The sequence below is a fragment of the Colius striatus genome, chromosome 1 (assembly GCF_028858725.1).
Source record: "Colius striatus isolate bColStr4 chromosome 1, bColStr4.1.hap1, whole genome shotgun sequence".
NCBI lineage: Eukaryota > Metazoa > Chordata > Aves > Coliiformes > Coliidae > Colius > Colius striatus.
Genome location: NC_084759.1, coordinates 161,174,222 through 161,246,310, shown reverse-complemented (window position 1 = coordinate 161,246,310; position 72,089 = coordinate 161,174,222).

Here is a 72,089-nt window from a genome sequence, read left to right as displayed (position 1 = left end):
TAACTAAACCACTCTTCAGCTGAAACTATAACCCGATGAGGAAGTTGGACACTGTTTCAACCAAATTGTTGTTCATTTTATTTGCTTCTAGCTATTGTTCTAACTATTAGCTCCATGCTAAATATTTACTAGCTCTTCCCTCTCTAATATCAATTCATTAAGATATGCAAGCTGAAATTGTTTCATATTATCTTTGTATAATCCCATGGACATCCACTGGCACTACCAATGATGATGGAAGAGGCAATAGCAGAAGTATGAGAAAGATGGAAACCTGTGACTTTAAACCTATGCATGCATACTTGTTTTCTTATTTGCATGTGCATTCTGGCATATAAGAAGATGTATCAGACTGACAGATGAAAATGTACGTAGAACATCAAACCATTAAGGACTGAGCATGAGCCATCAGTGTGCCCTGATTGCAAGGAAGGACAGTAACATCCCAGGTTGTACTAACAGAAACACAGAAAGTGGATGCCCCTTTACTCATGAGACCAGATCAAGATATTGCATCTAGTTTTAGGCCGCTCAATACAGTGCATCAGTGAGTTGTGCAAGCTCAGCAAAGGCCCTCTAAGCTTATTGGGGCTGGAACATCTGCGATGTAAGTAGAGACTAAAAAAATCAAGGCTGGGTTCAGCCTGAACAAAAGAAGGTTTCAGGGAGACCTAATAGCTGCCCTCCACCCTCACAATGCCCAGTACCTACAAAGTATCAAGAAGACAGAGCCAGACTCATCACGATGGTGCACAGTGGATGAACAAGAAACAGTGAGAATAAATTAGAACAAGAAGGGGTCCTACCTGATAAATATTTTTTTTTTCCACCGTAAGGAGAGTTGATTAGTGGTTGCCTACAGAACTTGTGCAATCTCCATCCTTAGAAGTTTCCAAGACCTTATTGAATAAAGCCCTGAGTGACAAATCTGATCTCAAAGCTGAATCTGCTTTGAGTGGCCTGTGCAGGACTTCATGGTGTGTGGAAAACCTCAAGCTGGAGAAAGAGGACTGGTGAGAAGCACTTCTCCTCAGGAGTGACAGACATCAAGAAAGGACTGACTGCACCCTGCTTCCCTGCTCCTGGTGCAGCTTATGGGGGAAGGAGGAAATGACACCAGACTCAGGGCTCTGAACCCAGGAAAAGAGGAGAGCTGGAGAAGAAGGGATCTTAAAGGGCTGATTGCACTTCCATCATTTGCACTACTCTGTATTGTTTTTCTTCATTGGATATTTATGTTTATTATGTTTTGGTTGGAGGCAGATTAAATTAAGTTTTGTTTTCTTCCCCAAGCTGAGTAGCCTTGTCTGTTTTGTCCCAGATCATAAGTGGCAATTAAGCCCTCCCTGTCCTTTGGGAGTTCCAGGATCTGTGGTATTTAAGTCTGATTGCGGTCTTCTGTCCCAGGATGGGCCTAAACCAGGACAAACACTTGTGCTCAAGACATTCTACTGAAAATAACCACCTGTACAGTTTCAGAAACTCAGTGAAAAAACCTCTCTTCACTTCACACCTTCTGAAAGCTATATATAAAAGCATGCAACAAAAAAAAGAAATGCTATTGTTAATGGAGCTCCCTCCTATAATGTGAGTCACCTGTCTCTTCACTGGAGCCCTGGTAATACCCAAGTGTCCTCGGGAGCTCTGAATTAACTAATGGGGTTTCTACTTAGTCTTTTAATTTATCCATTGGATTCTGGAGTAGTTAATTTCCTCTTTCAACTGTCCTCATGGCAATGACTGATTACCTGACAACTCTTCCTGTCCATTTTACTTTCATGAGGGTAATAGCAGATAGTATTGATAGCATGTTGACCATTTATCTTCTGCCTTGAATCTGTAGATCCTCCTCCCAAATGATTGGGCTGCTAATATTAAGTAACACCCTAGGTTGTAGTTGGTTTTGCTACTACTCATTACAGCTAGTCCATAACATCTTCCATTTTGTTGTCCTATACATTGCCACAGAATGAGTTTTCTTCTGTTTGATGCATTAGATATTTGTTCCTATTCTTTTATAACCTAGGACAGAAACACAAAGCTCAGAATAATCTACTTACCTTATCAAGAGGCCCATCTTTAACTCCATGCTGCTTTACTGAGGTGACTACTGTAATCTAAGCTAGGTAGCAGGTTAATGCTGGCTTAAACATATGTTTTTACATTGCAATAGAGATACTCAGCTAATATATATTATGTCATTCAACACCCAAAATACTCGATGTGATCTTTCTTTTTTCCCCAATTTGCAGAATGGATGCTATGAAAAGCGAAGAGACCTGTAATAAAATTACGGTTTTTACAACACTTAATGATTTCTCTCTTAGAGATGAATAAAGTAATTATGGGGAACTATGCAAAAGAATTTCACTATGTCTTTTAAAATCTGCTTTTGGAACAAAATTAAATCAAAAGTACAATTTAGTGTGCAATGTGGTTGATAAGATCAACCACTCATGCAAACAACTGTTTGGACAAAATGAAGCTTGCATTTGAGAGGCTTTTTTGTCTACATATATTTTGTCAACAACAAGAGAGGTATTGTCTCGGTTTTGTTTCTGAAATCTTCCCTTGAAATTAAAATTAAAGATAATGTGTAACAAATTTGTATGGTGTTTAAAGACTACTGAAAGTAGTAGAAGTGATTAGAATGATCCTGGATATCTGGGACAAGGTTGGATTTCATGTTCATTGAGATGAACTCTCAATGTGACAGTGTAGCTGAAAGCACTGGTGTAGCTCTTAACTGTAGAAGCAAAACTTATGAGTATGGAGGATTTATCACCTCTGTGCTTGTGAAAGCAACCTTACATGTCCATTTCACACATCTAGAGATCAAGAGAAATATTGAAGTCTGAGAATGAATAAAAGAAAGAGTTATTGGGGTTCAGAGAAATGGGATAACAAAGCAATCTTCAACAGACACATTGTCTACCTTTAAAGTAAAATGTTCGGTTTTCAATTAAGGAACTTTTATATTTATTTCCAGAAAAGATAATTAGATAAAAGAATAGTTTAACAAGGTGGATTCTCCATTAGAAATGCTTAAATATAGCATAGTTATTTTGGGGGCTTTTTTAGTTTGATATTTTGTTTTGGTTGTTTTTAAGTACACGCTTTAGTTCAAACAGAAACAATTTGGGAAAGGTCTTGTAGTGTAGTGGAGATCAGAAATATCAGTCTTAGCTGACTGATATGCTATTGCTAGCCTGCATACCTTTTAATTATAATAATGAGAAATATGAATGAGCACTGGAATGAGAAATGTGGGGGGAGAGAGGGATGTTAATCCTGTTCCTAACTATTTCAGCTCACAGGAGAGATGAAAAAACTAAAGAATAAGTGAAAAGAGATGGCAGACATTGATTACTATTACTATAAAAGCAATGGGAAGTGTAAAAATTTCATCATGGATCAGAGTGACATTGGATTTTTTTTCTTAATTCTTGGAAATCATTGACTAGGATTTTCAACTTTTCTTAAAGCAGAAAAAAATACCTTCGAAACCTCCCTCTTTCAAAGAGAATTTTGAAAACAAGGCACAGTTTCACTTTGAAGTCTGAGAAAATGAGAGATAAAGTAATGAGAATATAAAATAAAAAAAATAAAGTATAATGTTTTTGAGAGACAAGCAATTAATACATTTTACATATTTGAGATTGGTAGTACTGTCACTAATGCACTTAATATACTGATCCAGGTGTTCTAGGCACTATGTACTGTGCTCTCCTCTAGAGAAAGTAAAAAAGAGCAGACACGATCCAGCTCAGATCACATGGGAAGAACATTGCTGTGGGTCAATGAAGCAGTGTTTAATTCTGAAAATGTTTAAGATTCCTACTTTCCTTTTAACGTCTGTGAATGCCATTAAATCACCAACTACAGAAAAGGCAGGAGGTTCTATACAGTCTATGAGGCTATGAGCAGCTGATAACTACAGGAAGTAAATGACAGATGTTAACAGAAGTTATAGATTCCTTCAAGCCTTGTCTGTTTTTTCCACCACCTCCTGAGCTTCTTAATACTGTTGGTTTCACCTAGGGATTGCAAAAACCTTTCATACAGCATTCATTAAGTCTGCCAGGGTCCAATATTTTTCATTGCTTGCTTGCTTCTTGTGCTTCAATGTAGACTCATAAACTGATGCAAGGGCTTCCTAAAGATATATAGTCATTTATCAAGAAGCTAGTTGCTAGGAATGTGGGCTTCTGAAATGAGTTAGCGACCTAAAGGAGTCTGTATATGCTTAATTAATAATAAAGATGAACTAATGATGAGACTATTACTACAAACACCCTTTTTAGTACTTTGCTGCTGTTGTTAGAGAAAATATTAGTTATTTTAAATTTAAATTAAATTTTAATTAAAATTTTAATTTAAATTATGTTGGTTTTTTTCCTATTCTTTATTATCTTCAGATATTAAGTAAGACACTAAAAATGTAAAAAGACATTTCCAATATATTTTTTTAGGAAGGATTGTAGATTTAATTTAAATTTAATTTTAATTTTCAGAGTTGTTAACTTCTAAGTATTTTCCTGAATGTTTTGGACATATCTGCATGCTTGTTTTTTGGAGCAGACATTTTTTTGTTCTTGACTTTGTATATAAGCTCTGTCTTGGCATATTTTGTTAGCTGCTCAGAGCTAAAAGGGTCTGAGCAATTTAAAGATTTATTTTCTATCATTCTTTATATTAATATTTCTATTTAAAAATATTATTTAGTAATTGCAAACTAGTTTATACTCCAACTGCAAATGTGTAATTGCTAAAAAGAAGACTGACTGGCAGATAGGTGATAGCTTGTGACCTGCAAATATAAGCGTTGGTCAGAGTTCATCAACTTGAGTGTAAGGTACAGTGCAATGTTTTCAAAATATGTTAAATCTCAAAGTAACTCCTTAGTCAGCCATGTCTGTGAAACAACTGAGGGGAGAGAAGCAGTGGACTTAAATAGAGCAGTAATTACATGATGTTTCAGCTTGCTCAAAGGTCAAGTCCCTGGCCTCATGTTGAATTGCAGTAAGGTTCTCAGACAGTGCAAGGCAATGAGGAACCTGCTCTTAGTACAATCAAACCCCTGTTATTAGAAACTCTTAGTCCTTTCCCCTTACAGCCAAGGAACATTAAATCAATAATAGCAGCTTTTACACCACTTATTCCCATGATTCTGCCAAATAGACCTATTTTAATTGGAGAATTGTGTCATAAAGAAGACTGAGCCACAAGCTATGGACTCATCTCATTCTGGACTGATAGAGTGATCCTCTTGGATTTGCTGCAGCCAAAAGTTTATGGAGCTTTGGACAACTTGAATTATTCCTGAGATGTACATCCCGAAGAGGTCCGAGATTGAGGAAGACCCAAAAAGAGATGTAAGAGTCCAATCTTGTGTAAACCACAATAGTAGATAACTCAAAGATTTTGGCAATGCACAAAAATCTGAGTTCTCTCCCCTAGGAACATCCAAGCTTGGACAGTTCTTCCATGTAAAGGCAAGATGTCAGGGGGCAGCCTTGGGGAAATCAGTGTACCTTTTTTTTAATGCAAATAGAGTGCTATGGTTTAAGCCCAGCTGGTCACAAAGAAGCATGGCAGCTATTCACTCACTCCTCCTCTCCATCCTCCATGGTGGGATAACCAAAGGACTCATGGAGATTCTCAAGGACAGGGAGGGCTCTCACATCAATTATGGTCCTGGGCAAAACAGAGAGGACTACTCAACCTGGAAAAAACACAAAATCAGTTTAATCCACTACTACCAAAACCAGAAGAAACAGAAAATATAACAAGATGATGAGGAAAATGAGACCAGTACTTCAAGACCTCCTGCCCCTCTTCCTCCCCTCTTCCTGGTCTCAGCTCCCTGCTCCCAGTATCTCCACCTCCTCCCCCTCAGTGGCACAAGAGGGCAAGGAATGGGGATTGCAGTCAGTCCCTCCCAGATGATCTCTGCCTCTTCTTTCTTTTCAGAGAAGGAGGAATCCTCATATTCTTCCACTGCTCCAACATGGACTCCCTCTCATGGGATATAGTCCCTAAGAACCTCTCTGATGTAAGTCCTTCCCAAGGGCTGCAGCACCTCACAAACTCCTCCAACTCAGGCCTCTTCCACAGCAGCACAAATCCAGGCACATTCCGCTACAACACTGCACATAGTCACAGCCCCTCTGGACACAGTCACCCCCTCTGCCATGGGATCCTCCATAAGCTGCCAGCAGATCTCAGCTCCACCATTGCCCTCCATGGGGGTTGCAGAGAGACAGCTGCCATCTCACAACAGGATGCAGGGGTTGTTTGCACCAGTATTCCTCACCCTCTCCTTCTTTACTGACTCCACAGTCCATATGGTTGCTTCCATCTTATTCCACTTTTTCCACCTCCTCTTCTTCCCACTGCAGATTTCACCTTTTAAAATAGTGATCACAGATGCACCAAATTGTCCTGGATTTGGCTATAGGTGGGTCCAACTTAGAGCCAGAGGAAGTTTCTACTGACTTCTTTCAGAAGCCACCACTGCAGCCCTCTGCTCCTGTTACCAAAAGAAACCCAGCTCCACACAAGCTCAACATAGAGTGTTAAAAAATGTCAGTTCTGCCAGTGCCTGATTCTGCCTGGAAAAGGTGCCACTTACTCCATCTCCTACTTTCTGGTTCTTCCAGCCTTTCATGATTGCAGACACATGACCAATATACTTTCACTCTTCCTTCTCAGAAGCAGTTGAAGATTCAACTTTTCAGGACTTGACTAACTATTTGCTGCCCTTGGCTCTGCTACCATGGACAAAATAATCCTTTACCTGTGTCTAACTTGCCTCAACTATAGTACCATTGAATGTGCAATCTGGAATCTTCTAATTATCTTAACTATTTCTAGGCCAGTTGAGAAAGCAGTCAGCTTCCCCCCAGTATGCCTCACTCCATTGCTACTACTTTTCCAGCCTTTTCCTGGTGATGTTCTTAATTTTATGAAAGCAGAAATGTAATGCTTTTGATACTAACTGACCTTGATGCCATTGAGACTACATGCCTCCATTTCTATGTCTTTGTCTACATAACTGAAATTAAAGATCTGTTATTCTTATTGCTGTCAGACAAAGATCACCCTTTCCTCTATCCATGTTGTAAAGATTAGTCTAATGACTTCACAGGAGAGGGAGAAATTAGGTAGCTGTGTGGGAAGAATTGATTCAGAGTAAGAAATCTTAGTATGTTGGAGGCAAAAAAGATTCTTCATATCCTACCCTGCATAGGATTCCTGTTTTAAGATATCTCCCAAGGCAGGACTACACTTCATCACACATATAATTTCCAGGAATATATGACTGACTTCTTGAATTATGCTCTGACAGCAGGAAATGTGTTGAAGAAGTATGAGAAATGCCCTTGTTTAACTTTGCATGATAACTTGAAATATGGCACAAAGGAAGCTTTTTTTCTATGTAGAAGACACTTGAACTTCTATCCAGAAATGTCACATTTTGATTTTGAAATATATATTTCTCTCTGGAATTCATGCTGCCAGAATTGTTGGTAGATGTTTGTATAGACAAATGAAGATATTTGTATGCCTCTGTGTAGTGGTGGAATCATAAACCTTGATATAAAGAAGACTAGTGGATTTAAGTGCTCTTAAGTAATTATTGGAATGTTTAACTCAGAATTAGATATTTCCAGTACTAACCTATTTTTAAAAGTTAAGTATTTTATGGCGTTGCTAATCAGTCAACTGTATGGAGCTAAAGTATTAAAGAAACAACATGACTCTAAAAATGGAAGAATGCTGTTTTTCATAGCTTTGAGGTGATTAATCTCAGATCATTGAATAGATCTGAATTTTTTCTTTGAGATATCTCCATCACTTTATGGAAAATTAACTTCTGTGAGACTTCTCAATGTGGATATCCACAGACTGAGCTATTCCAAAGCATCATTTTCTGATCGATTAGAATAAGTGTCCAGAAAATTATGATAGATAAGACCGTGTAACAATCTAATTCATGTAGTATTGTATGTTGTAGTAAAAACAAAAATTTTAAAGCACACTATATGCATTCTACTTTTTATACAGTCTTTTTACTTTCTTTGTTTTTTTTTGTTAAAATTTTGTATTTATTCTAATCTGGAAATGCAATTTAAATCACTTTGTCCTTATGCCTTTGTTAGAAAGTATATCAACATTTACTAAAATGTAAAGGCATATCTAGACTGAAAAAAGTCGCAGAGCATTTGAGGGGATTAATTATCCCACCATGTTAAATTCAGTTGACTGAGGTAAAGTAAATGGGAAACTTCTACATCTGGAATGTTTAAAGAAGCAGAAATTCAGACTCCTGGGTTTATTTGTGTTTGACCCATGCTTAGAATTTGCCACTGTAATTGAACATGTGATATTCATGGAATGTGCTAACTGACTTCTGTGCATTGATGCTGTAATAAACACTGTTCTGTTTCATGACCAAATTCTCTTCATCATCAGAACATTTAAAAAGTTTCAACTGCAAAATTATAACAACTTTCATGTTGGAAAAATTTTAATAAGATGCTGGTTATAGACAGATTCATATTTCCTGGCAAGTAAGTAAAGCAGGTTGAAATATTTTTACATGCAAAATTTTCCTCTTGGAAAATGTGGTTTTACTGAAATAAGAACTTTCTGTGGGAAAATGTAAATTTCAATGCATATTTTTGTTTTTCAATTACAGTAATCAAAACAAAGTCCCCCACATTTCAAGGTAGCAGTTTGAAACAAAGATATTTTTCAGTTCCAAATAATTTTTTGCATTTAAAATACCTCAAACAACAAAGAAAGTCAGTTGAAGTTATGCAAGAACTTTTGATTCAGTCACAGGTATGGTGATTTTTCACTTTGACAATTCTATTTATAAACTTTTCATAGTATTTTGTCCTACTTTTTTTGATACTCCAACTTTTAATTCTGCTTTGAAGTAGGAATGAGTTTCCCATAGAACAAAATTTAGTTTCCCAATCAGGTCTACAGGAGCACAATCAGTAAAGATTTTCAATGGGAATAAGGAAGAAATACTTTATGAATATATATATATCTATTACAGTCACCTGTCTGATCTCCCAAGCTGTTTTTAAATAGATCAGGAGAAAACGATGTCATTATCAGATGTAAAGCTTCTAAGAGTGCCTCTGTAAGCAATATTACACAGGTGAAATTGTTTTACATTTTTCCTTTGACTGGGTTACACACACAAGTTCTTCAGAAACTGTCTTATTTTGGATCATTTCAGAAAACTTCAAATCTGTCACTAAAGTCCATGAGAACTGGGGACAACTTTTTCATGTGAGAAGGATATAAAGACCTCACCAACACTTTATGTTCCCAAATGGACATGATTCTGCATGATTCTGTCTCATTACTTTTTCTTATCTCATGAAATAACATGTGTTAGCCTGTGTAGTCAAAGATCTAACGATTTGAAAAATCATGTCTGATGAATCACCTCTTTTTGATTTCCACTCCACTCTGCAAACAGCAGCTTCTGTTCACCATAAGACCTTCACAACCACCCTCTCTGTCATCTTCTATGAACAACAATCTGCTCAACAAGTGCTATGTAAACCATACCTGAAGAACATTGCAGATGAACAGTCAAATTATTGTTATAACTAGAGATGATCAAGTGTTCTGTAAAAAAAATAAATTATTCTCTAAACATAGCTTTTACTTTACCTGATTTTTACTATCTAGGCTTTACTCTGGCTCCCAGATATATGGAATTATTTTTCACCTGAGTTTTAGTCTCTGATGTTTTGAGAATCTAGATATGCTGGAAAACCTATTTCTAAAAATAATAAAAATCCATTTCACATATTTTGGGAAGATTGGTAAAAAAAAATCAGGAATTCTATGAATTATGTTACTGTTTATGATTTTGACTGTATTGGTAGCAGACAAGTACCATTGCATCTAGGAAATAATATCTTTACAAATATCTCTTACAGCACAGAAGTGATACTAGGAACAGTATTAGTAAACCTGGAATATATTCAATGAGGTGGAATGCTAGATGTTATTGAAGAAGAAAATAAATCTGTCTTTGTTTCGGGAGGCCATATAGTTAAAAAAGAATTATAGCACTATAAACAGCTTGCTTTGGAACAAGAATTTTCATTGCACAAGATATGTAGTATTTTCCTTATTCTTTCCTGATTCATTATGAGGATAGACTTTACAGTACTGTCCAAAAAGGCTGCTACTAGGCATAAATAACAAAGGACTGCTTCCTTAATCATATCATAAAAGTCAACAGTTTGATTAGCCAACACGTCCTTAACAGCATGAATCAGAAAGTGAGATGGTTGTTTGCAGATAGAACATACTCTTGAGAAAAGAATTTGGGAACAGCTTGTGGGACTAAGATTAAGTGCCTTATACACACTTCCATGCCCATGCATCTTGGATATATCTCAAGATTTGGGATGTGACCACTGGAAGACATCCAACTTTTCCAAAGTGTTATAAGATGGAAGTAGATAAATCCAGTTCCCTGGCTGGCAAGGGAAAGAGGACTCTCATAAGCCTCACAATTTACAGCACTGTGGCTATCAATGTATGGCTGGGTGACAACTAATGACAGTGTTCATATCTGGACCCAACCCTTCACAGAGTTCATTAATGTTTTGTTGCAGTCGTCCTGCTCTGCTAAGGGGGTTGGACTAGATGATTTTTCGAGGTCCCTTCCAACCCTTAAGATTTTATGATTCTATGATTCTGTGATGACAGTCATGTTTCAATTTTTTTGTGTCAGATCGGGATGATCAAAAGGCTGCATTAGCAGAAATCTTTAAGAAACATTGGATCTGCAGGAAACAAGATACACAGCACACTTCTTTCTGAGAATTTACTACTAAATCATATGTCTGCTATGATTCTGGGAGGGTTTTTATGTTACTGCTGGCCTACAAAAAGTACTCAGCCTCTTAAACCATTAGAATTCTTGGATCTGCCCCAGTTCATTGGCACTACTTGAGGAGGGGAGGAAATTGAAGCTCAGGTTTTATTTTACCTGAATGCTCTCTAACATAGTTTCCAAGAGGTGCTAAAGTTCAAAAGGAAAAGTGATCTAATTTTCTGTAAATCTTAACAAGAATCTATCTGTATGATGTAAATTGCATCTATCAAGTAGAAGCTCTAAAGACAGTACATGATTGACACTTCTTATTTTATATCAGGGTGACACTATTCAATAAGCAGTTAAACCCATTTGGGAAGAAGAAAACACAGTTTTCTGCCATAATGCAGTAGGCTATTATCCAATTAAAAATGGTCTGATAAAAACACTTTTTAACATTTGTCACTTTTTTTTTTGCTTGTTTGCTATCCAGCCAAAGAATTTCTATCATCTTCTGAACGCAATCAAGATGTAACTAACTGTTGCCATACCAATAACTAGGAAGAAAAAGAACCTCCTCCACATGGACTACCCACACAGATCTGATGGGCACAGTTTGCAAAATGCCTTGGGAATAAAATGGTGTGGTGACTGATGGTATGCACATGCTGCTGCAGTTGGATCTGGCCTGAGACTGACACGCTATGTATGTATGTGTATGTGTATGTGCATATGTTGTAAGTATGAATCACTGAGGCATTGTATCTACTCGTGTCCCCAGTCATATCTTCCATTTAAGTCACTGGTTACTCTTTTTTTTAGCTCAGTCTAATGGTGTTGTGTCAGGGGAGCTGTGGGCCTGAGTCTTGGCTCTAGCTCTCAAGCAGCACAACTCAGAATCCTCACAGCAAAAAAATAAATGATTTTTTTTCCTCTAGCTTGAAGATAATTTTGCCTTTGTATCATCTTAAGATCTTTGATGTCTGTCTGCTTGGTGATACTTGTTCACTGACATTAGATGTTGAGACATTCAATTGTAAAGTGAAAAATGCTTTATACGCTGCAACTTATACATACTTACACTTATTTATATGTCCAATAAATTACCTTTTAAAACAGTATTTGTGTTCACTTTCTTTCTCTCTGTCATCTTGTCTGTTAGATTGTGTCTTGGGGTAGCTTTCAAGTATTTCTGGATGATTACAGTGGCCTTAGCACATTGTGAAAACTAGTACATATACATATTAAGGAAAGGACAAGAGGCTGAAGAATTGTCTAAGCTACTTATTTCACATTTATGTTATAAACCACCAAATGAAACAATAAATAAATAAATCTCTTGTTCATGGAAAACACTGAGTAGAAAAGAACAGAATATATAGTACCAGAAATCTTTAGACTCTAAAGATATTGAATTTACTACTCAATTACTGTTGTTTTGTAGTGCCAACGTTGTGATGTGGTTTATTGTCATGAATAAATATAGTTGTTGAACTCCCAACATTTAAAAAATTAGGCCAGCTCAATTCAAAATAAATTATTCATGAGAAGAGAGGGTTTCTGTAAAATGAAAGAGGAAATCCTGTGCTGCTTCATTTTCAAATCAGTTTAAATAAAAAGCTTAATCGAAATAAAATATCATTTGGTTGTGGGCTTTTTAAGCCTTCTTTCCTTATTTTAATTTACTATAAACTTTTTTTTTCTTTTATTTTGAAAGCATAGAAACCAAAGATTTGGGCCTTTCAAAAATGAAATCTGTCAAAATGTTCTGACATTTAAAAAATTCACTTTCTTGGGCTAGTGTTTTTCATCGAGCCATGTGTGCCCCTTTCCCTTACTGAAAATGCCATTAACAATAGTAGCAACTTCACCAATCATAAAAAGCATGTATCCCCATTTTAACAATAGGGTCATATTTTTATATACACTTAAGTGTCTGCCAGTTTTCATAAATCATGTTCCAATACAATAAATACAGTCATTTAAGATGTGTCTAATGCACACTTTATCGAATTCAAGCTTTTATTACCCATGAATCTGTCTTCTCACTTAAGACTATAGGATTTTTTTATGCAATGCTTTGTTAACCACAGGACTATTTTCACTTATGGTTGCTAATGAAAATGTCTTCTAAGATATTTGATAGAAAAAATTTAGAAGCTTAGGCTGACTCTGCTGCTCTACATTCCTGTCTCTTGGCTCCTCATCTCCTACTTACTTCTCTGTAAGAATAAAAACTCATTTGTTGCTCAAATAGCTTTAATCTGGCACAGATTCTGGTCTATCTTTGCAGACTGTACACCAGCTTCTATATTTGTCCAATGTCCTCTTTAGCACTTCTTGCAAAAGGATAGATAATATCTTATTAGAGATTTACATGTGAACGTTCAAAGAATACAAGATACAGCTTATGACAATTAGAATTATAGACTCATAGAACGGTAGGGGTTGGAAGAGACTTCTAAAGATCATCTAGTCCAATCTCCCTGCAGAAGCAGGTCCACACAGGAATGCATCCAGGCAAGTCTTGGAGACCTCCAGAGAATGAGACTCCACACCCTTCCTGGGCAGCCTGTGCCAGGGCTCCCTCACTTGAACAGGAAAATAGTTTTTTCTTATGTTTAAATGGATTTTTTTGTGTTCCAGCTTCTTCCCGTTACCCCTTGTCCACTCACTAGATATAATAGAAAAAAGGGATACCCCAACCTCCTGATGCCCACCATTTAGATATTTGCAAAGATTAATGAGATCCCCCCTCAGTCTCCTCTTCTCTAGACTAAACAGCCCCAGTTCCCAAAGCCTTTCCTCATAAGGAAGATGCTCCAGTCCCCTTGGTAGCCCTGTGCTGGGCTCTCTCCAGAAGTTCTCTGTCTCTCTTGAGCTGGGGAGCCCAGAACTGGACACAGGACTCCAGATGAGGCCTCACCAGGGCAGAGTAGAAGGGAAGCAGAATCTTCCTTGACCTGCTGGACACGCTCTTCTTGATGCATCCCAGATGCCATTGGCCTTCTTGGCCATGAGGGCATGTTGCTGGCACATGTTCAGTTTATTATCAACCAGGACTCCCAGGTCTCTCTCTGCAGAGCTGCTCTCCAGCAGGTCAATCCCCAGCCTGTACTGGTGCATGAGGTTATTCATTCCCAAGTGCAGGACTCTGCACTTGCTCTTGTTGAACTTCATGAGGTTATTCTTTGGCCAACTTTCAAGACAGTTGAGATCCCCCGGAATGGCAGCACAGCCTTCTGGTGAATCAGTCAGTCCTCCTAGTTTGGTGTCATGAGCGAACTTGCTGGGGGTACACTCTGTAACAACATTTGGGATGAATTGTTCCATCACCTTTCCAGGGATGGAGGTGAGACTCACCAGCCTGTAGTTACCCAGGTTGTCCTTCTTGCCCTTTTTGAAGACTGGAGTGACATTGGCCTTTCTCTAGTCCTTGGGCACCTCAGATGTCCTCCATGATTGTTCAAATGTGACAGAGATGTGCTTAGCAACCACACCAGCAAGTTCCCTAAGCACTCTAGGATGCATCCTGTCAGTACCCATTGACTTATGAGTGTTAAGCTTGCTTAAAAAGTCTTTAACCTCTTCCTCATCCACCAAGGGAAGATCTTCTGTCATTCAGGAAATCCTACTATCCTTGCTGGACTGGGCTTCCTGAGGGATGGCATTGGCTGTAAAGACTGAAGCAAAGAAGGCATTCAGTAGTTCAGCTTTCTCTGCATCCTCTGTCACCAGGGCACCCTCTGTGTTCAGTAGCAGGCCCACATTCCCCCTAATCTTCCTTTTGCTGCTGATGTACCTGACAAACCCCTTCTTATTTTCCTTTACTTTCCTGGCCAGCAATGAGAAGAGACATATTCAAGTAGATCATGTTGCTTAGAGCATGGTCCAACCTGATCTCAAATGTTTCCAGGGATGGGGCATCTACCACCTCTCTGAGCAATCTGTTCCACTGCTTTACCACTCTCATTGCAAAAAATAACTTCCTTCTATTTAGTCTAAATCTACTCTCTTTTAGTTTAAAACAATTACTCCTTGCCCTGTTACAACAGGCCCTACTAAAAAAGTCTGTCCTCACCTTTCTTAAAAACCCCCTTTAAGGACTGAAATGCTACATTATGTTCTCCCAGGAGTCTTCTCCAAGCTGAAAAACTGCAACTATCTTGGCCTTTCCTCATAGGAGAGGTGTTCCATCTATCTGATCATTTCTGTGGCTCCCCTCTGGACTCACTCCAAGAGATCCATGTCTTTCCTGTGCTGAGGACTCCAGAGTCAGATACAGTACTCCAGGTGGGATCTTATGAGAGTAGAGTAGAGGGGCAGAATCACCTCCCTCAACCTGCTGACCATGCTCCTTTTTACGCAGCCCAGGACAGACACGTAATCTTCTAAGAGTGACTAGACATGATTGCATTTATCTACTTAGATCTTCAGTGGTTCCAGCAACTTACAATGAAAAAAACTGCATAGGACATCTTGTCAGATTTGGTAAAGCTTCAGGTAAAGTATTCATGGTAATGGTAAATCTCTCAGACTAGGGTAATTTTTCTGAGCTCATGAATTTTGAAGGATTTGTTCCTTGAGGCTGTCGGTAGGTCTACTGTTTTGGAAAATAAAAGCAGTATTTAGCTAAGCACCCAGCTCTCCTCTGGGACGCATACATTCCACTTTGTATGATTTCAGTGAGGCTTACAAAGTTATACCTGATGATTAAATGAACTCTCTAATAATTAATCATAAGGGTTTTTTGGTTAACTTTAGCCTGTGCTGTTAAAGTTAGAAGTCCTGATTCAGAACCTTTGATAGTAGCAGAAGAAATAGAAAAGCATCACTCTCTTTTGTCATCTGATGTAGTGGTCACAGATACATACATAGTAACTCCCTGCTGAGGTTAAAGGGGAAAAATCAATGTATCTCTTTTCCTGATGAGGCACATAATTATATAGGTTGGACTTCAATCTAATCTTAACTAACTTTGCATGGCTAATAAAAAAGTCGTATCTTTCCAGTTATGATAACAGGACTTCATTGTCAATGTGAATTTTTTTTCCCTTCACAAAAGTGAACTTCATCATAGGTTCAGGATTTCACAAATGATCCCTCAGGTTTGAGTGTTAATGCTGAATAATGAACTTTAGTACTCTTTCATACCGACTTTCTGTTTACTTAATAGAAGCTGTTTAGCTTTTGCAACTTTAAAAGATTTGGGCCAACTGAAAGAAACCAACCTGTTTTATTAAATTCATGATAGAAGGAAAACAATGTGAGTCTAATAAGATTTACAACTTTTCATTCAATTTCAGCAGGGAGTCAGAGTAAATAAAAGTTGAAGGTCTTCGCTACATTCAAACCCTGACTCTGTTCTCTTCAGTTCTCCTCCCAGTGTTGTACCAATGCCCTTAGTACTTATTGCTACTCGTAGCATTCATGAGGCTTGTAGTCAAGGATGGACATCTGAAATTTTCAAGACCATCTGCTGGATTTAGAAACAAATCTTCTCTCATTTTATTGGAATTAAAGGTATCTTCAGTCTGCTCCAATTTATGTCAAGTAGGCTTAGATTTTTGGCCACTAGTAGCATGCCAAAGAAATCCAGGGACATAAAGTAAAATCTTGGGAATCTTATATCATGAGCTGATGAAGGTATTGAAATCAGTCAATCAATCTATGGTTCTGGTAATGCATACATGTTGAAAGCCAAGATTATTGGCATACTTTTTGCCTCAGTGTCTGCAAACTAGAACTGAAATCCCTGACAGTCAGTCTAGGAACTAAAAACTATAGATAATGAATCCATTTTTGATAAGGCAAGCATTAAGATGGTGCATATGGAGGATTACAAACTCATCTAGGCTTTATACAGGCTAAATTCTGTTCTATAACTGTTTTAGATCTTACATGAGCTGAATGATCTTTACTGACTTCATAGATTTGCAATGCTGTGCAGCTTATTTCAAAAACCAATTGACACTCCTGAAAAATCAATGCACAAATCAAACTTGGCTTTGGCAACAAGGTATTTCCTAGTCCTTACTAGGAATAAATGACAGTAACCTAGGACACTGAAGGCTGACAGTAAAGCGATCTTTTGACATTGTATTATAGTCTAGGCATCTTTCTGGTAGTTTAGCCTGTGTCCTATAGTGGACTTAATGCAAAGGCATCAAGCACTTGTACTAGCAAATGATCAAAATCTAAACATATGGTGCTAGAATTTTTCTCTAGTGCAAGAGGTAATGGTAAATTGCCTTCTGAGTTCTCATCCAGAGTACAGAGAACCTGCAAGTCTGTCAGACAAAATGAATGTGACAGGTAGGGAGGATTATGGATTGACACTTCACTGGGGTAGATCACTTCACGTGGGGAAGACTTAGGTCTGCTAGACTAAGAAGCATCATTGTAGGTAATGTCATGGAATTGTCTGAACTGTAATCACACTGCACCTCGATAGCCCAGGAGATAAGTATTTTCCCTTTGCTCTTAGCAAAGTGATAGCTGAGAACTCTCCTTATAGTGTTTCGGGTCACTGAAAGCTATTTTCCCCTTAATGAACACCTACATATACCCAGTGAGCAGATCAACAAAGCAATTCTTCAACATTCATCACTCAGGACTGGGTAGTTGAGGATCCTCTAACAAAGCAAAACATTGTGGGCTGATATAAACTGTCAGTCTCGTCCTCTATTGCTACTTGCCAGCTTGCTGTGGCTGTATAATGTTTTCAGTCTACTGTACTTTGAGAACATTGATATATAGAGATAAGAAGTTTCCGTTGTTTATCCCAATCAGATAAAAGTAATGGCATGCTTAAATACAAGTCCCCCCTCTAATTTCAAACTCTCTGGGTACACAGTTTTGTTTGACTAATGTGGTCTGTCTGTAAAAATTTCAAATAATGCAATGACTGAAGCAAGAAAACACAAACACATTGCATACTAGATGCAGTTGAGTGAGTACAGATTGATCAATTGCATCTCCCTGGCAATAAATTCTATATATTGGTTCAGGAGTCTTAATTGCATAAGTGTCCTAAAATATGCAAAAATGTCCTGTATAAAATGCAAGCACGTATGAATGATTTATTCTAAATGTAGGAAGCATGAAATTATATATATAAAGTACTCAGCATGATTGAAAAAGTGGCGGGGTAAGGGGACATATGTTGAAAGGAAACTTTATGATTCTTATGAGTTAAGTCAATAGGGGTGTATTTTGCAAAGCCGTCCAGTGAACTGAGCTTTCCACATTGCGGTAGGCTACTGACCACAAAACAAGATGCTTATGCATCTATTTTGTTGCAGGCCGTGAAACATCATCTGTGTGTAAAACCTGTTTAATGATGAAGGCCTGGTAGAAGAATTTCACTTCTTCCTGCATGAATTTCCTATTAACATGAATTCCTTTTCTGAAGCAGTACTCTTGGCTAAGACTCTGTGGTGACTGGCCAAGCTCAAGCAAGTGAGATCAGACAAGTTCTGAATGGCAGGTGTCAGCAGTGTAGGCAGCTGCCTGATGTGTGACTGACATGGAAGGAGCAGGCTGGCTGCCAAGACCTCAAAGTAACGATATGCTTGAGGTATGTGTGAAACATTGAATTCAGTGCTTCAGTTGAGGGGCTGCTCTGACCCGTTTTGTGTGCTCACATATGGAATATGTCTGCAACAGAGATAAAGCTGGAGCAATGTGAGAAGCACATGTACATCCGTAGCACTGAGCACCCTTAGATAACTTGAATGGACTCCAAAGTGAGAGGAACTCATGTCTGCTGTGATAAAAGTGCCAAATAACTAAGGGCTATACTGATAACTGGCAGTGTAGAGGCCTAAGGTAGGCTCTGAGTATTCAGTAGCCAGGATAACCTTAACCTCTCTTTTCCATAAGCACATAGTGACTCCCATGAATAAATAAGGAGGAACCAGAGTCTGTAAATGACAATGTTGCTTCTGTCTCTTCAGATTCATATGGACACTCACACTCAAGAGTTTGTCAAATGCTAACTGCTAATTTACAGAGAGATAGGAAACTGCTGTGACTGTCAAAAAAAATGGCAATGACACAGATTCTAACACTGTCAGTCCTTAGCTTGTCTCTGTGACTGGCAAACCACTTATCTCTATGACTAGCAAACTACTGAGAGGCACACAGACTCCCAGGGCATATAGCAAAGGTACACAGACTCCCAGGTTATATAGCAAAACACATGCTGCTTGCTCCTCTAGCCCCTCTCTCTCCCCTCTGCTATCTACTTCCATGGATCATTGTTCTGCATTCTGACTTCTTGAATGTTTGAGGTTTTAATCTTTAACATCTCTGCATATTGCTTTTTTGCATGCAGTACCAACAATAATGGATGAAATGAAATGTCTTTTTTTTTTAGTAAGTTACTAAGTTTATTTATGCAATATAATATCAGTATGGTACTGATCTGAATATGTGGCTTTTTCTGCTAGGGAAGAACAGAGATTATTATTTTCTGGCACATGTACACCAGTACTAGTGTAATTGTAAGTTAATGTCTTATCTCTACATCCAGAAAGCCTTCTTCTTCCTTTGTATTTTATTCTAAGGCAGAGTTAAGACACCTTCGTATCTACAAAAAACAAGAAGGGAATCCTTGCCTGATAGTGCTCAACTCCTTCCAGACACATTGCTGCATCACTGGGCAGGTATTGCAGGTTTGCATGGGGATGCTTGTACAAGCCCCACTAGTATTATACCTATAAGTGCCTAGCTGCTGTTTGAGGCTTGCCATCCAATATTTCTGAAAGCACTGCGTTTATTCTGGCAACAGTTATTTTGCTGTGCAATTGGCCTGTTATTACACTTCATCTGTTGGAATAAGCATGCAGGTGTGGAGATGATGCATCTCTGTGCTAAAAGTATGATGAGAGGGTAAGTGGAGGAAGACAAATTGATATTGTTTTCAGAATGTTTGAAAAAATTAGGAAAAAGGAACTGTATGCTCAGATGAAAGTTTAAATCACGTTGATTTAAAACAACATGATTATGAGGACATTGTAATCCTGTAACTTATACCTTTCATATAAAATGAGCCAATGAAACATCAGAGATAGAAAAAATGTTATACATCTACTTGCTTAATCACTTCCTCCTGCAGCTCTGAACACAAACTGGACCTGTTAACATCCAAAGTGATTCCTTCCTATATAATGCAGTCCAAAGGAATTTCTGCAGAGAGCTTTCTTTTTCTATGGAGAGGTCCAGAAGAGTCACTGGCTACTTGGATACAAAGCTGAAGCTCCTTAGTGACTGTAAATCAGTCCCATCTTGTTAATGTCAGTAAAGCTATGCTAATTTATGCTTCCTAAAGTACTCAAACCTGCAAACAGGCACCTGGTTAAATACTATGTTTAACCTGCTGGAGTTGCTCAGAAGCAATTAAAGCAGCAACCACTCCATTAGATGTGGAAGGGTTAAAGTGTCACCCTGTTCAAGTCCATCTCTCACTTTAACATCAGAGGCAGTAGGGTCCTAGACAATGCCTTCCCAATGTCCTCCTCCCACTAAAGCCTCTGATGGAATTACAAAGGCAGGGGATTTACCCACAACATACTCTGGGAGCAATTGAAGAAAGAAGTTAAAAACTTGTTGAGATCTTGTTCTATTGTGCCCTATAATGAATGATGATACCATCCAAACTGCTCCAGCTATTGCCTTTGCAATTCTTACCTCACTTTTCCCTTCTCAGTCTCTCATATCTCATTTGATCTCTCTCCTTTGGATCTTGAAAATATTTATTTTTGTTTATCATTATCATAAAAATCAGAAAGAAAAAAAACCTGATGTTTGCTACTGCTGCTAACTCTTCTTACATACTGCATGCTTTTCCTCTTCTTTATATTGTCTACCTGAACTGTAAACTGTTTCGAGCTAAGCCCTATACATATAATGGAGATTCAATCTTGGTTTGTCCTCAGGCATTACCATAATAAGAAAGTCAATTTAATTTAGTGCAGTATCATAAAGATGTGCCTTCTTAATGAATGATTGTCTTTCCAAGTTCCTACCAGTATAAACAAAGCAGAGACCAGAATACTCATTATGAACAATCTTTCATCACAATCCTGCCATTTCATTGTTTTCTGCAGTCTACCAACTGCTTCTTTTCCTTGCAAAATGTACCTGTTTAATAACCGCTAAAATATTATCACGAGATTGAGCAAAAAGAGTTATTCTAATTTGACAAGTTGTGCCCTTGCAGGACTGATGCACATTATAAATAAAAAAAATAGATTAATATTTAAAATAATATATCCCATTAAGGAACAGTTAAAAAAACCATAAACCTGTAAACTTATAAAGTAACTTTCTGGAGACAAAGCAGTTCATTTTTCTGGTTTTCTGGTTTATTTCTTTCTTGTTAACATCTACTTTTCTGTCTTTATATACAATGCTTCTTCCATACAGCAACATCAACTTTTGTTGGGGTTTTATATGGGTGGTGAGATGTCAGAGAAGATTTTCATTGCTTGATGACAAAGTTACTCCAGCAGTTGCATGGTTGTCCTCCCAAATGCAAAATGTTTGTGGAACGCTTTATCCTGGGCGATATCATAAAAAAACAACCCCACATTTAGAAATGTTAGTGTAGTCACTTATGTTGAAAAGGAATGTACAGAAATTAATGTAACTGTTATCTTCCTTTGTTAGATGGAGATATGAGACATCTTACCTAACTAAACACACTGTAGATATCTCCTTTGAGCAAGTCCTTTTATAGTCAATGGAAAGAACTACCCTATTTTAGTCATTTCCTTTCAGATGAAATTGATTACACCTTGTGTGTACATCTTTCTGCCTCTTGACTCTAAATCTAGAATACAAGCTCATTTAGGGATGCTTACAATACAGATATTTGCATTTGGTCAATTGAGTCCTTTTTTGGTATTGTATCTGTAAGAAGCAAAGAAAATGCATTTTCTGAAGGGCATTGCACCCATTGCTCCTTCTGTGCATCCCAGTCTTGGACAAGAGCTGGGCTTCTGAGTTTGGGACAAAATTTAAAACTGCTGTGAATAGGAACAATAGTCAGATGTGGGTCTGCAGTAGCAGAAGAAACATAGCAAAGACAGAAAACATAGTGGACAGGGCTTAGCAGTCCTACTGTCTCACCCCTCTCAGCTGTCGTGTCATACCAAGTGCTCTGACACCTCCTTTGGCTGCAGCAGCCTGATCTCCAGCCCTCTGGCATAGGGAAGCTGCTCTAAGCCCAAGGCCTTTCTGACACCTCTGCTGATTGCTGCTTCTGGTGTTTGTGACAACAACTAGCTTTGTCTTTAGAAGAAAAAGAGGTATGCTTCCAGACAAGATGTTCTCAGGGATAAGTCCTCTTTCCTTGTTCACTTGTCTAGCCACAGTTTTTATTTGCCATTTATTTGAAAGACTATTTTAAGTGGTAATTGGTACAAGATAGTACAGGCAGGCATCTACCTACTTTTGTAATGAAGGGGATAAAATATTGTGAAGGAATTTGCTTCCCTTTAGAAACTTAATTCTATTTACAGGCCTTCTTGTCATTTAACTAGCTAATCTCAGGAGGTGGGATGTGGCTCAGGGGTTATGGGAACAGTTAATTCCCGACTGCCAGTTGTTCCTTGTGAAAAGTAAGCCCTTCATGGTTCTCTCTTGCTCTCTCAAAGATGCCTGAACCTAATATAATGATCAACATCAAGGACTATATTCTTTCTTTTGAGGCAGTGGCAAGCCACACAAAACTAATGCAGGAGAGGAATTATTACTGTTTTGTGTGTTTGTGACACAAAACCCACTATGGTAATTTTGTCTGGAATTAAATGATGGATCAAATTCACAGAATAGTCTCATGGCAGATGGAAAGGTCTCAAATACATGTTTCAATATTTAATAAATTATATATACCACCTTTCCAGTCTGAAGAGCTTTTTCAGTTTGCAGTGCATTTATTTTAAAGATTTTTTTTTTCAAAGAAAACAGATTATCCAAACAAAACAACATATTTAGTTTCTGAAAAAGTTGTAAAACAATCAAGTCGTAAACAATCTTTTCCGTTGAATCTAAAAGGCCATTATTCATAAAACTGTACTTAGGAAAACTGGAGACAGACGAGAGAAATACTTTTTCCCCAGGCTACTTGGAGACCAGTGAAGCTGCTAGTAGCTTGCTTTAACACAGAGCTTGAAAAGGACTCTACCTACCCACACAGTATAGCCTCCTTTATTGGAACATTTTTGTATTACTTTGCATTAGGTACAATTAATTATTCTGCATCTACACTGTTCTGTGGCATACCGTTACATCACACTAGCCTTGTGTTTGACATCAAAGTGATGCAATGTGATACATAAGGAGTTTTATCAGAGCTGTTTTAATTAGGTAAGACATTTTGTTCGCTTGGTGAATATTTGCTTTGGGTTGCCTGTAAGAGACCATAAAGTACAAGCACCTAAATGCTCCCAAATAAATGTCAGACAGGGTATCCTGCACTCTGCTGATTAATTACATATTGCTTAGATTATTTAGCTAATCTGTTGAATGCATATCACAGTTAATGAAAGATTTCATTAGGTAGTTCTAAGTCTGCAGACAGACTTAAAGAGATGAATCATCATGTAAAGTACGTAGTCTTCATTACTCACTGCAGAAACACAGCATCCATAGGTATTACGTGTGAACTGGGAAAAGTGTAAATGGCCAGGTTACCCTGCCAAACTCTGCTTGCTGTCTCTGTTATGTGTACTTGAAGAGTCACAGACAGCAGGATGAATAGACATTCTGGCTTCTCAGTGAGGCAGACTGATCCCTGACTGAAGGGGATTTTTCAATATTACTCTTTTGAGTGTTGCAGCCCCCTATGAACCTGGCTTTCACCTTGCATTACTGCTCTGGGAAAGATTTTAAGGGGGTAAAGAAACGGCAATGCTTGCCCAAGCAGAAGTTGTAAGAAGTGCTAAAGATTGTGTACATCTGTTGGGGGGGGGATGTTTTTTTTTTTCTTTTTCTTTACAAAGATTAGCTAACAAAGATTGAAAAGTCAACAGTGTCATTACCACCTATTGTCACAGATTGAGTAGGTCATTCCATTTTCACTGTGGGTGTTTTCAGCCTATTACCAGCAATTAAAGGTATCAGATGACTTCTAAAATGACCATGAGTTTTATTTGTGTTTTTTTTCCCCATAACTCTGAGGGCCAGGGGTTTGCTGAGTTTCTCTGAGAAGGTGGAGGAGGAAAATTGCCTTTTTTATTTGGTTGGATTGTTTGGGTTTGATTTTTTTTTTTTGGAGGGGATTTTGTTAAGGGAAATATCTGGGAACATGAAATGGAAGCTTCATTGAACTCTAGCTCATAGATGTTCTCTAATATGTCTCAGCAGATTTGGGCTTGGTAAGGCTTAGGCTTGTAACAAAACACTTTATGAGGGATTAGCAGACAAAATGGTGAATAGTAAATTAGAAATTATAAAGAAAAAAAAGCAGATGGACTGAAAAGGCAAAAATGAGGTCTGTTTAGTTATTACAATTTAACTGACTGAGCAGCTCTTTACTCACAGATTACCTGTAGAAAGAAATTATATGAATGGTGTGACATATTATCACAAACAAATAAAAAAACAGTAGTAAGTCTCCTCTAGGATGCAGCCAGGAGACTCCAGAGCAGCATTCTTCTCCGTATCTCTCTCATTTGACTGTTCTGTACTTTTATCAGTGCTCAGAAGCATTGGAGGGTCATCTTGTCCTCTGCTTCTTTGGTGGGAGGAATTGAGTGTCTTCCTTATCTGACTCAGCCAAAGTCAGCTGGGATAGCTAGCATCCATTTACTCCTGTGTTTCTTTTTTTTTGAACTATCTCTGTCTGCAGCAGATTAAGGACCGTTTGTGCTATCCTTCTGTCCACTGACTTCCAAACAAGACAGGGGCAAGATGTATAGAAACAGACATCTGAGGTGGGAGTGACTTACAGACACTTTCTGAGTGAATGGTCTTTCAGGGTTTGGGGGGTACACAGCAAAAAAAAAAAAAAAACCAAAACAACCAGAATACATTTCCTCCCCTTGCTTAAAAAATTCTTGTATGTGGTCAGAACCTGATTTTTATATCTCATCTGAAAGACAACACCGCCAGGAGAGCATCTTGGGAAAACAATTTAGTACTGAGTCAGAGGGAAGAGAATGAGTCACTGCAGCTCTTTAGATTTTTCTTGGAAGTTTCTCACTAAAACATTGACCCAGCCTGACACTGTTTAGTAGATGACATCAGAGAGACTAGAGTTTATATTAAATTCAAAGTGGATAAATTCTAGGATCCCAGGAAGCTCTTTTGAAATGAGTTGGAATTTCTTGTGGGGTAGTTAAAGAGTATTTAATTAGGATAGTTTCATCATGCAATTACTGTAAAGCCAAAGTAAAGAACAAAAACAAAACAAAAGAAAAAATCAGAATGGAAGACTGTCTAACCTGAAATCTTGAGCTGTTAAGTAGGATACAGCATGTGTCACATTACAGACTGTTCCTTCCTTTAGAAATGGCACACAAAGTGAACTCATAATTGAATTTTATTTGGCTAGAAAAAGTGCCAGCCTGGTGTTTTGTGGGTTTTTGTTTTTTGGGTTTTTTTTTTTTTTTAAATAGATTAAATCTTACTATGCAGATACCTGATTTTTGCAGTAAAGTTGCCTGCAATCCTGTGAAGGATTCCCTCAGCAGCAGCAAGACATCAATGACAGTGTCAGGTTGTCATTGTGGAGTGGTGCTCTGGTGATTATCAGTGAATTGACAATGATTAGTGACTCACTGTTGCTCATTCTTAATCCAGCCCACTCCACCACTGCTTGTACTGCTTTGTGGGAAGCAAATCTAAGCACATGCACAGGAAGAAGCCTCAGTGTGATTTTGTTGGCAGCCTTCCAGCAACCTGTAACTACTTGTCTGCTACCCACAGAGTTTGCCATCCGGCTGAAGATTTTCTTCCAGCCCTATGGAGACTTCAGAGGATATACATTCCATACTAATGCCAAATGGTGAAAAAGAGAAAATTTATTTAAGCCAATGATGTTTGAGATATGTATGTATGTGATACAATGTTAGCACCTATGTGAATGAAAAATGGACCTGCTGGCAAGAATCACTGCAGTCAATCTCCTGAGGAATCTCCTTGTACTGAAGAGATGACCTCCTGCAGACCATAGTGGCACCTACCTCAGCATCCTTAAGAAGGAATTCAAACCCAGAAAGTTTTATTTAAGCTTCTTTTCTGATGCTGCAGGCTTGAAACCATATGACATGCAGAAAACTATAGAGGTACAAAGGCTATGTTCACTGTGCCTTGCCCTCAGTAGGCTACTGCAAGACCTTTCAAAATGCAGACCAGGTTGAAGACTGGCGTGGTTCCTGTCTGGTCTGTGTGCCTTGGCTCACCTCAGTTAGATATAGCAGAACTTAAAACATCCTATAGGCCAGAAGTTCACTCACCAGGTGTCACAACTACATGAGATTAACAAAGGAGGAGAGTAGAAAGGCAGGTCAGAATCTGAGGGGATCTCAGCTGCAGAAGCAGGACTTCTAACAGCCTGAGCTGGTGAAGCTGGAAATGAACCTGTCATTGGAAGTATCTGAGACTTCCACAGAGATGTGACTGTCTCAGTTATCTTAAAATTTTCTAAAATCTGTCCCTTTCTTACTATCCCTTTCTGCCTCTGTCATACCAACACATTTCCTCCATGAAGCTAGTCAGTAAAACCTGAGCTTCCTCTATGATTAAGCACTCAAGAGGCAAACAAAAGGAAGTCAAGGCTATATAAAAGCTAGAAGGCGGCAAGAGGTGCCTATATGAATGTCAATCTTTCTAGTCTAGCCTTTATGTTTAAAGTAATAATTCTCAGAAACCAAGCTGAAGACAAAATTTGTTCAGCGGCATTATTCCTGGAAAGGAAGAACATCTCTGATACTTGAATGAATTTATAATGCAAAGTAAAATGTTTTATGATTGCTTTGAGAAAAACAGATAGGTCTGCTAGGGTCTCTAGGCTTTGGCTCTGCTCTTCATGTCAAAATTATTTTGTCACATTTGCTATCATTCCTTCAAGCTGTTTCTGGCAAACTGAGCAAGTTCTGCTTACTGCAGCTATACATCTTGAAAAAACATGAAGTTGTTTATATGTAGTGTTTTGACGGATGGAATGAAAGCTAGCATTTCAAGGCACATTTCAAGTGTCTGCATCCAGAGTTCTTGGCATGCTAGTGCATCCTGAAAAAAAAGATTCTTTTACCTCAGTAATTTGGAACACCTAAACTATATTTAATGGGTGGCATCCATACAGCTACCTGCTAGACACTTTGTCCAGGTGTCCAGGTATGTACTAAATTGGGTAGTATATCTATTTACAGTGAAAGACAGATGTCTATGTGTGAGGGAGGCCACACTCATTAGGCCTAGAAGCAAATGTGTTATTCTAAAGATGAAAGGGTACCTCCCAAAAGACTTTTGGACATCTGGTGTCTTTGTTTAAGTTTTGAATTCTTCTGGTTACCATTTGAGTTAAAACAGATGCCCTTACCCTCTGTCTTTTCTCTCACTTAAGACCTTGTCCACATGTCTCATAGTCAAAAAACAGCTCTTTCTTATGTAATCTAATTTCTCAAGTCTTCATACTTCTGTTTCAGGAGAGAACTGGACTGTTGAAATTTCTTATCAACTGAAGCATGAGATAGGCATGGGGCTGGGTTGTGTGACTTATGATGTACCTGACCTCTTTGGGCTGCATGGCATGGTGTGTGACTCCAGGGATTATCGCTCCTGTATGTGCACCTTTCTGATTAACACATCCTGTGGTTATTGCATAGTGGTCTTCTGCTCAGTGACACCAGCAGCTAGTCAGTAAGCCACAGATTAGGCTGATCAGCAGAGTGTCAGCGTGGGATGGAGACCTTGACTTTGTGCTACATAAATGGGGCAGAGCAGGTCATGTTGCTAGACAGAAGCCAGTGGCAAATCCTATACAGTGTGTGAGGCATGTTGGGCCTGCCAAATGCTGTCCCTGCTTACCATCAGTATCTGCTCAGCAGTTCTTCATTGGGAGATGAAGTAACTGAGAAACCTCAAGCTCTTGCTTTTGACATCACTTTTGGATTACTGTTTCCTAGCACAAGGCTGCACTAGCAAGCATCCCAAGGTCGTGTTCTGTGCCTATGCTCCTCACGCTTATTAGGGCTGGTACACTTGAAACCAAGGGACAAAACGCCCATTGAAGCTAATGAGAACATGGGTGAGCCCACTTCCCATATGGTGCCTGTCAACCACGTGCTTAAGAAACATCTGATATATTTTTATTCTGATCATGTGTTTGATATAAAGATTGAGACTTGTAAGTCCTGAGACTGAAGACCACAAGAAATTCTCAAGTTTTGTATAAATATCCATCTTTGTTCTTTTATGAGAGAACCACATGCCAGCATGAGAATTCATATGATTATGGGTGCAACTTAGAGCAGCCATCTGCTTTAAGGTACATTTATAGCAATTAGTGGCAAACCCCATGACTCCTGCCACTGTACAAACCTAAAGTGGCAGGTCATTTTGAATTTCTGATGAATAATTGAGAAATGTTAAAGTTGATCCTTACAACTTTTGCTTTTCTGTGACTTTTGTATGACTTTAGTATATCTACCACCATGGCAGATTAACTATTGTGAAGCTGTAATGTTACCAGTTTTGTTGGAAAATAAATTTATGCTTCCTATTTGAAATATAATCAGAAAATCTTTTACATAAGACTTTAGCCGAGAGCATCACCTTTAGAGTTAAAATGCTTCCTATAATAAAGCTGCTACAACATAAAATCATTAGAATGATGTTACACCCCGATATCTATTCTCCACTGACTAATAGATTGTTAAGTTCATTTCAATTTAAATAGGTCCCTGAACTTCAGGTAGATGATCAAAATTTTAATATGACATTAGAGTGGACAGGATTTATCTGTTACAAAACAAGCCTACTGTTTTATGTCACCTTGACTTTGAGCAAATGTATCATATTATAACTGAAATTGTTCAGAGTACAATGGAGCATAAAAGAAAAATGATTCTGAACAAGGCAGAGGCACAAGTTGACTTTCATACTTCCTAAGGACAGAGGCTCAAGGAAAGTGTATAACATCATCTTTGTTGGTTTGCTTTTACTCCCCAGCATTGTCTGGGGAGTCCTCCAAGACTCGTGGATTGCACTTGAGTGGACTGGAAGTAAATAGCACATGGCTTAGGAAAGATGTGAAAACCAAAAATATCTTACCAAAACTTATTTCTGTTGTAAATTGCTAATAGTGTCAGCAAGCAGAGATCATCTTGTGCTTTCTTATACTAACAGCAACAGTCAGGAAAATTGTTATTGTTTTCTTGTTTAGTAGTTACTGTACTTCCTGTATCAATTCTATTTTGCATAGTAGTTTATGAGTAATAAAGGGCTGGTAGAGGAAAGAGAGCAGCACAGCACTATGTTATTTATAGGAAACAAGAGTGAATTCAGTGTAATTTATTCTATTCAGGATAAAAATCAATATCTAGCTCAAACGGATAAGAATCTATCTTGAGTGGACAAAAATCTTCATTTACTTCCACTGCGCCCACAATGATTTCCCACTCTGCTGCCTAAAGCTCATTCTTCACAGTTAATAATAAACATAATTGACTAAATGATGACTACAGTTCCTCTGCTAGAATCACAAGCGATCGCTTATGTTCCAGCCAGTGCTCTGCTTCCTTCAGTGCATTCATTCACAGCACACTTTGCATTAGCAAATCCTCTGCTTGATCACTGGCTTCAGCCACCATCAAACTCACTTAAAGAGAAGTCATAAACATTTTCCATATAGCTGTGAAATACCTAATAAACCTGTGTGTTCTCCTTGTGCTTCGGTTAGTCACTGTCTATTTACCATAAGGGAAAAAAAAGAAGGACTTTGACCTCTAGAATAGAATTTCAGGGACGATCTCATCCAGAACGTCTAAAAAATGTGTCACCTCAAGGCACTAACCAATTTAACCTTTACTGTGTTTCATACTTAACAGGGAAAACAATTCCCTCTGTATCCTAAGGGTACTGGAGAGATACTGATATCACTTACAGTGATATTCTGGTAGATAAGGTTTCATTTTCATCTTTGGCATTTGAAGATGTTAAGTCTAATGATACTATATAAAAATGGTGATCTCTTCTGCGTTAATTTCCAAAATGCTAATTTGGTAATGCAAAAAGGTGAGTGGTGGTGAGCTTCTGAACCTAGCTCATTTGTCTACTGGTAGTTTAAAAAATGTTGGCTTTGCTTCTTAATAAATAGGTGTCTGAGTTGACTCCTGAAGTGTTAACCAAAATAGTTGTTAGTAATCTGAGAAAGTCTAAAGGTTGTTTGAAAGACTTGTGCGTTATTTTTTCAAAATAGATTGGATCAAACTCTGTGCTGTATGTTAATCCTTCAAATAGTATAAAACGTCTGTAAATCCTGAAACACTGTTTGAAGCATATTTTGGGACTGTGGTTACAAAGCATCAATTTTAAAAGTTAATGTTAATCAAGGCTTATCTATGAGTAAGAGAAAAAGGTGCCTGAGTGACCGCTCAGTATATCTCCTTAATCTAGATAGTTTGTGTCCTGCTTCTATTCCACTGAAAATACATCTCCTGCTGGGTTATATTCTACTTCCTTGTAATCTAAGAAATAGTTTACCATAGAGGTGGTAAACTTGTCATGATAAATGCAATGGAAAAATGTTTCAGTTCCAAACTTATTTATCTTCCTGGCACTGCCAGGCACACACTGGCCATGTAACATAATCTGACAGCATGCTGCTCAGCAGAATGGGAATCACCCAAGGAAGCCACGCACCCGTTCTGTAATGCCTTGGCGCAGTCCTGTGAGGCCATGTCCACCTGCTTGTATTGAGTACACACGTGAAATACTGTACGTTATGTTTCTGTCTTGAGTAACTAATTGATGAAGTCTGAAATAATTAATGATGAATGTAACTGAAGTGTAGTGTAGGTACTGAGGTTAACATGTTTATCTTATTTCTTGCCTTCCACTATCTGTGCATCTCTGATATTGATTGATCAAACTGCCAAATCAAGAATTGGGTAAATATAACCTAAAGCTAGAGAGTCCTGCAATATTCCAGTTACATTTTTGACAATTTGAAAGATGTGTGCTAAGTCATCAATCCAATTACTGAAGTGACATTATTGCACCAAGAGATCCATACTCTGACAATAATTGCATCTTTACAATTGCATCCCTGTTTTTAAGCAGTGATACTGTCCAAATCATAGCAAAACAGTTACATTGGTTTAGTTCAGTTTGGATGCTGATGTCATTCTTGTCAAACTGAATGTGAAAAAGTCCAATGGGGAAGCAGACTTAATCATGACTTTAATTCCTGCTCAAGTGATGGTGGAAGATGCTTAGGATACCTTAGGAAATATTTAGAAAGGGAATAATTCTCATCTCAACTTTTTTTAAAAAAAAAAAAAAGAAAACCAAATCTTTCTTGTTATTAAAAACAAATTTCCCAAGAGCATCTGGACTTTTCAAATGTTTAGCATGTGGATGACTCACCAGCTTTATGCAAAGATACCATGCTGTTATTTCAAAATTGAAATATCAGCTTTGACATTTTTATATGTCACATAGAGATCCATAGTCTTTCTCATTATTACATACGATTTCAGCTTTTAAAAATCTAAAAAGAAGCTTGAATTAAGCATGATGCTGATTTTGAATCTAGAAAGGTCTCTTACAAAAAGATTTTTCTCTGACAAACCATTTGGCAAAGGAATTGTATTTTAAAAAGCCTTTCTTTTTCTTGTTTGGCCAGACTCTCAAACTAGATGAATTGTACTTGTTGTAGTATTAGAAATGGGAAGAAAAATATTATCCCTTTTTTGATCTAGCTCAGGACTTAGAATGGATCAAAGGCTGTTCTGAACTGGGTCAATTAAGATGGTCTTTCCAGGACTGCTCCACTTACTGGATCTTGCCAGAAGACAATTCAAAATAGAGCTCTTCCACCAAATTCTTATCAAGAGGCCTCAATTGCTCAGAAACATCATTATTGAAAGAGAATTGAAAGGAAGATTTAAAATACCTTTATGCATATGCAGATTTCTTTATTTTGAGAACTTTTACCAAAATGAGGGGCTTAAAGGAGAGTTAGGGCTTTACTTCTTGATGCTTGTATAAAAATAAAAGTATCCTGCTTAAAGATTTTGCATCTGCAAGACTTCATTTTGTCTTCTATGCCTGTGTGTTAAGTGTCATGCGTAAGGAATTATATGTGCCCAAAGAACATATACTTAAACTCTTATTGAGATCATGCAAATTGTTACTTGGAATATGTCAAGACTCACTTGAACTGTGAGTCTTGTTGAATGGCCAGTACTAGGAAGGAAAAAGTGATGTAGAAGAAAAAGTGCATTCCCTAGATACATCTATTGCTTATGATAAACAAATCAAGACTGAAGTTGTTATTTTTGTTATAGTGAAGCATGGAGTTTCAGATAAAGAAAAGAATTCCCCAGAGATTTCCAGATCTTCCACATAGGGTTATTTCTTGATTGGTTCAATAGAAAGAGCAAGGCTAAAGTGTCTTCTGTAATGCTATCTGGTCATCTTAGATAATGATGTAATGTCATCTTAGACTGACAGCTAGATGATCTCAGGATGAAGAAAATATGTATATAAGACTTGCTTATCTCCATGATTGAGTGCTAAGATTGTGTTATAAAAAGTGTACGTGTATACCAAGTCCAGAGAGAATGATTTTCACTGTATGGAGATTTGCATCACAATTACAGGAATTCAGATCTCTGTGTATGCGTTATGCAAAATAAGAAGATCTGGACTTGCTATGCTCTATTTTCATGATAAATTGGAGTCTTTCTTTAGACACATTAGGCTCATTAATTTTACATTTCCCTGGGTTGTCTCCAGATAGAAGGAAGGCTACTTTTTACTGTAGTTGTATTTGTATCTAGTACAGTTATCAAACGATTCTATTTGTTTTATTAAGAACCATGATTATAGTGGCATGGCCCAAGAGTAGGGAGTCTGTCAGGCAGCTAAATTATTTTTGTTGTTCCATTCCCAAAAAGCCTTACTCTTACACACCTGAACACAGGTGTCTACAGATCTGAATAAAACAGGTTTAGGTAGAAGAGATCAACCTCCTCTCAAAAGGCTTCACTGTTTGCTAGCAGTGTCCTATTAAAGCAAGCTAGAACTTTTTACCTACACTTTAATTTGGTGGATGGACTGGATATGCAGATACAATCCTAATAACTTCATAATCCCCCTGTATGTAGTCACTACTATTTTTCTATGACTCTGTAAATAAGATAATTGAATAAGAGAGGGTCAATAGTCCCTATCCCGTGGAACAGACTGAATTTCTTGAGCCCTGAAAATTCCTATTCCTTCACCATTCCTATGCCTGCTATCCATTGCAGGCCATTAGATATACAGTTCCCTCTCAGCAGCTAATGAGACTTAAATAAACATACTGAGAGACGAACATGGCCTCTACAGTTTAATAAATGATGCTGATTCTCGTCTCTATTACACTGGTGTAAATCTGGAACACCACCACTGTGTACAGTTGAATTACTCTAGATTTATATCAGAACCGAATTTCGCGCATAGATTTCAAGTTTTTAACCCACGGGAATATTATCACTGTGATTTAAGCCATATTTAAACCTCAAATGTAGAGATAGTTTAGCAGGTCAATTTGAGTATGTGTTTTTTTCATATCCCTTTGCATACTGCAATTCTAGCTTTATATTTATCTCTTTATAAACCTTACTATTCAATAGTCAAGGAACTGGTAATATTCCACTGATAAGTGATAAGATGACATTGTATATTATAATTAGAAGATCAATGATTCTTTTCTTAGAGAAAGCCCTTTAACTCTGACCTTGAATTTATGTACTTTTGTCTGCAAGTGCAGCCCAAGTTTGTGGGGTTTTTTTTTTTTGAACACAGCTTGACATTTGGTTCATGATTAAAAAAAGCGATTTGATGGATGGAAGAAACACACTGCATCTTAAACTAGTCAGAGGAACAAAGTACTGTTTTGTCTTATAAAACAAGTATTGCCAAACATCACCAGTGTTATAATGAACAGGTTGTTCAGAATCTGCCAAAAATCAAAGATGAGTCAATGGAAAAAAGATATTAAGAGAGGAGACACAGCCAGTCAGCTCACAGGCAACATAAATCTTTGAGTCAAACAGCTTTGTACCAGTTTTCCTTTTAGGTCAAAATAGTAGTAAACAACAATACTTTTAACATAAATTGAATCATAGAATCATAGAATGGTAGGGGTTGGGAGGGACCTTTAGAGATCATCTAATCAAACCCCCCTGCAGAAGCAGGTTCACCTAGATCAGGTTGCATAGGAACATGTCCAGGCGGGTCTTGAAGACCTCCAAAGAAGAAGACTCCACAACCCCTCTGGGCAGCCTGTTCCACTGCTCCGTCACCCTCAAAGTGAAAAAGTTTTTTCTTATATTTAAGTGAAACTTTTTGTGTTCCAGCTTCATCCCATTACCCCTTGTCCTGCTGCTAGCTACTATAGAAAAAAGGGATGTCCCAACCTCCTGACACCCATCCTTTAGATATTTATAGATATTTTTTGTAGATTTTTTTAATAGATATTTTAGATATTTATAAATTGAGTAGCCTTCCTTTAGGTTATTCTTAACTTTTGTAATAATGCAGTACAAAAAAAGCAACTTGCTATGCATATTAACGCTAAGATGGAGATGACAAACATACATTAAAAAAATCAGGATTTTAACCATGTTTGAAGTTTGTTCAGCTCAGAAATGCTTCTGGAAAAGGTTAGAGTTTGTTGAAAAGAGGAATATGGATTGATGTAAAGGTATGAGGGATTGTATGAATTTTGAGAACAGAAAATATGAAAGTATTCCAAGCTGATTTTGGAATAAATGAAATTGCCAGTCTCTATGAAGCGATGGTCTTCAGTAGTGCTAGTGGTGAGGACAAGAATCCATACATCTCATAATAGTTACCCATATCTTGTTATAATAATATGAAGAGGTGTGTGGGAAGGGGGAGGGAGAAGAAGATATAAAAACCTATGCAACAGAAGCCATTTAAAAGACAAGATTTGCCAACTATTGTTACCATAGTTACCTGGCATTATAATTATAGAAGAAAGATCTGTGATGGTCTTATTTAACCATGTGTGGGATGTATTGGTGGTTGGATGATGACCCTTGTTCTGTGAAACAGAGAGGACAAACCCCTTTTCAGCACATCAGACTCATGGAAATGAATTAACAAACTCATTTAAAAACTCAACCTGTCACTGTAATAATGATCAATTATGTTTATTTCAAGACATCTGGTCACATTTCCTGGAGATATATGACTGAAAATTTGTTAAGAACAGGAAAAAAATGTTATCTGAGTGCTTTAGTGCTAGTTTTCAAATGCACTAAGGTAGATTTTGTGTTTTGAGAGAGAAGCACACTCCTACTGTAAAGTTGAAGTTCATTGAGAAGTTTATATTAACTTTGAGGATTGAATAAGAGTCTGTTCATTAAGTTATATGTAAAAGTCTCCATGGTTCTTTGTTCTTCTTATTTGTAAACTGGTCATTCCCAAGACATGCATGCTCTCTTCCTATAGCTCATCAGTTTGGAGATGGTTTTTTATATTTCTTCATATTGAGAAGAAAAAGAATTGAGGATTTTCAGACTAAACTTAACAGTCTAGGAGAGCACATATTCTTCATCTGTTTTCCCTTGGAAATCTTACAGGCTTGGAAGATGCAGAAGCTCTGTCATTGTCATATCCGATTGCATCCAAATTTTCATTTGGATTATCATGCCTGGTACAGTCCATGAACTACTTCTAGATCATTTGTCTTGAGATTTTTCTACCATTTATTCTGAGATCACTGATATACAGGACTGCACCAGTCAATATTTCATGTGCCTAGGAGCTGTTACTCGCAGAAACCCAGAGATAGAAACCTCTTGAACTTTCCCTTGTATGTCCTAGGAAGAATTTGTAGGATCAAGACTTTAATCCTTCCTAATTGATTAGTTCATGGAATCATAGAATTATATGGATTGGAAGATATCTTAAAGATCATCTACTTCTGAACCCTCTGCCATGGGCTGGAACACCTTCTACTAGATCAGGTTGCTTAATACCCAATTCAACCTGGCATTGAGCATTTCCAGGGATGGGACATCCACAGGCTCTCTGGGCAACCTGTTCCAGTGCCTCAGCACCCTCACAGTGAAGAACTTCTTCCTACTATCTAATCTAAATCTCCCTTCTTTCAGTTTAAAGACATCACCCCTGTCCTATCACTACATGTTCTTGTAAAAATGTCTGCTCCATCTTTCTTGTAGGCCCTTTTAGGTACTGAAAGGCAAGTAGAAGGTCTCCCTGGAGTTTTCTCCAGACTGAACAATCCCAGCTCTCTCAGCCTGTCTTTGTAGAACAGATGCTTCAGCCCTCTGACCATCTTTGTGGCCTTCCTCTGCACTCTCTCTAACAAGTCCATGTCACTCTTATGTTGAGAGCCCCAGAACTGGATGCATTACTGCAGGTGGGATCCCACGAGAGCAGAGCAGAGGAGACAACTCCCTCAACCTGCTGTCACCCTTCTTTTCCTGCAGCCCAGGATATGGCTGATTTTCTGGGCTGCTGAGTCACATCAGGTTTGTTGTCAACCAGCACCCCCAAAGTCCTTCTCCTCAGAACTGCTGTCAACTCTCTCCTGGGCCAGCCTGTATTTGTGCTTGGGATTGCCCTGACCCATGTGTGGTACCTTGCACTTGGCCTTATTGAACTTCATGAGGTTTGCACAGGTGCTCAAGCCTGTCAAGGTGCCTCTGGATGGCATCCCTTCTCTTCGTTAAGATCACCACACCACACAACCTGATGTCATTGGCAAATTTCCTGAGGGTGCACTGAGTCCCATTACCTGTGTCACTGATAAAGATGTTAGACAACACCAGTCCCAATACTGATCCTTGAGGAATGTCACTGGTCACTTCTCTCCACTTTGACAATGAACCATTGACATATTGAACTCTCTTGAGTGTGAGCATCCAGCCAATTCCTTAGTCACCAAATTGTCCATCCATCTATTTCCAATTTAGAGACAAGAATACTATGTGGAACAGTTTGCATGAGTCCAAGTAGATGATGTCTGTTGTTTTTCCCTTTTCCACCAATACACAATTTGTCCTTTGTGAAGCCATATTGACTATCACCAATCACATCTTTATTTTTCATGTGTTTTACCATAGTTTCCAGAAGGATCTACCCCATAATCTTGCCAGACTCTGGCCTGTAGTTTTGAGTCACCCTTTTATGCCTTTTTTAAAAGTGACATTACATTTCCCAGTCAGTGGGAGCTTCACTGGACTGCCACAATTTTTCAAATATTATGGACAGTGGCACTATGATAAGTGGATAGATATCCACTTCATCTGACAGTTCTTTCAGGACTTGTGGATGCATCTCACCAGGTTCTGTGGTCTTGCACATCCTCAGGTTCCTTTGATTGTCTCAAACCTGACCTTCTCCTGTGGTGAGCTGTTCCTCAAGCTGATCTTTTTTTGCCTTTTTGGAAGCTTCTTCCTACTTATTGTGAAAAACCAACAGCTGAGTAAAGTATAAAACTGTACTTATACAAGAAAGAGAGACTATTTTCTAGTCTGGTGGTTCTTAAATCACAGCTGTGTTTTGTGACAGCTTTTCAGATGCTGTAGATATATTTACGTTGTGGTCAAACGACTGATCTTGCTGGATAATTTGGGATCTGCTGGCATCGTCATGGCAGTTCAAGCTACCTGCCCTTGTGTTTCTCAGTGTCTGGGGTAGATTTTGCAGTCTCCTTTGAGTTTGTGACTGCTTCTTCTACCACTGACATCAGGACTTGAAATAAAGTTTAAAGTTATGCTAGGTATGTCCAAAAAGGTTGGAATGGATCCCTTCAACTATAAATATAAGCCACTCTGTACTATATTGTGCTTAATGCTTAACTTTCTGTCAGTTTGGTATTTTCTATGGTAACATCATTATGTTTTTATTACATCATCTTGTTTCCTACAAACTCTTCCTGAGAAAAAGCAATTTGACTGTTTTCCCATTTTTCTGCCCAGACTGCTCATCCTTTTATCAGCCAAATCACAGGATATCTGTGAAACAAGGATATGCACCAGTCCTGATTATTGTAAAAAGAAGAGCTCCTTGTTACACATAAGGTTTCCATAGGGCTATCTAGGGCACTGAACACTAGCCACTTACTGCTTGATTGGTTTTTAGGCTCTCATCTTGGCTGCAGAGGAGGACTTGCTGCAACATCAACAGCTCTGCCACCTCCCTGTTCTGTGTTTCTTTTTCATTTTGTTCTAGCCTTAGCCTGGTTTTCAAATTTCATTTAGTTCTGTATTAAAGACACCCTGAAATATACACATAAAAAAACCCCTAACCGGAAACACTTTTCAATTAAATATATTTTTACGTGTCTGAAAAAGTCTGAAAAACACTTTGCATGTCTTATTTATTTTTTTGCTCTGCACCTGATCCAGAGATCTCAATTGTTAGATAGTCCTCTTTGTAAGACAGACTTTTTAGTTAAACTGGAATAACTCTTGAATCTACTGAGCTGTGCTAGCTTACATATATTGATAATCTGACCTGTATTTTGCTTTTTCTCTATATACTGATCATTCACTCATCCTACATCTAGAATGAAGAAAATATGAAACATGAAGAAAATAAAAAGAATTTGTCATTTTTCTTACTGTGCAAAACAGTTCTTATTCTATTCACATACTGATATACCAAAGAAAAAAACAAATATTGAGAATATGTTTCAGGTCAGAATTTTGATCTTCTTTTCTTTTTGATGAAGGAATTAATCATAAAGGTGGAATGCTTTATGACAGTGAAAAAAATATATTAAAAGAACTGTTTTTATGGGTCTCACATTGCCTTATTAGTGTCTAACTAAAACAATTCAGATAAGTAAACCATGGAACATTATTATACTTCATGCATTCTATCGTTTCTTAACAAAGTGGCATTTATTGCCTCATGAAGAGGTTAACTGAGGACTGGAAAGACATAAATACACCCTACTTGCTGTATGACCATGGAGTCTGTAGCATTTTTGAAGCCACTTGATGCTATTTCTGCAATCTTCTTGAAGCCTAAAAACTTAAATATGCAAAAGAGATCTGCTAGTTAATTTTCAGTGAAGGAGGCTGTAGCTTTTAACTGATGCCCCCACATGCATGAATGATTAAATCTAAGACTGTTACTTCACTTGCATAAACAAAAAAAAATGCTTGTGACAAAAATCAGCATCTGACTTTACAGGGAGGATTAAGTATTCATGTTCATTACTGCTATGGATAAAAATGGAAAACCCACTTGAAGACGATTTGTAGTTTTGTTTTAACAGCTTCTAGCTGTTTTCTTAGCTTTTCTCTGATACTGGAGGAAAAAAAAAAAGCCTGGAGGTTTTTCTCCAGGTATCAGCCTTGATTGGATACAGAGAGTGGAGGAACACATCTTTTCTAGTTCTGAGTAGTCTCCATTTTACACAATAGAAGGGATAAGTATCACAGAATCTTCCATGTTAAGAACATAGATTCAGATTGCACCTAGATAGTCCCTAATATTAAGATGCTAACATGATGTAAACGTTGTGGCTGCAGCCATTTGGATGTGTGGAGACATGTGTATAAAGTAACTTGCTGATACAGTTCTGATGAAAAAGCTCCTAATGAAGAAAATTATGCAGTTCTGATAAAAAAAGCTGTCACTGAAGAAAAACCAGGCTCACTGAGCTGTCTGACTTTAAGAATCAGAACTGTTAGTTTTATAAGAATGTGCATGGTCAGGATATAATCCAACAATGCTGACATGGGTCAGCATTCGTCTTCTCCACAGAAATTATTATTAAACAAGAATTTGCAGGAGTAGAATCTTGAATTTGAAACTTTTCTGTGGGGATGATAGTAGTGTCCAGTTATCTCAGGAAAGAGAGTTCATTGAAGTGAACCAATGCCAAACATCTAGCACCTGGAATATCAATAAAACTTCCCCCCCCCCCCCCCCCCCACTTATAAGTCTTTTATTTTACTCCTACATCTGCAGATTTGAATATTCAAGCACAAGTTGAGAGTGGGAGTACATTATTTTGGGCTACTGGTATTTAGTTTGAAATTGTCAATCAGCCTACAGTCAGTATACAGCAAAGAACAAATACTGCTACAATCTGAAAAAAAAAATCCCCACTCATTACTATTGATATAAAATGAAATTACAGTGAATAATCCGTAACTAAATCTTAATAGTTCACAGATTGTGTATTAAATGTTGGTGCATTTTGACTTCTGCAAGAGGTTCTGCAATAGCATGGACAGAAGTACACATGGTGAACAAGTTCCCATGAACTAATTTTTTCTTATGGTTTTCTCAAAGTCAGTAGCAACTTTCCTACGGTGAATTAAAAAAATGCTATTTTCTTCTGCCTTCTCTATATCCTTCACACAACTGGACCTAGACTTAACACTCCAAAGCTGGTACTCATATAAGACAGGAACATCTGCACATGCTCAGTCTGTTATCAACTAAACAAACTCAACCTTCAGAAACTACTTAAAGAAAATAGGACAAAATCACATCCAGTAGCTCTATGTCAGCATCAGGTGAACCTGCTTCTGCAGAGGTGTTGTACTAGATGATCTCTAAAGGTCCCTTCCAACCCCTACCATTCTAAGATTCTATGATTCTATGAAAAACATATGGTGTAAGAAAATGTATAGGATACCTATGAATAAATTGCAATTTCTCAAAACATTGGTGGATATGAAGATGCTCTTAAACTTGGAAATTCAAAATTGAAGGGCAACATCATTATCAAGTTGTAGATAAATGTGTAGAACAGTATCTTTACTTTTCCAAGTAAAGGTGATTTTTAAGAAGATTAAATGTCACAGAGACTTCAGATAAACTGCTGGTTGAAGTCTCACCTGAGGAATGTCTATCTGGAACCATGTTGATGTGGTCACCTCTTTTGCTGGTTTTATGCCACCATGGTGGAATGGCTTGTAAGAAACCTTGATGAACCCCTGAGACGTAAGTGGATTGTTTTTATACTGGAAAATTTATTTAATATTTAATTTAACAATACAGAAAAATTTCCATAAATTAAATTTATTTTGAGAGAAACATTTGCTATGCATAGCCAGTGTGAGATTTATATTCAGAAAGGGTCAATATAGACCTTCTTGACATCTCAGGATGCTATAACACTTTGTTTAGCTGGCCACTGTTCTGAGAAACTGTAGATCTTGAGAACACAGTGCTCTATATTTTTTCTGGCTTGTGTTTTAAAACTGGATTTTGTTTTTTGTGCTAATGTAGGAGAAAACGATCCTGAAAATATCTCCTTTTTTTTGCAGTTCATGTTGGATTCTTGATGTTGCTGTTCAGTAATTTTCTGCTAATTGTCTGCTGAAGATGTGATTCAGGCATCTTTAAGAAATAATTAACATATATTCCTTTGGTACATTTCTTAGTGATACATGAAATAGAACATTCACATGCATTCAAATATACATATTTCTCCCTTGAAAAATAAACTTAATTTTGACTTCTATTTAGGATAGTAGCCCTAACTTGATTTATTTACATATTAAAAATAATAAATTATCTTCGTATCCAAAGTATTTTATTCAGAAAATATGATTTACTATAATTTATTGAATTATTTCTTTCAGTGTAAATAAAACAAATTATTCCATTTTAATTAGTAGAAATCAGACAATGCTGTACAATCAATCTGAAAAGGTAGAGCAGATCTTCTGAGGGCAACGAGTACTTAATAATGCACAGTCTGATATACATCATCCCCATTATGGAAGATAATACTGCTAAGTATGCAGTGAACTCTGCCAGAGAAACAACTCAGAAGACCCAACAGAAGTCCTTTGCAGAAGACAGGTCATTGCTAACAATGAAGGTAGAGCAAAACTATCAATACAGGTACAACTGAGGAGTGGTCTCCAGATGTACATGTCACAGTGTGAAGCTGTGAAGTTCTACTTCAAGAGGTTGTTTCATGAAGGTTAATTTCTTGTGCAGTTCCCTTTCTTGTTCAATTATCATTGGTCATGCACCCAAGCCAAGATTGTATCCAGGCACGTTGAGCTCCTTGTAGAACTATCTCTGTGAATATATTTTAATAAGAAATTTATGTATTTCTAGCTACTTAGATTCACATTCTTCTCCTAGCATCCATAACCAAACAATCTTAATAGTAAAGCAGCTATTTACTTAAATTAAGGTTTTATTTTTATTTATTTGTAGGATTTTGATTTTTAAGCTTTTCAATATAATTTTGAATGATGACAGAGAACCTTTGCATGGGCAAAGGTATTAAGGTAGATGCATACTGTTTCTAGTCATGTAAGGTCAATTTCTGAAAGTAGTCATCATATTTTCACCAAATGTCTATCTGGGCATCTAAAATGAACAAATATAACGTAATCTTTCAGAACTGCTTGGTACCTGACTCTTCTGTTGGCCTTACTTCAATACTCTAATATACATTGAAATCACAAGACACTTTTGGCTCCAAACTACCATCAACTAAATTATACATCAGCATAATCATGCAACAGTACTCTGTTGATACAAAGACAGGATCATCTTAAACTTAATTTTCTTGTACACTTCATTTAGTGATTTGTTTTTTTTACTTTTGTCTTCTGCAAAGTCTGGGGACTCTAAGCTCTTGGTTGTGAAACCATTTTGAGCATTGCATTGCTTCTCAGTATTGAGTCATGTGAAAGGAATAAACTGATATAACCTTTATCAGACTTGCCTCTTGACAGTCATGTACTTCAAGGGAAGATGCAGCCTGTCTACATTTTTTAAGTCAATAATTATAATCTAGCTCTCTGTACTTTGAAAGAAGGGGTTGTTCCCACAGCTGCTTGCATTTTAACACAGTCTTCTCACTAAGTACTTTACTGTTAGGCTTTGACTTTGATCTGTGCTAAATAGCCATAAGCTTTGGTGTGATATCTGAGAAATATGCGGAACACTGTTCTACTGCAAACAAATCCTAACAGTGTGGCTTCAACATCACTAATACAGAAGAGATAGAAAGTACTGTCCCTCCACATCTGCAAATATGCAATGTCTTTACAAAGCAATGGGAACTACCTGTACATACACGAAGCAGAAGTTTGCCCTGAAGTAAAATTTATTGTATTAAAAAAAAAGTGAGAACATGAGACTTATAGAAAATATTCCTTTGCCTGCTGGCTCCAGAGAACCAGTTCAGAGAGAGGCCATGAAAGCACTGACTATTTGCTGTCACCATTTGGTAGTTTGTATGAAATGAGATAGTGAGTGCACCAGTAACATTTTCTGACTACTCCAATGCCTGTTCAGCTACGGGAGTTAAGAATGTGCCTGAATAATGAAATATTTACCATTCTCAAAATCAAGCAGGTGGTTTAGTACCTTGATGAGTCAGGTATCATAACAGAAAGCACTATAACTCTTAATGCTTGTTGGCATCTCCGTAGATAGCCTCAGCCAAAAGGACAAGAAAGGAATGGACTTCTCAGCCCAGGAAGCTTGTTGGCAGCATAATGTGGCAGCTTACGCTGTCACTGCCTAGGCTATGCTGGAAGATTAACGGTTATTTTATTCTGACTGCCTTGAAGTAGGAAACTCTTCTACAACCTCTTTAAGAATGGTTAAAAGTTTGTGTATGCATGTCTGTATAAAAGCATAACTATATACAACATGCAATACACACACATATGCACAGGGATCCACATTAAAAAGAAATAGAGTTTCACCGACCTTTCTCTGCATCTTGCAGCTATCACCCCTTAATCGACGTCTTCACTTTTTTTTGACTGCTTTATTTTTATTGCTAAGTGAATAGAACTAAGAAACAATGGCTAACGACACAGTAGGAACATGAAGAACTATAAACCCCATGTGTAATCAGAGGTTTCTGTAGAATTTTATCATTATGAATTTTCTGCATGAGAGGATGATGTCTTAAGAATATCTGAGCAATTACTGTAGTTAAAAGGAAGTGGAAAATATTCATGATTTCCAAGGACTGGATTTTCAATTGCTGTTTTGTTTATATGTCTCAAAGTACGTGTATAGACAGACAAGAGTTTAAAGTTCTTTCCCAAGGTCTTCAATCCCAGCAGTTTATTCTTGCTTTTGAAAGCAGAGGCCTGACTCATAGCTCAGAGAAAGGATGTAAACCTTAGCAGTCTCTAGGAGAAATCAGTTGCTGTTATTTTGTAGCTGAGCTGGCCTATCACATACAAGAGCAAAGAGAGAGGCTTGTCATAATGCTTACACCTTGTCTGAAAGCTATGCCCTAGACAATGCTTCAGTAGCATCAGCAGGCATAGAATCAGCCACAGCATATATCCAAATGCTTGCAGTCAAATGAGTGGGCCAGAATGATCCTTTTGCAATTTTCTTTGCTCTGAATACATTTGAGGACTCCCGTGCTAGATTTTCATGTGAGATTGCAACACTCACTCTATTTGCAGCATGACTTTCCTCTGGCATCCCACCACCTGTCACTGGCTGGCTGGTTAGCTGCCAAAGGCTGCTTACCACAGCCTGGAGAGGTATATTAAAAACCTAAAGCTTCACATTTGTAAGTATGACTTGACAGTATTGTCTCAAAAAGTCTCTTTACTTAGGGAGGGGCAACCACTGGGCTGTGCTGGGGAAATACATAACTAACTGTTTAATAGTCACAGAGATTGCAAGTTCATATGGGTAGTGAACTGTCTTAATATATTTAATATATACCTAAATCATAGATAACAAGTGAGATGTCCTAGAACCATGCCACTTTCCCGAACAAGCTGAAAAACGCATCTCTTATGTAGTAAGCTAGTGTTTACAACCATGGCTAGTATGTTGGGTTGATACTCAAATACTAGTTTACTGAAAATATGAACTCAAAGAGCCTCCTCTCTGAAAATAGGGCAGCTTTGAGTTGCTCCAAGTTAGGCAGCCAAAAACATAGACATTTCAAGCAATTAGCTACTTGATGGGTTTGGTTTTGTTTTCAGATGAGGCAAAGGGAGAAACCAATTTGAAAAACAGACTGTTATTCTTTCAATGGTTCATGAAACAATCCCAGACCTTCCTCTTGCTTCTGCTGTACCTGAGACCACCATACACAACGGCTGAGTGCATGCCCAGATTATAACAGAGAAAGGTAATGAGTTCACTTCTAAACTCGCATGAATTTGACTCTAACTACTTTATCTTCGTCTCTGTGCTTTTATCTCCTCATTTGACCTTTTATCTTATTTTAAGCTATTTATTAGTTGTCTAAATTTTAATTTTACAAACTACAACAAATAAGACTGTAAGCAAAGAGAAACTCATATATGTACTATTACACTAATAGGCTTAATAACAATAATCCACCAACATCTGCAATCATAAAATAAAAACTTAATTATCATTTCAATACAGTTAATATAAATCCTCAGGTTCGCCAGTATGCCAGCTGTGTCCTGGTGCTCAACAACACAAAACAGCAATTCATGCAAAATTACCAGTCTTTGTTACTGACTCTTTTCCTTGGCTACAGTCCCAAAATATTCCTACTGTTCAGGTCTTTTGTTTCCTCTCACTGGAAGTCTTTTACTTCCTAAGAGAATACAAAAGTTCATCCCTGAGGTTGTCTTCAGTAGGCTTCTCATCTCCAACATCATGCCTCCAGCCCTTTATTCCTCACAGTTAAGAGTTTCAAGTGTTTGGTTAATGGGCTCTACTGGTTTGGACAAAGTGCTTTTTTCTCTAGTGCTGCTGGCATTGCTCTAGATGTGCCCACACCATTCTCTAGCACCCGTAATCAGCTTGGAAGCTTAGAGCATTAAGAAAAATACACATATAACAATAATATTTTCTGACATCTTTCCTTAAGGATTGTAAAATGCTCAGAACCAACCAGCATTTAATACTTCTCTTTGAATTAGGATGATACTCATAGTGTTGTATACGCTGTTGAGCTAGAAGCTTGAGGCCTTAACCAGAAGGAAGGCCTGAAGGTGTGAAACATCGTACATGCTTTTTCTGGGAAAAGATCCTCAGAAGGAGTTTGCAACTTAAAAGCATAACAGAGGCAAGAGGCAAATAAGAGAAGATGGGTTCAAGATAAAATATTTCTCTCCTGGTTTTGTGCCAGTAATTCAGAAGTAGTCCCAATGCCCTGAGCCTTCTGGTTCAATCACTGGCAGCAGGTTTCCAGTATGCATTGTAGACTTGCATTAGGGAGGTTACAATAATCAGGGAGTTAACGATGCTGAGATATCACTCACATCCTTCCCAGGCAGCTTCTCATCTCTGCCAAGCAGCCAGACAAAGAAAGGATAGTTTACAGTTCAGACTCCTGGGTTGCCCTTGCATTTCCTCTCCATCTCACTCAGTTGACCATCTTGTCATTCCTGGTGTGTGTACAGAGGAGTTTGCATGTTTGCTGTCTGAGATAATGGATATCCTCTCAGCAGTTCTTTTAGGAGGGCAGAGTGGATAGGAAGTAAAAAGTTTCAGTGTCTGTTGGCTGTGAATGTTGTTTCAAAAAAGCCTATTAAGAATATAAAAAAGAGTAATGAAAGTCTTGGGTAATGCCCTATTGTGAAGCAGACCACAGATCTCTCAAGCTGCCATTAAGATGAGATTCAGCACTGGTAGACAGCAGAATAGTCTAAAATAATTATCCATTACGAAAAGGTTGGCACCTTTCCTGAAGGCATCCTGTGCTGTACCTTGGTAGAGAGGACACAAGCTCTTCTTAGTTTAAAGTATTAGATATGCATTCTCTCCTTTTACACTGAGAAGCTCTCTGGTACCATTGTAAATTAGCTTCCAGATGAACAAGTGGCACACCTGTTGTAAGAACACAGGCTTCCCAGGTGACAGAATACATGCCTTTCTACACTGATCATTTGATCACTTGCAAGGTGACAGAATAAAGGCAGTCTAATGTTGTCTGGAGGACAAGAGCCTGTAAACTGTGATTTGCTCACTGGGCAAGTGAAAAGATTTGAGATGTAAACCGTTTAAAAGATTAAAACAATCTCATTTGGAAGCTAATGATATCATGTTTTGATATTTCTTTTAAATGTAAGTATCATGATCTTAAAGATTTTTTCCAACTATAATGATTCTATGATTCTACGATAATTGTGTTTGGGCAGATAATATGCCTTTAAAAGGAGCAAAACACTTTTCACTTGAACTTAACAAAATCAGAGTTACAGGTGCTATATTGAAGTCAGCTATTGTTATTTTAGACATATCACTTCCTCAATGCCATCTCCTTCAGTCATTCCTTATCTTATTTGTATTGCAGATTCCCTACAGAAGACATGCTTCCTACTGATAATCTGTGTAATGTCTAAAATTTTCAGACCTTACTCCTTGTTCATTTTCATGCTCTTTTCACATCCTTAAGTGACTTGCATAGAGCAGGTTCAAGGGGATACTCAAAATGACTTCAACGCTCTAGAACCAGCTCAGATGTATCTGCACTGAAAATGTGCTCCCATCCATGTATCAGTGATATTCTAAAAGCCTAAATAGTTTTGGCTTTTAAAGTTCAGCTTTGGAACTAATGAGGTGTTATTGTTGCTGCATATAAAGAATTTTAAATTTTAGCTTAAGGTTTATATTTTCAGGTCTATAATAATTTATCACAATGCCTAGGATTATAAACTTTAGTTTTGAGGTTTGCTGTTAAGATTTATATTAAAAAAATAAAGTCCAGGGGATGACCCACACCAAACCAGATCTGGACTTGTTATATCATAAGTGTGGGATTTTTCATTTTGTATAGACCTCTAACTAAAACTTGTCTATATAAATCAGTTTTATTTAAACAACATTGAGTTTCAGAAGTGAAAGATAAAAAAAAGATTTTTTTTCATTTTGATTTGAGATTGTCAGACCAAATCATCTAGTTAACAGCTTTATGACTGTTCCACTCTGCTATCGTTGCTACGTCTAAAGTTCAATGTCTTTACCTCCATAATACATATTTTTTTTTGTTTGCATAGCTGATTCAGTCTTTCCTCCCTGAGTCAAATGTAAAAGTGGCCCTTTAACCTTCTCTGTAGGTGTTGTAGACAAAATTCTGCACAAGATGTTACAAGACAGTATGCACAGATTTCAACTTTGACTATGGATTTGATAGAAGTAAGAGAAAAACAGTCCAACACAGAAATAAGAAAATATCCCACAGGAGTGGTACGCTTTCCTGAGCACTTTGGGAATTGGGACAGAGCTCTTAGGAATACAATACAGCTACTAACTCATTACTTAGGCAGAGATTAGCCCTTTGATGTACCATGTATTTGATAATCTTTATATAGACCAAAGAGACAGCTTGATGGATGACTTTTCTGATGTCAGTCCGTCACGATGATTCTAAACAAACTTGGTATTTATCTCTTTTTTTTTTTCTCCACAATTTCTGTTGTATAGTAGTGATAAGACTATAAGCTGAGTGTTTCCAATCGATGGTCCATTTCTTGCTCTGTGGAAATCATTTAGCTTTCATTTGTATTTCCAGACTGCTTCACTTGAAAATCAAAACAGTTTCTTAGATACACCATAGACATTCATTGTCCTGGCACTTCAGCAAATCACAGACACTCTCCAGTATTTGACTGAATTAAGTTTTTTTCTGATAAATTGTGTCCATGACACAGATGAGGACTTCAAAAGATGAACTCGAGCCCGCTGTTAAAAGGGGGTGGGTAGTGCAAAATGTCCTTACCAACATCAAATAACCTATCTGTTCCTCTTCTGAGTGGTTGCCACTGCAGTTCTGTTGTGAGAAATAGGATTTCAAGATATTATTACCTTAAGACTCAGGACATTTGAATTAAATTCCTCCCAATACAAGGTAAGTCTACTGGGATACTGAGTAAGTCTAGACACAGTGAAGGTTTTCAGCACTCTGCAAGGCAATGCCCAGGGGTACAGAACACAGAGTTTTGTGTCTGGTAGTAGGCTTCCTATGTATTGACTTGTTATAAATAAGATATAAAGTAGCATCCCTATTAAGCACAAAGACTTAGATATCTGAGTGTATTTTAGACCTTTGATGCCTGAGTCAGAGTGGCAGACAAAAGCCTCCATTCATTCAACTAGTGCCTACATTTCTTTGAAGGCACGGGGCAGAAATCTTTATTTTTGTTGTTTCTGTCTCTTACACAATAAAAACTACAAATAAAACCATAACCTCTTCAGTACAGATTTCAGGACAGTATGACACTGATTACTTAAGCCCTAGAGAAAGTTTACTTTCTAACAGTGAGAACCTATCATAAAGTTTCCAGAAGATGCTTTTATGTATCTGCTATATTTTCCTCAGGTCTTCAGGTAAAATATCTGGGTGAATGTTGCCAGGTATTTTATCTTATTGTGATACCTCTGTGTTCTTTACACCAGTTGATTTGTACTGAGAATATGGATCTGTGCATCTGTTCCTTCCCTTTGTTTCAGCAAGGCAAACCTTTTATTTGAGGTCACAAGTCCCAAAGAATGAAGCAACAGCTTGAATGATCTCTGTCATAGCTCACTCTGTGATTGCCAAAGCCTCCTGTTCAGTGTGAGACCATCCTAGCATGATTCCAACAGAAAATCGGTGGCTATTTACAATTTGCTATGTCTTAATGAGTTCATGGGACTGTTGCAGGTTGTTAAGTTTTCAAATGCATTTCAAATGAGACAGTAATTTCAGTTTATTATTGCAGCAGAGCAGCCCAAGGTTTTTCACAGCATTTCCCTGTTGCAGTAATCCTCCTTCCTCTGAGCATTGCTGGAGTTTCCTTGTCTTCAGTTCTGCTGCTTTTCACAGAGTCCTCTTCTGCATTCTTCTACCTGAGGGAAAAAGGTGTGGAGAGGGTGAAAAGAGAAAGTTTATCTTATGCCTGGTTTGAACAATGAGTAGTTTATCTACCTCTCACAGATGTCAACACCGACCCTTTATTATATATATATTTTTTTTTTAATCACTACACCTTGACAGGGAGCTTTCAACATTCAGAGGCATGGACAAATCACAGTTTCACAGAGCATATAAGCCCCAGCACAGTTGCACATACTTTCACATTTCTGTAAGTGGCCAGTTCCCAGAACCACCAAATGAAGAGGGCATCTTTGTTCCAGAAGTGTTCTTGCAGGTAAAACCTGGTGATAGTATGCTCCTGGACTAAATAAATGCAGAAGTGGTGGGTACTGAGTAGAAAAGTCATCCAGAGATTTGATCCAATAGAACCACTGGATGTGAGAGTCAGTCACATCTGACTCTACACTGTGCTGTCTTGAACATTAATCATAAGGATCATCTAGAATGGATGTTGATTTTGTAAGCAATGGGGAAAGTTGGAAAAAGCTTGCAAACATCAGTGTGTGAAGAACCTGATTTACACCTCCAGTCTATTCAACATTCCTTATTTTGAATTTGCTCTATGTGAATGAACTAGTGGATTTTTATGCACATTTACACACAATTATGTGTACTTTAAAAGGTTCCTATAATACATTATTATTTTATATCACTAGCTATGAGCAAGCTCTGTTTTTACTGTTGGACTGCACATTTTTTATTTCAGCCTTGCTTTCTTAGAGATGTAGCTTGATTTTTAATAGGTTTGTCTATCCTGTTTACTGTTCCAGCAAACAGATGGGAATATATACAAAGTCAAAAAAAGGGTTCTCTATATCTGAATAAAGAATTTTTCAAACTGTGTTATCTGCAAACTGTGGAAATGGATACACTATGGAAAGGAAGGCCTTTTTTAAATGGAGCTTGGGAGACCTTGCCTACCTAATACAGATAAAAGTAGCTGCATACTCTGTACACTTTAGCTCCTGTTTCAGTTCCAGGTGGGCTTCAATATTTTCTAAATACTGTCTGGTTTGGTTCTTTTTTCAAAAATCCTGCAAAGATATAAATTTTTTCCATAGCATTTCTATCACTGAACTGTACATCAATGATACTGACAAAAACCAAATGTTAAGCTGACAGTCCACTGATATTTGTGTTGGAACTGGTTTGTGTTATATTGGACAAGGTATTGATAGACACAGAAGAAAGGCAGAAACCTCTTTCAAAAGAGTTCTGGCACAGAATATGCAAATTAGTCTGCCTATGATACTATTATCTCTGTTCTAAGCAACACTTAGCAGGTACTTTGTACATATGAGAATAAAAAAAAATAGAAATGAAGAGATTGTATTAGATATTCCATAGAAGAGAGACTCAATTTTTCTCTTTTTGCTGTCTTTAAGGTGTCTTTGTTCATAAAGGTCATTGCTGGACAATAACAAGTTTAAATTAAAAATAATTAATTATATTGCATCTCTTCCAACTCTTAAGATTATGTCATTCTGTGATACTTTGTTGTTAAATTTTGTTTAGTCAGATCGGACTTGGATGATACAGAGAGGAAAGATTCAGATTTTCCCCAGTTACTTTAGTCCTGTGTATTGTCACCTTCCCTCTTGGCTTTTCCCCAAGAGAAAGTCCAAAGTCTGGTGATTTCTTCAGACCTCTCCCTTTGTAAAAATTCTGCCCACCAGAAGAAGTAGAAAACACATTACTATACTCAGTAACTACTCACAGTGAATGCATGCAGGTCAATTTTTTGTCAATATTTGTGGTAACTGCAACAAACTTTATCACCTACAGAGCTTATGCAATGGGTTAATTAGAAGACAGAAAAGCATTCTCAAAAAGTATTCCCAAACAGAGAAAAATTCAGCTTTGTCACATTAATGTCTCAGCTCTCTTCTGCAGTTTTCACAACACAGAATCCACAATTCTGGGTTGCATGCCCTTAGTCTTTCTAGCCACAACACTCAGATTTATGACAGTATAGATTTCCCATCGGAACAGATGGTGTACTGCAGCAAAATTTATTAAAGCTGCATTTCCCAAACCCTTTTCTGTAACGTTTTTGCTCTTTCCTTCCTTTTCCTAACACGACAGGGCATTGTATGGCTCTGACACTGAAATTAGCATGAAGACTTGTGTGGTTCCTTGCAAATCTGTTCTGCATAAATAATCATTCCGATTACTGACCTGCTAAGGCTTCTAGCTGGCAATCACACAACAAAGCCTGTAATTTCTCCTGTTCCACCATTCCCTTATCCTGACTTCTAAGCTCTTAGATGTCTCTTATGTCTGTCAACAGAGAGGATAATCAGCAGTGACTTAGGAACATTATCATTCTAGATCTTACATGTAAGTTGACGTCTTGGGTTAGTAAAATTACAGCTGGATATCAAAAAAAGCATGCAACTGGAAAAAATAAGGTCAAGTTATGAGTGTTTTGGTTTCCAGAAAGTGCTATAATTTTATTTTCTCCATAAATCAGGTTTGTAACAGACAGGGAAATGCAAGTCAGAGACAGCAAGCATCTTAGTAAGCACTTGCTTTATGGTTTCTTGGATTATTTCTTTGTCTCTTGCCACATGATAAAAGAAGGTTTAAATCGGTCCGTGCAGACTGCTTCCAATAAGACAAGGTGTAATGACAGGACAAATCTGTATCATGAAGGGCATGATTCTGGCATTCACTTGTGTCTTGTTCCAGATTCATCCTGGATGCATGCCGAATAAAACAGTAGTGTTGTGGGCAGGCAGAATTTACACCCCTGTTAATAAGTACTGTGACACATATGATATACAAGATTACACACTGAGCTGAAGTATCAAAGGGTCAACCAAGGACATAGTGGCAGCCTTGACTTTAAATTTCCTAGCTGTTGTTGACCAGCTCAACACTTGAGGTTTATGTGCCTGCCTTTGTGTTGTGAAAAATCTGTACGGGGTACAGATCTCACTTCTCCAAATGAATAAGGAATTCCCAGTTCTTTCCTTTTAATGTCTCACAGTCCCTTCAGTAAACACACATATTGGAGAATTTAAATGATAGAGTTTTACATGGGGTATCCTTTGGAGCTGTGAGGGCTCATCGTATAAATCCATGAGAGCTCAGAGACGGGAGAGATGTAGCTGCTCCTTTAGAGCTGTATCAGCCCCTGACGTTGCTGTGCCTGCTGCACATGCCGCAGGCTCTCCTCTTCTGACGTATGCAGAGCTCCCTGTGTGCTGCTCTGCCCCTGCAGCTGCTCAGTGTAATGTTGGTCAGGGCTCTAACAGAGATCACTGACACTTCTTTGATTTAGCTTTAAATGTAAAGAATAAACATACACAAAAAGATTAAAAATCATCTGTCATATTTCCCTTTTTTTCCTGAACACCATTCCCCCCCAATCATTTTCCTAACAGTTGGTATCATTTCCTAAATTAGACACCATGTTTCTTCTTTTACATCATTGACCTGATGTTACTAGGATTTTAATTCCCAGTAAAAGGTATGTCAAACCCAGGAATTATTTTCCTTGTATATTTCTAACTTTTCTTAGTTCTGAGCCTGAGAGCAAATTGTTTTGGATATCATCACTATTTCTTTACATACTTCATACACATATCATTTGTTTATGCACTTTACCTAGAGAAGCCAGCCAGTAAAGCACCTGTGTATGTGCTTAATTCAACAGAATTGTCATTCATCCTAAAGATAAAAGTAAGCATTCCACTTTCTAACATCTCTAGGTAGAGCTGTAAACAGGAAATTATAGATACTGATACAGAAAGATGTACTAATTTAAAAATCTCTATCATACAATACTTTATAGCCTATATGGAAAATAATTCTTTGACTGAACTGATCTCTATGAGAAAAAAAATGAGTAAGAAATGACATTATTTCCCTGCTGTTCCTTTGGGAGCCACTGCTGTTAACTGCAAGTCAGACCTGCAGTGGGGCAGATGGAGGCCAGGTCATGTCTTCCTCTGCAAGTATTGCATTAAGAAGGGTGCAACGAGAAGCCTCTGGCTGGGGCCTAAGGACAACATCCACTGGAACTGAAATCAATGGTGAACTTTCCATGGCATGAAATAGCTTTTGGATAGGATCGAACAGGAGAGTAAATTTTAGCTCTCTGTGGAACTGAGTATCTTTGTTGCCATCCTGTTTATTTAAAAGGAATATGCAAAGACCCATTTCCCCTCATGCAGCAGAAACTTGTTAGAAACCACTTTTTGGTGACACTTCTAAGCTCTCCTCTGGGAGCACTCATCCTGTAAAAGTATTTTAAGACATTTCTGAAGAATAGCTACCAGTACTTTTTCTGGCTCTCTTTCTGGTTCTTTCTTGCTCTCTTCTCTCTTGTCTTCCTATTGTTAATTTGCTGGCTCTTCTATGATAAAACAACAATCAGAACCAGAGACAACAATCAGAACCAGAACCTCTGCCATGTACAAATGAGCTGGATATGATTGTAAAAGCCTTTGGTGGGCACACTACTCTGATTTCACCAAAACAGTTTCACTGACATGCTTGTAACCTACTTATAACCCTACAGAAACCTTGCACTTCTCTTTGGAGAGATTTAAATTGATTCATCACAGCTACATTTTTTGTTGTCTTCCTTCTAGATTGCACAAAACCAAATAATTTTGCATTGTCTTCTTTCAACTTTAGGAAGCTGGTGATCTCAGAAAATAGCGATTTACTGGTGAATGGTTCTTGACTGAAAGATCGGTGAAAAAAGCAACGCAATTCTTTTTATTGCAACTCCAAGCTGCAGGTTCATTAGATACTTTAAGTAGAATGGAATCTGTACTGATGAAATATCAAAACATCTTTCATAGAAGATTGCCTGTACGGAATAAGATTGTCAAAGGATAGTTGCCCCACTTTTATAAGAAGCGGAAGAATACAGTGACTTGTGGCTGTGCCTAAGCCTTTAACAATGGGCCGTTTGATCTAGTTAAATATGATGCAAAAACTCTGCAATAAACAAATCTTGATGTTTAGTGACTCAGCTGTTGTGGATGGAGAGCTACTGCCATTTTGGCTTTCTTCACTTGCAGAAGGGCTGCTATAATTTAAGCCTTTCTCCTTGTCCCATTTTCACTGTCGCTACACTCTGCAAAAACTGAACGTTGTTTTTTTCTTGATGGTGCTCTGAAACTATGCATAGTAATGGATTATCAAAGCAGCACAGCTCTGCTTGGCAGGGACATTTTCCAAAGTGTAGCTTTGACATATCATGGCATGGAAATTGTGCTCTGGCTTCTAATTAGGGCGGACGTAGATTTGATAAAATGCAGAGGCAGGGCTGAGACTGCATTTACCAGAGTGGTGCCTCTCTTCCAGCATGAACAGTTTCAGTACACCCACATCATCGGGGAGCGTACTAAGCTGCCCTGTGATACAGATTCACAGCCACATGGCATTTATGTTTCCACTATTAAAACAAAATCCACCCAAACACAAAAAACCCTCAAGTAGAGAATGGAAATTATAGCCTGACAAAGACGACATTTCTCAGGATTGGCTATCTCCAAAAAGCAGCCTGTTGGTCACAATTGTTGAGTCATGAATTTCCTTTCTGGGCAAGCAATTAAATGCTTTATTTCCTGGGAAGAAAATTTCCCTTTTGATGGTAGTGAGCGAGGTTGAGCAAATGATGACAGGTTTGCAGAATTTGGGTAGTTGCCTTGAAAATTTTCTGCCTAGATGTGTTTTACAGAGGAGCACTTGCATGTCTGTAAACATCCATATACATATTCACTCACATACCACACAGAAATATCAGCCACAATCTGGCCTTCACTGTTCCCAGAGCTGAGAGTTCATGCCTAAAAAAAGAATGAACTCCACAACTAATGCTACATAAAAAGTAATAGACCCATATAAAACAGTGATATTTGATTTATACCAACTCAGAAAAGCCTTTCTTGGAGCTTTGATTGAATAAAGTTGATAATTTTTGTTTATGACAATGTATACCTGAATCTATCTTATTTAAGCATGGATAGAGGAGAGAAATAAACAGGTAGACTTCCTTTATCTTTATTGTTGTACAATCAATCTCTGTTATTATAAATGAAAATTACTAGATATTAATAAACTAAATATTTCTCATAGTGCATTTTATTTCTGTTGTTAATGAGCGATACTCACTACAATTTCAAATCGAGTTTGGACTGCAGAGCATTAATAAAGTGAAATGATGAAAAAATTTCACCCTTTATAATCTTAAGCTTGAAAAGATTTGCTAAATTCTCATATCTTTCTATGTCATATGACTAGTCCAGTCAGAGGAAGATATAAAAACTACATCTGGTCAGATAAGATTTAGACTAAGAGAACCATTACCTCACAACACTAAGAAAAGGATCATAAATGTTGAATTCAGTTTGGATACTGTTCAAAGCAGAACATAAAGTGATGGAAAGAGCCTGTGAACCCTCTGCTGCTGGACAAATCTCTTTTCTTATGCAGATGCAGTGTAACCTTCAGGTAAGCAAAATATGACACTAGACATGTATTTTTCAGTTAAACATGAATAACCATGAATCAGCTTTCCACAAAACTCTTTCCACCACTAAGCATGGCACTTCATATTGAAAATTTTTGCCTTACAGTCTTCGAAGGCCTTCAAGCACATGAATATTTTCTGCAATGGCTTGAATCCAGAGGATAAGTGTGATTCTCGAACATATGGCCCATAGGATTGGTAAGGACAGGAGCCTGTTCTCAGTATCACATGGTCAAGGGTAGGTGATACTGCACTTCTGCCAGTTGATTCCACTGCTCTTTGTGGAGCAATGTGCTGGACCAGGTCCTCACCCTGTGCAGATCAGCAAAACCTCTGTCTCCACCTGCAAAGCTGGTCATATGGTTTAACCCTTTCAGATACCAGCCTTGGGTTTTGTTTGAGTGGGGACTCAGTGGCCTAAATCTTCTGGTGGGTTTTTCTGGGTGAGCACTGAAGTGATCTCCCTTTTGTATCTCCCTCTCCTCCTCCTTCCTCCACTTGTCAACTACAGAGTGAGGGAAGGTTTGTTGGCTAGAAACAATGTAAGGAGGGAAAGCGTAACACACATCTCTGTATTTCTCTGATCCTTGATCTGCTGGTGTGGGAGACAGAACTGTTTCACTGGAATCTATAATTAACATTCCTAGGGGACAATTATTCAGTCAGGAACTTTATGAAGCAGTAATGGCCTCCCAGGGGTCAGTCCTCTGAAGTAGGTGAGAGGAGTAAGAAAATGGAGACAATGTTCCATTTCAGTTTGCTAGGATATTTCTTCTGTGTTGGTTGTTTTAGTCTGTTCCTGGAAATGCAAATGACTCAGAAATGGCTGTGGACTTGTCTGTACATGTCGATGTCAGCTGTCTTTTAAAGTTCATACAAAGCTAGGAAGAAGAGTAATGTGAGAATTGATTTTTGCTTCTTTTGAGCTCTGAAATATGTGTCAGATTCAGTCTTCAAAGAAACTGCTTATTCACCCACCCAGGACTGTACCCTTTTTTATATTCTCCTTTGCATTTTAACTGCACCCAGTGGACCATTTCTCCAGAGAAATCAGACACTCAGCTGAGTACCAGCAGCTTTTGTGACATATATGTTGTGGTAAACAGTTCTTTTTTCTTCTTCTTCTACACATAACCTGAAACTGAACATGCCTCTCCACACACACACACATACAAATTAGTATATTGCTTTCTCAGATTATCTTTTTGAAAACAAATTAACATATATGTATTTGTGGACTATTGATTAGACTCTTACAAAAAGATTTTCCAGTCACAGTGAGAAATCTCGATGATGTGGTCGGTCATGTTACATAGTATTAATCATTATAGGGTAATAAATGAGAATCATTAAGCTTGGTTGATCCATGGTTCATATTTCTTGAAGATGAATGTCTATTTTTTCCAAAATGAAGCATAGCATTCAATTGTTTATATTACACCAAATCTTTCAGAAAAAAACATCTATAGGGTCATGTTCAGGTCAGAATTGTGTCTGGAGCAGCACAAAACCAAGGAGTTTGGCTGCAGTAAAATTTGTTCCTTAATCTGAAGAGGAGAGTTAATTCTTGAGTAATGAGACAAGGTAACAGAGTGGTGATTATCCAATACTTTGTGATTATCATACTACTGCTCTGCTGCTATAATATCATCAGACAGCACAAGATCTGCTTATTACGTCAATCATCAGTAAGGAGCACAGTAGATCCTAGCTAGGACACATATCAGCATGTATTATGGCTGAGAGACAAAATAATTATCCTGTCCACAGGAATTTTTACCAGTAAACCTGAATGTATCATCTGCTTGGGATGGTAAATCCTTGCTCTAGCAGATTTCTTCCCTCTAGTTAGACTCTGCAGCAGTGCAGCAATGAAAGGAAATTCATGAGCAACCTAAACTTGCTATTGCACAAAACTATCTCATATTAGGCTTATAGCCAGGAGCTGTTGAAACAAGAAGGGCTTATATTTTTTTCCTTCAAGTGCTGATGTGAACAATACTTCACTCACGACACTATTTGCACAAAGCAATTTGGAAGGGTGTGAGCTTGCCTGACAGTTATTTTTCAGAACTCATCTGTGTGCTCAAGACTACCTCTGCTCCTTGGGCAAAATGGGTGGGTAGTCCAGCTGAGTGCATAGGCTTAGTCTCAGAAGCAAGCCTGTGGCTGTGGCCATAGATATTCTCATTTTTGTGACTTTTTTTTTTCTATGTATCCTTTGTCTTTCTTGTTCTGACTCTAATCAATTTTAGGGCAGGTACTGTTTCTATTGATATACAGAGTGCCATCGTGCAATAGTCTGAAGTTTTTACCAGCTCTGTATATAACCTCAAACCAGAATCAGTATAATAACACTAGTCTGGCATTTGTCCATTAAAATAATTGTGGAAGCTAATTAATCTAGGCAAATGGTACATAGACAAAGCTATACTGTCTCCTGGTTTCTTGTACTCTGCTGTGTTGTATAGTCACAACCTATTTAGTTAAACAGCATTTAGGCTAAAGGGACCTAGATGTTGAACAGTACTACTATATAATCTAAGAGAAACTAAGGACATTATTGAGTAGTGCCCAAACTACTTAATAAAAAAATCGTAGAATCATTACAGCTGGAAAAGATCTTTAAGATCATCAAGTCCAACCACTACATCCACTAACATAACCCTGCCAGGCCCATCACTAAACTAAACCACGTCCCTGAGCATTCTTTTGAATATCTTTAGGGATGATGAGTCCACAACCTCCCTAGGCAGAGTGTTCTAATGTTTAGCAACCCTCTCAGTTAAAAAGTTCTTCCTAATCTCCAATCTAAACCACTCTTGGTGCAACATGAACTCATTTCCTTGTGTCCTATCATTCATTACTGGAGAGAAGAGATCAACCCCCACTTCACAACAATTATCCTTCAGGTAGCTGTAGAGAGTGATCATGTCTCCTCTCAGCCTCCTCTTCTCTAGGCTAGTTACTGCTTACAGCAGTAAATAACAAATAAGGGAAAGAGCAGTGCCTTGGATGCCAAATGGGCCACCTTCATAGTCCAGTAGGGTGTAAGCTTGGGGGAATAACTAAACAGACAGGAAAAAAAAAGGTTAAAAAAATAAAATAGGTAAATCAAGGGCAGAATATACACAACTGTAAACTTGTAGGGCAATAAACTGGAAATCTGGGGGCAGAGGAAGAGAGATAATGACAGAGTGGAAGAGGGAGACAGAGAGAAAAGCTCAGTGTTCTCTCCACTAACAACATATGTGTAATTTTAAGTCAGTACAAAAACCAGAGTTCAGTCCATTTTTGATGGCATGGAAAGAAGCTACATTTTCAAAAGCTGCCTTTTCTTCTTAGGCTTGTAAAAAGGATAACAAATTATTGATAGCAAGAACTGGTGGGGTTTTTTTTATATCTAGAAGGTAAAGAACTGAACACAAAAATCTTCCATCTCAAAATAGGTGTTTCATAAACTACAAAATGAACAGAAGTAGAATAAAACTAAGTTCCAGGTTATAGCCTGCAAAATAAAGCCAGAATAGCTGTTGAGCCCCTGTCTTATTGAAGTAATAGAAAAATAACTTGATTTATAAGAAGTCCTTTTAGACTTAGTTTATATCTGGACCTTATGGTAAAAACTTCCGGCGTGGGGCATTCCTACTCTCATTTCTGTAACTTACACTGCTTTGTTTTGTAATTTTAATTTTTAGCAATCTCTTTTGTAAACAGAATCTCCTGCAGAGACCTACAGTAGTAAGGCCAATGCAAACAGGACATCAAAATACATTACATCGAAAACCACATGTTGGTGTATGGTTAAGATTGCAACATTCAGGACTAGTCTGTAATATTATATAGGACTACACTATACAAACACATGAAATGAAGAATTTCTCACATGGTTACTATTATTTTTGAGGGAGTTTATGTTTGGGTTTCCTAGCACCTTATCACAGATTCTAATAACCCTGCCTTAAAAAACCCTTCCTCTTCCTTTGTATGTGACAGAAATTGATGTGCAGCCAGACCACGGAGATATCTTTGCACAGAGTATTCTGCTCAAGCAAGCTATAACAGACTTCAAAGACAGCTAGGATTTGCAGGTAACCCCAGTGGCAGTGGATGTAGCTGATCCTGGGAAGCAGCCTGGCATGCAGAGAGCACAGGGCAGCAATGAGACCACTCAAACCCATCTCTCATCCAGACCTCCTCTTCTCTCTTGCTCGTTGCTCAGCTCCTGTCACCCAGATACTACCTTGAACACCCAGAAACAGTTTTCTGGTCTCCAGTGTCCATCCTCTTGCTTGTATCCCCTTGCTGTCCTTGCTGCTGCTGGATGAGGTTGGCTGGAGATTGCAAGGGGCAGACTGGGCAGAGTAGGGTGCAGGAGTCTGGAAGACTGTTCATACTTCAGTCTCAAACTCAGTGACTGTTACTAAAAATGTACAGGAAATGTAGAAATATATAATGTCCCCATATTTGAGCCTATGTCCTTGTACTGAAAGGAAGACCCATAATAAATTGGAAATGTAACAACCTATTTGGAGCCTAATCCAGCTTTGTTGAGAGACTCTATCTAGTAGAGTAGAAATATATGAGAGATTTGGCCCCTGTAGAAGACAGTTTCGAGTCTAATCCACTTCAGTGATTTCTATGTTTATCTTATAGCTTGTCTTATCATGAGATGGAACGCTGCATTTTGTGGGAACTTACTATTTTGTAACTAACTTTTCCAAAAAAAAAAAAAAAAATTGCCTTGATAGAGATATCCTTCAGTTTAAACAGTGTCCAAGTTTTACCCAGGCCTCACAGCTTGCTTAATTTGCTCCTATACCACTGGAGCATGCCCCAAGTTTCTCAGATGACTTTGACATCGAGTTGTGTAGTGTGGAAGGGATGCCATCCAGAAGGATCTTGAAAGGCTTGAGAGGTGGGTATGTGTAAACCTCACGAAATTCAGTAAGGCCAAGTGCAATGTCCTGCACATGGGTCAGGGTAATTCCAAGCACAAATACAAGTTGAGAGGAGAATAGATTGAGAGTAGCCCCGAGGAGAAGGACTTGGGGGTGTTGATTGACAAGAAACTTAACATGACCTGGCAATGTGTACTTGTAGTCCAGAAAACCAGCTGTATCCTGGATTGTATCAAAAGAAACATGACAGCAGATCAAGGGAGATGTTTTTCCCCTATGCTCTGCTCTCATGAGACCCCATCTGCAGTATTGCATTCAATAGTTGGGGCTCTCAACATCAGACAGACATGGACCTGTTGGAGAGAATGCAAAGGAGAGTCACAAAGATGGTCAGAGGGCTGGAGCACGTCTGCTATGAAGACAGGCAGAGAGAGTTGGGATTGTTCAGTCTGAATAAGAGTAGTCTCTGGGGAGAGCTTCTAGCAACCTTTCAGTACCTAAAGGGGCCTAAAAGAATGGTCGAAAAGGACTTTTATTTAAGTGTGCCATGATAGGACAAAGAGTAGTGGCTTTAAGCTGAAAGAGTAGATTTAGATTAGATAGTAGGAAGAAATTCTTCCCTGTGGGAGTGGTAAAACACTTGAAGAGGTTGCCCAGAGAAGCTATGAATGTCTCATCCCTAGAAGTATTCAAGGCCAGGTTGGATGGGGCTTTGAGCAACCTGGTCTGGTGGACCCCATGGCATAGGGGTTGGAACTAGGTGATCTTTAAGGACCCTTCTGACTCAAACCATTCTATGATTCTATGATGACTATTTTCTCTCACATAATTAATTTAATGCAACTCTGAAAACAGAGCAATTTACTCTCTGTGGAAAGGCTTGTAACTCCAGCATGATTTAGTCCTTCTTGCGTCTTTTTATCCCTCGATTTTCTTGCAGTAGAAAGAAATGTCAGTGCAAGAGCTGCTGCGAGACTGCATCCCTACAGTCATAAAGCTGCCACATTAAAGCAAGTGACAAGGTAGCTTTGAAAAATCTGACACAGCTGAAAAGGAATGTTTGCTCTAAAAACTTGTCTAACCATATTAGTTAAAAAGAATGACTCAACAAAGAAGAACAAATTCCAGTCCCTATGAAGGCAGCAGAAATATGGAATTACTTTCTAATGGCTGAAATTTAGTTACAAAAGACTTATACTTTCAGTGGCAAGATCAGTTTTGAGCCCATATAATAAACCATATTTTAATAGTGTTTTAATGTCCCAGGTGTGGCTAAAGTGTGTACATGGGTTTTAATTGGGAAGAATAGGTACCTAGGGAAATTCTAGACTTTTTTTACACACTGATGAGATGGAGGCATCACTCACAAACTAAAAACATTCCTAGAGACAACCTTTGGACATTGCTTTCAGAAAGATTGATTCCTATCATCTTATCAGCCAAAGCATATGACTGTAGAACGCACTAAGAGCTGGCAGGCTGTTTCCACAGCTATGACACAGAAACGACCGGCAGATTATCTGCTTGAGTACAGAAGGTCAGCAGTCTTGCTGGGATCTCAGAATACAGGGAGGACAAATTCCTCTCTGTTACCAGGTACAAGTTAAAAGGAAACAATAATAAAAACAAACCAGCAAAAGCAATCGATTTTAATGGAGTGACTTTAGATTTACTCTGGTACAGTTGAGACCAGAATTTGGCTCATTGTGTGTAGATATATCTATGAATAACCTTCTTAACCTGTTGAAAAGCTAATGATGGAAAATGTTCCCCATAAAACCATATATATTACACCTGTGTAAATATATTAAAAACCCCCAAACTGTCAGCAAACTTGCTGGCAGACATATGAATATGTCAACAAGTTCTCTGTGCTCCACATAGCTTCATTTTTATTCTTTGCGTAGATATACACACATGCCCACATACATTTATATAGTGAAACATTTTAGAGAGTACAAGACCCTTAAGACAGCTTATTTTGATCAATTAGGTCCCTGAAATAAATGGGATCTCACTGCAGACTACATAGTATGGGATGTGCTGCTTATGAAACACATTTTATAAGCCTTACCTGGTTACCAGCTATAAAATTCAGCAGGCAATCTATGTAATAACCTCAAGACAAAAGAAACAGAGGGCCTTTTTCTCTCCCTTCACATCTCTTCCAGGGGAGAACAAGAGATGCCCTAATGACAGCACTGGAATCTCCCCAAAAATTCCTTAGCAAGAGCAGCCGGACTTCTTGTATTACAGTTGTCATAAGTTGCTTTCATTGTAGGCCTAGTGGCAAATTTTTAAGGAGAGAGGAAGAAATATGGAGTAGGTGTCTTTAAGTCTCACTGCCCCTTGGGAATTACCTCTGGAGAGAAATGAATGAGGACTAAATCTAGAGACACAATCGCTCCTTCATTTCTATAACTGTGTTTAAGCAACAAAGAAACTCCTGACCCAAACTTCTACATCCACTATTTCAGTGGAAAAAAAAAAAAAAAGAGTTAAGGGAGGATTTGACACATACTTATGGTATTTTTAAAAGCTAATAAACCAGTTAAATCTCTATAACCGAGTAGTCAGAACGAATAGTTAGTGTTTTTGGCAAGACTGTTCAGACATATTTACGGCATGCAATTGGAAAATAAGCTTGTTATAAATAAACTATTCCCAGTGACAGATTAAGAAAATATTGGATATGTACAAAATGACAGCATTAAACAATGAAAGTATTTCCTGAGGAGCTGGGCCTTAGCAAAAGCCACAGACAAAATATTTTTAGTGGCATTCCAACACTCTGTGTTTCAGAGCCATTTATAACAGAGCTCATTATGAGATATTCCTTTCTGCTACAAGCCGCAGCTGGATATACCAAAAAATAACCCTCAGAAAAAAAAAAAAATAAAGAAATATTTACCTACGAGAAAGAGTCACAGTACCTGGCTTTATTTCATACAGCTAATTTCTTCTCTTCAATCTACCACGTGGGTTCAAGAGAAGAATTTGCCCTTATGTCTCTAGATCCTCAAGCTCCTGCCTCTCCCAAGGACTGCTATAAACTCTCAGTCATTCCCATCTTTGGGAACACTAAAGTTCCAGAAAGAGGCCTCTGCAGAAACCTGGCAGAGCGTAAGCATACCTGTACAGTGGGCTGTAATTACTTGCTCCCCTACAATCCTCCTACAGCACAGTAGCTATGAATGATTCCTCTTACAGAACATGCAAAATGGATCCTGACTTTAGCCATTGTGCTTGGCATGAAAACCTGCTTTCAAGTGAGTCATGCTGCTAAAAGCTCAGGTATACATTTTTGTCTAGAACAGCTAAACCAAATGAGTAAACAAATATCTGTATATAGCTCTTCAGGGCTAAGATAGGGTGGGCAGGTGAAAGAAAGAGAGAATGAATGTAAAAATTCATAACCTCTCTGCAGCAATGACTTGAATGCCTTCTGGGCACCAGGAAGAAAACACTCAGTTCTTTGCAGGCTTTATAAAGGATAAAGGCAACATTGCCTGTGGAGCTGGCTTGAAGGTACTGGTTGGTTGTGTTGCTGTGCAGTGATACCAAAAAGGGCATTTTGTGTGCTTCCCACTGGGTATGTATCCACCTTAATAACATTTGTTGTGGTCTGCCTCATCCTTTCACTCATAAGTCAAACCAGAGCTCACTCCAAACACTTTTGCTTTTACATAGCAGTTTTGAATCCTACCAGGCTCTGTCTGCTCCCCCTGGGTTTTCATCTTGTTCCTCCCAGCCAGGGCAGATGACACAGTCTGTTACTGACTCAGGAAAGCTGCTTCAGAGAGAAAAAGTAGATTAGGAGGAGCAGAGAGGTACTGTCTCTTTGCTCAGGGGACAGCTTTATGGAGAGAGCTACATTCACTTTTCCTTCCTTTCCTCTTCTTTCCCGTGCAAGTGGTGTTTATAGGGTATGTGTGGCAAATCCTGCCAGACTCCAGCACCTGTCTAGCTGTTTTTGCTCTCCCAGTGAGTGGACAGGCAGGTAGAGCTGCCAGTTGGCTTCCCTAGCTGCACTTGCTGTATAAATACTTACACTCTTCATATGTTTGCCTTTCTTTTGGAGAGTATTAGTTCTTGGGTCTCTGGATGGCTGTAACTCTGCACACACGTATCATCTTTTTCTCACCTTTTGCATGCTCGCTGGTGTGCTGACTAAATGTATCCAATGCCAGTTGTATATAAAGATGCATGTAAGTTTGTGCCACTGTATAATAACAGCCCTGTTCTAGGTTTGAGAGGTAAAGTGTCTCTCTTGGGTCAATTTGTCCCTCCAGTCACTGGGGATGCAACACAGTTTGAAATAGCTGTCTAATAAGTCCAGATATTTCTTGGTTTTTGTTTTTATTGTTGGATTTTTTTGTTTGTTTGTTTTGGTCTGTTTTTAATTTTGTTTTTGGTTTTGTCTTTTTTTTTTTTTTTTCAGATGACTGGCTACTATACCAAGAGCTTACTTAAAATACTATACGTCTTCCATAAAATATGGTAATTTTTAGATCATTTCTGTAGAATATATGGTGAAATTCTGGTGAGGTTGTCAATAGGGTGTCTTGGCTTCAGGAAGATACAAGAGTATTCATATATTCAGTCCCTCCTTCCAAGAAACAGAACAACAGTGATGGCATATCTTCTGAGCTCATAGAAAGATTTTACAACTCTGTCCTAATCTGTGATCCCCCTGCTATTTTGAGTGATGCAAACTATATGGCAGAACATAGTTTGAGAGTCCACATCTTTTTATTGCAAAGGAAATCTAGTATAACTGAGGTGACTCTTGGCATTTCTACTGCCCTGATTTTGTTTTACGGTCTGGGTTGCTTGATGCCATGAAGGGTTACACAATAAGCAAAGCTGTTTGAATGGGCAGAATTTCCTTATGGGATTTTTCCATAGCTCGTTACAGAAATACATTAGATGCGTACTTTATTTATTTAATTATTTTTCAAACTGACCTCAGGAGGACCCCACATGCACTGTAGCCAGGTATATTTGCTAGTTGTTGCATATTTTTTTCCATGAATTTTATAACATTTTTGAACCTAAGAAATTTGGAGTAATTAAGGCATGTTTTAGATTAGATAGGAACAGCCAAATTCTATTTGTAGGTAGCATAAAAACAGAGCAATTTCTCCAGTGTTTTATTTCCCTAGTACAAAATCTCACTCCTGTTGAATAAAGTACAAGGGTATCTCAACTTAAATAGGATTAACAAAATTCACTGAGGGGTATAGATGAAGGTAACAACAAAAGACTAACAACTGAGTCTCTAAGCCATGTTGAAGCAAAAATGAATCTAGAATATAAAAATAAAAAAATAGAAATGTTACTGTGTTAAACAATTGTTATCACATGCTTTCATGAATCTGTATTTACTGTGGGTAGCTATAGATTTTTTTTTTTTTTTTTTTTGCTGCAAAGGTGTCTGAACAACTGGAAGAGGATGTCCAGAGAAATCATGGAGCCTCCATTCTTACAGATATTTGGAACTCGAGTGGTCACAGTCCTTAGCAAACTACTTTAGCTGCAGGATTGGACTAGATGATCTCCAGAGGTCCCTGTCAACCTCAGTCATTTTGTAGTTCTGTGATTCTGTAATTTAAGGGTCCAAATGAAAGTTTAAGAAAAAAAATATACTTTTCTCAAACTTTGTGCTTTAAAGACTCCATCTTGCTCCAGGAAGAAATAAAAGTTTTTGCTTTGTAGACTTTTTGCACGGAAAGTTGTAAATATGAAGTGCAGTAGTAACACAACATAGAGAAATTGTTGAAGGTAAATAATTTGGGTACACCTTTTTCTTTCTTCCTGGATCTCCTAGTCAAAGTACAGGGCACAGCATAAGAGGTGAAGAGAATGCTGGAGGATGTGACTACATTCAGAAAGCACTAATTCTTGTAAGCTGGAAGCATAATCAATAACCATATAGCAGAATGGAAATCACCAGTATTGTACTGCCCTTTGGAAATCTGCTGTTGCAAAAATAGGTATGGTGACTTCCATGTTCAGGACAACTAGCTAATGCACAATTATAGTCAAATTCCTTCAATTTTCCCTGTAATTGTAGTAATTATATACTCAACATGCCTATATTTCAAGCTGTGTGCATGCTAGAAAAAGTAATTTGTTTTCATGAAAATCTTGTTAAGCTGCATCATCGGTATTAATGTTTCCCTCTTAAAAACTTTGTTATTTCTAATAATTGAAGTCCAATGTTTCGTGCTTTTCACATTGCAAAATCCATCTGTATATTCCCTCAGGGCAAGAGGTCTGATGCAGCTGTTAATGGAGAAAGGTCTAACAGTATAAATCATTTGAATTTCTCTTCAGTTTGATTCTAAGTAACAGCTGCTTTAGTCTGCTTCACAGCACATTATGTTTGTAAAACTATGCAAATTGTACTGTGTTTCAGTGGTCTTCCTGTTTGTCTGGAAAGTGTTAATTCAACATAGGTCGACATTTTATGGTCATATTTACAAAGAACAACTGATTCCTGCCCTGGCAATTCCCTGTCTGGAGGTTTTCCACTTTTTGAAATACATTAAGAGATTGACTTTAGTTGGAATAAAAGATATATTCTTTCCATGGAAACATATATATCTGACCAAATTCTTTGCTACAGTATTCCTTGTGCAATCCATTTAAGGGAACGGAGTAATACATGTTATGTATGACCTTCCCTTGTGAACAGATAGTTACAGGACAAATCTGAATGGAACATCCTTGAAAATATTTACTGTACCTAAAAGTCACCTAAGCCAGCTTTTTTTGCACATCCTTTACATGTTTCACTTACAGGATAAAAATCATCAAGGCTTCTTTTTTCCTGTCTGTTTTGTTCTTTTATATTTGGAAACTTGATATGACTTTACAGTTAGTGTGTAGCTAGGATTTATGCCCTTTCTATTTCCACAGTATTTTTAAAATTTGCTAATTTTCTCCCCAGCTAGTTTGAAACAGTTTAGATTTCGACTAAGCTTGAGGTAGATGTGGGTAACCATTTGAGAATGCTTTTCACGTTCTGATTCACTTTCCTCATCTTACATTCATAAGTTCATACACTTTTCTTCTCAATGAATTTGAGTGTTTCTTTGAAGAGTAGAAAGTATCTTCTCTTTAAGCAAATATAAATGTAATATCCATGCAGGTGACGAAAGTTGTCTGTGCTGTAGTGATGTTACTGTAGTTGGTGTTGCTACATGTATCAAAGGTTCTTAGCTTTGTTTGTGTTTTCATGTAACAACATGAAACGTGTAACAGCAATGCAGCGGCCAACACATAGTCAGAAGAACACTGACAGAAAAAGGTCTGGTAGGCCTTGCTGAACTGGGTAAATCAGCACTTCTTTCAAGAAGATATACCCCCCCCTAATTGCAGAGCTGGCAGAATAGAGCATTTTACTGCACCTCAGCTGTTTCATTTTACAGTCCTGTAAATGAGCTTAACTTAGCATTAGAAGTTGTTTTGCAGTAAGACGCCAGATTATGAACTGAAGCAGCTGAGGTGCAGCAGGTTTTGCTGTATCTGGAACAGGAGCAAGAATTTCTGGCAAAGGTTCAGTAACAAACAGCTGGGATGGGGGGAGAAGAGGCAGTAAGGTCTTAGCGACCACAGCTGTTTGCTTAGTGAATGTGAGTCAGAGCTTTGAGAGAAGTATATAGTCAAAAATAGTTGAATAGTTCATGAACCACCTGTAGTCTGAAATACATTCACAGGGAATATTTCTTGGACAGCTGTAAATGATGAGTAAAAGTACGTATATCTACTCTTGGATCATTTGCACAAAGAAAAGAAGGCCAAGTCTGTAGAATAAAATATTCTTTATAAAGCTCAAAGCCTTGTACCTGGACTTTGAAGGTAAAACATTTTGAATGGAGATGACTTTTGTTGGATATGTGCTTATAATCAGTATGTCCATACCACTTTGCAAAATTAAATCCATTTGTCTGTAAATGGTACCAAGGTACCTGTCCCTTATTATGCTGACATAATTTATTGACAAATGCCACAACAGAAGTCAGAGGATATTTAGGGGAAAAAAACCCCAAAGCTATGACACCAGTCAAAAAAGGCTTTCAATGTCAAAATACTCCTGATTTTTACCCCCATTCTTCTGATAACTTCCTGACTCTACAGAGGAGCACCCACAGATATTAATTTACTAATTGATATTCATATCTATAAAACATGTGCCCTCTGCCCAACCACCTGGATGGATTTACATTCAAAAAAAGCCTAATAAATAATTCACAACATATTTCCAACAACCGCTAAAGAGAGTCCAAAAGCTAGTTAGTATCCAAAGATCCTCTAGAAATCTCAAGTTTAACCATTTCCCTGGTAAGTCTGCTAAGTTAACAAGTCCCATGGATTTTCTTAGGAAGAAGGTAAACAGGTAAACAGATAAGCTTTGCTCTGTGCCCTAAAGGCTAGCAGGACTAGCAATCCATCTGGGAAACAAGTTCTAGAGCTGAATATTCTTCACAGCAAATATTTTCCCAATCATTACTGAAACTGGAAGTGACAGCAGAAATGCTCCAGATGAACTCAATGGTTTTAAACATAAAGAACAGGAAAAAAACAGGTCCCAGACCATTTAGAGCTTTGTAGCTTATGCCAACATGTTGAATATTATCACTCCACAAACAAAACTTTATAGAGTACTTTCATAAAAAAGGCACTCGGAACTAGAGTAAAACGTCCATGGAGTTCATTTATGAAGCAATAAAAGTAAATTAGTCATGGAGCAACAGAATAAGGTAAAATCAAATCAGATTTGTTTATTTGAACACTTTACAACCTGGAAAATAAAAGACAATAATTTGGAAAAAGTTTTATATCTTGACAATAAAACCTTTAAGCAGTCAGATATGTTATCTTGCATCTAATGTGAGGGCAAGCAAGTTGAAAGCTGTTTAGAAACCTGCAGAACTCATTGACTTATACAGTAATAATTTGGTAGATGCGTAAAATTCAGAGGTCTGCTGGCATAAGCTGAATGTTTATAACCTCAAGGGTTTAAGCTCATGAGGCTGACACTAGTAAGGGTTTTGAAAGGTTGTTTGGTGGACTGCATTCCACAAGGGCTGAGGTTCCCTATGTAGTTCAAGCCTGTTTGGTACAATACTATTACAACAGTTGCTTTACTTATTGATCTCATTAAGAAGGGGAAACCTTTCTTTGTCCTATAGGGATGCTTTTGCTAACTTCTTTTATAACTCTCTATGCTTTCTTTACCATAGATCAATACTGTCCAATGGGAAACAATGACATTGTTTGGTGGTAGTGAGCTTTACAGCTCTGTTAAAATGGTGGAAACCCTTGTCCTTAGTTCTACATCAGGCAATTGTTTTGGAACAATATATTTCAAAATGTCTAAGGGTGTTTAGAGGACATTGTTGAATCTTGGGAAGTATGGAGAATCACTATGCATATGGAGAGAACATAATGGAAGGTGAAAAGGAAGAGTAAACTGCTACTCAAGCCTGAGAACATTCAAAATGCATTCAAAATCAGACACAGACAAAATTCTAATTAATGTAGAATGCTCTGTGTATCATTCAATAAAATCTTAAAACTCCTATTGTCCAATGTCCTGTAAATTCCAAAATATGAGGAAATCCAAGAATCCCCCTCCCTGGTGACATAAACCTCATTATCCTCTCTATCAAACAAAAGGCAAATGTCTTCTCCCATATATACTGACTAAAATCGACACCACAGGTACGGTCCCCACAGTATGGATGGGGTGAAGCTAAGGAAGGCCTGCTGAGAGAGTTTCTACTTTACCTGCTTCCCACTTCTGTCACTCTGTTAGGTTTCTAATTAACCAGTAATTGTCTTTTGTACAATGTTGAAGAGCTTGGAGTTGTCTGTGCATTTATATTCAGTGTAGGACCATTGCTTAAAAACAGCAGAACAAACTTAGAGCTTGGCCACAGTATCCAAGCTTGTGCCAAAAGGAAGCTGACATTAAGTTGTCTATTGTTAGTTTCTTAGAAATAAAGCTTATTGTTTTGAGATCACACCTTCAGAAGCACAGATTTTGACCACATAGATTCTGTTGACTCTAATATGAAATTTCTGTATAATTAGACTGATGGTCTAATCCACACTGTCTTCAGCACAGGCATTTCTATTTTATTTGCTTATTTTTACAGTCAAGTTGGCATTCTTACACAAACAGTAACAGCAGATAATGGGAGATATGTTCCCTAGTAGAGTGAATAGCATAGATATCTATTTTTTGTTTGTTTCTTTCCTCTGGAAGTTGATTCAAGTTGTCATCAGTGTCACCTGAAGTGCAGAGCAGAGTTTGTCACCTGTGCAACCACCATCTGCTCCAACGGAAAATTCAGTAGGGAATGAGCAAAGATAAACAAGAGAGTAGCCTCTCCATGAGACTCTTCCTGTGGGGTTGCTTTATCAGTGTTTCAATATAGGGAAGGACCTGCTGTGAGACATGACGAATGGCACCACAGATCCTGTGGATCTCACAGGTCCAGATGGGCTCCCAGGAGAGCATTGTCTGCCAGTTTCTCACAAGGAGGGCCTGAGGTACTGGCAAGCCCCTTGTGCTTCCCAGCACGCTCCTAAAGCAGCTGTGTTACCAGAGACTTCACAGAGACTGAAACTCCCTGAATTGTGAATGCAGCTCTAGGCTCTAGTCCAGTAGTCTCCATGCTGATGAGTAAGAAATGATGTACTGACTGAAGTGTACAATTTTAAGGAATATCTACTCCTGTTATTTCTACTTTTATTTCTTTCTGTGCAGATTTT